The sequence below is a fragment of the Artibeus jamaicensis genome, unplaced genomic scaffold, assembly GCF_021234435.1.
Source record: "Artibeus jamaicensis isolate MK-2021 breed Jamaican fruit bat unplaced genomic scaffold, CSHL_Jam_final scaffold_916, whole genome shotgun sequence".
NCBI lineage: Eukaryota > Metazoa > Chordata > Mammalia > Chiroptera > Phyllostomidae > Artibeus > Artibeus jamaicensis.
The window spans coordinates 57,391,554-57,463,642 of NW_026522059.1; the positions used below are offsets into that span (position 1 = coordinate 57,391,554).

The window sequence follows — 72,089 nt, forward strand, 5'->3', positions numbered from 1 at the left end:
AGTCACTCCCATCCCCCTGGCTCAAAGCACGGCCACAGCTATTTGACATATGTATGAAACCAGTTAAAAGTTATACATTAAATGGCCATTCTAAAGGTTATCTGCAAAACTGTTGCTATTCAACACAACTCTCAATGGCCCTGCTCCATTTGTCCTACCCCCCAGCTCAGACTTGTGGGAGTGAGAACATCATCAATATATGTATTTTTCTAATATTTCCTGGATACCCTGAGTTCCAGATTCCCTTACAAATTCCCTTTTGCCACCCCCCTTGGCTGCACCCTATTACACTTCCTTGCTGATTTGCCCTCAATTCTCTAATTGGCTCTAATTGTCACCATAGGTCTTCTGAATTTCAACAGATTATTCTTTCCCACTTTTTCACTTGCTCTCCACCTCCACCCACCTGCAGCTTCTGTTATAAGGTTATGTCATTCTTCATTATTGTTCCTCCTCTGAGCCCCAGAGCTCTCTGTCACTGAAGCATGCTGACAATTGCTTTGATAATACTTGTAATCATAGGGAGATTTATCAAATGCTATATTTGCTCTTCTCTCTGCTGAAATATGGCATGGTCATGTGTTGATCTGGGGATCCTGCAATGTGCTCCCCTCTTAAATGCCCAAACTAGAAGTGAGTCAAAGCCTTCCTACTTTTGGCTTTCTGTTTTGTATACATAAATTGCTTAGCTTTTGCCATCATGTTTTATCTCCCAGGATTGTGACTTGGAGTGATGAGTTAGGCTGTTGCATCTCTTCTTGTTTGTCTTTTTACTATGTTATCCAAATCAAGAGGCTTTCTCTGTCTTCTGTCTGCAAAAGATTTTTCTTATGAGATAACCTGCTCATCTTTGATGAATCATTAACCCACTCCCTTCATTGGGGCCTTAGTGGCAGACGGGTTTTGTGGGAACATGACTTATAGGAAACATAATTATTTCAGTTTATTATTTTAAAAATATTAACCCATTATGTATAATTTTGCTCAGCAGAATTTTTCATAACTGTTGATTACTAGATAGTCTGGGATTACTTTTAAATGTCTGAAATGACACATTTTCAAAAAATTTTATTGCACTTCCTGTCACCCTTCACAAGGGCAGACTGGTTGCACACCTCTTATCATGGTCTTTGTAAGTGACAAATGATGGACTCTGTGATGGATATCACAGAGTCTGCCTAATGGCTGTAGGCATCCTACTACCACATTATCTCTTATCTGAATTTCTAAATTTTACTGGGCAGTTAATAACACTTTCTCACAAAGCTTATCCAGACTTTCTTTACAGTAAAAAGACCAAAGAGAATTGATGACTCTGGCCAGAGTACAGATGGCTTTTGGAGAGCCTAAGTTTGTTCTGGCTGTGTGCTGAGGTGCTGGATTAGGAAAAGGTCATGATGATATAGCATTTGTTCATTTATCAGATTTAACAAACATCTTTTGAATGCCTACTGTAGGCAAAGTCTGAAATGATGCCATGCATAAATGCCTTAAAATCTCTCAGTCTACTTGACCACAGCAAGGACCTCCTGGGCTTTATTTTGATATATTCCTGGCACATAGAAATGAATATGCTACCCTTAGATCATTGTCCTGTTCTTTCTAGCATTAACTTTATTCAAAATATTAGGGGGAAATAAATAAATAGATTTTTTGCTGGAATGAAATTTTAGGGCTTTTCATTTCTATTGGATAACCACATAACTTCTGGAGGACCATAACATCCAAGTCTCTTTTTTTCACTAAATAACCAATAGCCATACCCCAACTACAACCATTTCTCTCTACTGTATATTTGGTTCTTCATGTGTTTTATCAGATATAACCAATATTTTACACCAGAATTTACCAATGCACTTGTGTGTCTTATTTGCTCAGCATGAATGTGATTTTTACACCTCCTGGAGCTAGATAGTTGTACATGTAATCTTTCAGACCCAACAAAGTCCAGTGGATCTATAAGCCTCTTAGTGGACGAAGGACAATAGAGCTCTCTAACTGGCTGTTTTGTTGACACCCACACATGCTAGCTCTTTGTAGAGCTCCTTGATACTTGTCCTCTTTCAGGGCTGACAAGTCTATAAATGGATAAAGACTAATTAAGCTATGGGATTCATCTTGGTCCAAGAGAAACTTTGGTCTTAAAAGCCTAGAGATTATTACTCAAAACTTCTGAAGAATATCTACAGAAGGTGAGAAAAATATATACCTGTTTTAAGAATTAATTAAATAACTGAAGGAAAACCATCATTTTTTATGGACCCTAAAGAAAGCATGGACTATGGTGTTCATGCACTTGGTTTTAAGGCAACGACATAACCCTGATATTTGAGTTAAGGCTACCTTCTCTGTACCCAGGGCCATGAAATATCCAGACTATTAACCCATTGTATCCATGGTAACAGCTGCTCAGTTCCTCATTTACTCCATTGGATCATACAAAGATGAAAAGACAGCCTCAAACTCATTAGGAGAAGGAAGGCAGACAAGTACCCTTTAAAACACAGGAGGTTTATTTTAGGAGTGAGATTATTGCATTATTAAGATAAAAGACTCTAGTTAGAACATCCTGTAACATAATCAACCCAATGAGAGAGATTCTAGGAAACCAAATGTGGTTTCAATTTATCTATATCTCCTGTTTTGCCATTTGCTTGTTTGTTCGGTAGATATACATTAACCTGCATGGTTTATCACATTAATTTTAATTAATTAATTAACTTTTAGTTTAACCAGGTTTTAAGTAATATACTTTTAAAAGTCAAATAGTTCTATAAAGTTAAAATAAAAGATACAGTACTCTCACATCCTGACTTCCACGAATATTTCTACTCACCAGAACCAACTGCTGTTACCTCTTTTAATAGTTTCCTTGTGGTAGTTAACTCCTTATTTCAGAGTAATCTGACTACTTCTTGATTTAAAAAGATCTTCTTCTTAAAAGATCTACTTCTTCTTTAAAAAAATTAACTATTTTCTAAAAATGTTTCTTGGTAGCTTGCCTTCAGTAAGACCCTCAATTAAAATTCTCATACTGGTTCATGGTCTTATATATTCTCCTCCCACATAGAACAGGTCTGAGTGTCCCGTGTAACCAAAAGGACATTGTGGAAATGCTGGTGTGTGGCCTCATGGAATGGCCATAAAACACTGTATATTCTATTTTGCTCACTCTTTGATTATTCACTCTGGGGGAAGCCAGCTTCAATGCTGTAAGGAGACCCAAGCAGTTCTATGGACAGGTCCATGTAGTGAGGTGCATGTCTGTTGGCCTTTTGTCAACAGCACCAATTTGCCAGCCAAGTGACTGAGCCTTCCTGGAAGGCAATCCTTCAGCCCCATTCAAGTTCTAGCCAACATCCTGACTATAACCTTATGACAGACCTTGAGCCAGAACACCAACGAAGCTACTCTTAAATTCCTGAGTCAAAAAACTATGAGATAATGAATATTTATGTTTTTAAAAAAATATTTTACTTATTTTTAGAGAGTGGAGAAGGGAAGAAGAAAGAGAGGGGAAGAAAGAAACATCAATGTGTAGTTGCCTCTCATGCATCACCCACTGGGGACCTGGCTTTCAACACAGGCATGTGCTCTGACCAGGAGTCGAACCAGTGACTCCTTGGTTCACAAGCCTACACTCAACCAGCTGGGCTATACCAGCCACACAAATATTTATGCTGTTTTAACCTCTAAGTTTTAAAATAATTTGTTATGTAATGGTTGATAAGTTTATATTACATTTCCTATAACATAAGGTGATCATCTAGATTTTTTAAGCCCTCCTCATTGCCTATAAACATACAAATTCTCACTTTCTTCATCCTTCCAAGAGAATAATTTCATAACTTTGGGTTCTAACACTGTTTACTATTTACATTATTATGTATATATAAATGTTTATAACAGAGCCACTTAGTGTTCTGTGATTATATTTTCTTTCCTGTAATATTTTATATATATACAATATGTTGCTGTTAATGTTAAAAATGTATCACAAAATTATTAATTTCATCTTTTTACCTTGGAAACACTGTATATTGAAACTCTTGTGCTTCTATTCCATTAGAGACTGGTTCTTCCTAGGCTACTGCACAGCTTTTGCTTTGAGAATGATCTCCACCATCACCATGGCAACCCCCTGTTCTCATGTAGTAGCAATGATTTCTTGGATTCCATATCTACCTCCTAGCTTTCCAAAGAGGGTACATAAATGGCAAGGTTTGAAAACAGTGTATAAATATAAAACAATTTTTTTCTCTTTTTTAAATTTTAATTGTTGTCCAAGTACAGTTTTCTGCCTTTTACCCCCATCCCAGCCCACCCCCCATCCCTCCCCACCTCCGTCCCATCTCCACCCCCTCTTGTTATTGTTCATGTGTCCTTTATACTAGTTCCTTCAAACCCTTCCCCCTTTCCTCTGAAATTCCCTCCCCTCTTCCCTCTGGTCACTGTCAGCATGTTCTCTGTTGCAGTGTCTTTGGTTATATTTTGCTTGCTTGTTTGTTTTGTTGTTTAGGTTCCTGTTAAAGGTGAGATCATATAGTATTTGTCTTTCACTGCCTGGCTTATTTTGCTTAGCATAATTTTTTCCAGTTCCATCCATGATGTTGCAAACGGTAGAAGCTCCTTCTTTCTTTCTGATGCATAGAATTCCATTGTGTAAAAATGTACCATAGTTTTTGATCTATTCATTTACTGATGGGGACAAGTTGCTTCCAGCACTTGGCTATTGTGAATTATGCTTCTATGAACATTGGGGTGCATAGGTTCTTTGGATTGGTGTTTCAGGGTTATTAGGATATAATCCTAGCAGTGGAATTGCTGGGTCAAAAGGTAGATCTATTTTTAGTTTTCTGAGAAAATTCCATACTGTTTTCCATAGTGGTTGTATCAGTCTTTAATCCTACCAACAGTGCACTAAGGATCCCTTTTCTCCACAACCTCAATAGTCGTTGTTTGTTGCTTTGTGATGGCCATTCTGACCAGTGTGAAATGGTAGAACAAACACTTAAAAATTTTATAAGGAACCATAGACAACCCTGAATAGCTGCTGCAATTTTGAGAAAGAAGAGCAAAGTAGGAGGGCTCACAATACCTGATACCAAACTGTATTACAAGGCCACTGTAATCAAAACAGCCTGGTACTGGCATAAAAACAGGCACATAGACCAATGGAACAGAATAGAGAGCCAAGAAATAAACCCAAGTCTCTGTGGTTAATTAATATTTGACAAAGGAGGCAGCAACATAAAATACACTAAAAATAGCCTCTTCAACAAATGATGTTTGGAGATCTGGACAGCTACATGCAAAAAATGAAACTTGAGCACCAACTTACACCATACATAAAAATAAATGCAAGTTGGATAAAAATTTAAATATAAGTCATGACACCATTAAAGTCCTAGAGGAGAACATAGGCAGGAAAGTCTCAGATATTTCATGTAGCAATATTTTCACCAATATGTCTCCTAGAGCAAGGGACATAAAGGAAAGAATAAACAAATGGGATCTCATCAGAATATAAAATGATTTTATTCTACTCTTATATTAAATATTTTATTGGGCAATTGTTCTTTATTAATTTGTATTTATTTTATAATCAAGTCATGTCAGAGACTTAAAAGAACTGTTTTGGAAACATACTTTTTAGAACGATGATGAGAAGGCTCAAGTTTGGCCACACTTTTAAAAGTGTTAATTTTTATGTTTTTTTTAGTGCAGAAAACCTAAAAGTGTCTCTTGTCACTTGAAGAAAAGTAAATACAGAGAAGTTGGAATAATCACACAAATATCATTTTGTGATATTTAATTCCCAATAATTTTTTGTAAAAAATACAAAAGAGAAGAGATAATGATGAATTAAAATACAGGTACTTGAATCTGGCTTCACAATGTTGGTAATAAATAAATCACAGAATATACATACAGAAATGGTATAATATATATACTTTATAGAATTTCTCAAATATTCTGAAAGTATAGTATTTTGGTATGATATTACATATTGTAATCATATGTTTAATATAACATAACCATAACATAATATAACATATAGCATATGTACACATTATGTTACAGATCATAAACACAACACATATGTTTATAAACATAATATATTATAAACATAATATATAAACTATATGCGTACATACTATGTATGTCACATATATTCATATATAGTATTACTTAGACAAAATTTTAAAATATTTTGTTTTTTATTCTGCACATTTTCAGAATCCAACAAATTTATGATGCTCTACAATGTTACAAAGTAGAAATATACATCAGGTACCAAACAAAGCTCTTTATCATTCTCCCAAAGCTTCCACCTTTCATCATACTACCCCCTACACATATTCTAAATTGATTAGTGCTTATAAATGGCTAAATAGTAAAATAATTAAAAACTTTTAAAGGTCTTTAGACATCTGTATAAGTTGATGATGAATACTATATGAGGCTTGCAATACAGTAAAAATAATTGATTAAAGAGAGGTTAATGCACAAATAATGCACTGTTAGCTAAGCTCTTTTATAATAAGATACATTATAAGAGGCAAAAAGCTGCCACCCTACCCAATGAACATACACACATAGGCTTGTTAACATATTGACACCAACAGAAAAAAGGGAGCGCTTCCAGGGCATGGTTGTGGCTGGAGCAGAGTTGAAAAGAATGACTGCAGCCAATAGGGCTTGAAAGGTAAGCTGATTATATTCTTAAGGACCTTGTAACGACAATCAATGCACTTGAATTTGATCCTATGGGCACTGGAGAATCAACAAAGAATTGTATGTAGGTGAATGAAATGATTTGATATAATTTTTTTGGAAGGTAATCAAAGAAAACATTGATAATGAATGAGAAGAGACATTAGAATAATCCTAGAAAAGATCATGGGATTGACTTTAGCCAATCCTAATAATGATAAAATTTTCAAAGTATAGGTTACCAATACATTTCAGGGGTAAAATTCCCCCATGTTTTGCAGAGCCAGTGGATTTATTAGAAAACAATATGAGAAACAGTGAGAGACAGAAGATGATTTAGGCTTCTGTCCTGGGGATGATGAATAAAGTTATAGTTCCTGTTTATATAGCAATCACAATTTATAAAACATTTTTATTTATATTGCTTTCCATGTTTTCAACAACCTTGTGACAGATTAATATGAACAAGGGGTGACTCCCAAAAAGTGGAATATATTCATGATAAAATCATGTATTAATTTGTACATGTTTAAACTTCAGTCACCTTCAAAGTGCTCTCCATTTGGTGCAACACATCTGTTGAGACATTTTTTCCAGTGCTCAAAACAGTTTTTGAAATAATTGATTTTGATGTTTTCTAGTGCTTCTCTTGCTGTTTGTTTCACCTCTTTCACGTCAGCAAAATGTTTCCCTTTGGGGACTTTTTTCATTTTGAGAACAAAGAAAAAGTCACTTGGACAAGATCAGGTAAATAGGGAGTGTGGGGTATGGAGGTCATGCTGGTTTCGGTCAAAAACTGCTGAACACTCAGCACAGTGTGGGCAGGTGTGCTCAGAAATCACTCATCATGAAATGGGCAAAAGCTTGAAAGTGTCTTTAAAAACATTCACTGTAGCTGAACACAACCTCTCACAAAAATGCTAGTGGTACACTAATATAGATGGATTCCTAGAACACTCACCTAGTGGGGGAAGCCTGTGCTATAAGGGGCCCACCTTCCAGAAGATAATTGCATTGTTTTTGGGGTCCTCAAATTAAAAAAAAAACAAATAGGGTTTATATAGTAATCTTAATAAGACTCTGAGCACTCTCAGGTCTTTGTGAGATGCTATACACAATTATCTTTTTTTCCTTATGAAGTAGAGGTTGACCTGTTCTATTCTCTACAAAGATACTTGTAAACATTGTTTTCGATTCTCTCCATTGTACCAGATAAAAGCACTTTTACAAAGAGTTTACTTAATAGGTGTCTGTGTAGTAGGTGATGTCTATGTGTCTCTGAAAAAAATTATATAGTACTCCTCAAAGTTTGAGCATATGAATCATCTGTGGATTCTGGTAAAATACAGATCCATATTCAGTGCATCTTGGATGGGGCCTGAATTTCTGCATTTCTAACAACCCCCCCCCTCCAATGTCAATGCCTTCAGTCCATGGAACACATTTTGATTCAAAGTACCTCTGCTTAAGCAGGTGTGTCATTCTGGGACAATTACAATATATTTGATTTCAACTTTAAAATCCCAATCATATTCTCACAGGTATCAAGGTGGACACAGTTGCTCCCAATTGTGTATGTAATTGCTTTTGGTAATATAACCACACTCCACATCAGTCTCAGTTGGCAAGTTCTTCCCTGAAGGTTTCTAAACATGTCAGTGCTCTTTTTCTAAAAGAGATGTCATAAAGAATCACCTCATTGTTACTTATTCATTAATAGTTCTTTTACTGACAACTTGGATTTATGCCCCTTAATTTTGCAAGTATTTTATAATTAAAATGACTTTCAAGGCATTTTAAATGCTTCTTCTGGTAACAACATCTGCTTGGAAGCAGAATTCTTAACTCTCCTCACCCAGGTATTTTTTTATGATTTCATATTATTCTTAACAGTCCAAAATTCCACAATATAATCCATGTATGTTGAAAGACATCTGAAATCATTGACATGCCTTGGGGTTTTAAGATTAATCAGCTATCAGATCCGCCCTCAAGTAATTGGGCATGTTTAGATCTGTCTCAGGAATACCTTCATTCTTTCTCCTCCTCTTTCCCTTCACTTCCTCTTATAGGAAACCCATTTATGGTTCAGACACATTTCTCAAGGAATACTTTTTTTTTATTTGTGTGAAAGTCCCTTAAGTCACACTTCAAGAGATGGACAATACCTCTTTGTGTGAATGACAAAAATTTAACCTTGAAAGCAATGGTTGATATTTGTGAGATTCTAAGCAAGAGCTCAGCCATCCTGGAGAAAAATATAGGCTCATGTGCACTGCTTAGGCGTTAAAAGTCCTATTGTCCCCTATACATCAAACAGCAGCTATATGACATATGTTGAAAAGTATAGGCTAACCAGTGCTGTCACTAATTTCTCAAAAGGTGCTGTTATCTTTGAGCTGGACGGCTAACAGAGAATATGTTGTCTAACCTTCTATTAAATTCATAAATCCTTAATACGGTCCCCTTGGGATTTATTCAAGGTACCATGAGTCCTTTCTGAGGCGGTGAGACCCTAGCTGGACAGCTCCAGTTGTTAAACATCTGCAGCTGTGAGTGGTCATGTGCATTTCCTCCCACAGCTCTGGTGTTTCACGCTATTCCTACTCACCTCCTGCCCTTCTATAGTTTTGCCTTTTTAAGTCTACAGTGTTAAGTCTTATTTGCAGCTTTCAGTATTACAAACTGAGCTCTCCTAAAATTAGCTCATTTTAGTTAGAGCTTGCTACTCATCAAAATATAGCAAAACCTGAACTTTGACACATGCTGTCACTGTCTCTGACTGCATCTGGTCACTGTACTTAGATCTCCAGTGACGCTTCTGGTTTCAAACATTTTATTGCTCCCTTAAAGAATTTTATGAAGTTAATCTCACCATAGAATATGCACCTTTCCTCTCCCATTTTTAGATGCACTAATAAAGAGTTAAACAATGTGCATCAGGCCACACATATTGCTGGAGATCCAACTGGGAATATAGCCCAGGAAACTTGGCTCTCAGTCTGGTGTACTTTTAACCACATGACTATCATTTCTGATGAGTGTAAATTCACATAGTAGTCCTCCTGCAGAAACACTAGGAGACCAGCACATCGGCACACTGGACAAGTCAGTGCATTGTTTTAAGTGAATTTCTAAACTGATTAGTGTGTATTTTCCAAGACTTCTGTGAATGGGCTACATTTTTTTGTTACCAGGACACATGGCATTTTGGAGGGTCTTTTTATTACAGATTTCCCTAATATTCACATTCTTGGCTCTTGCCTTCCCGGACACAGATTTTGCTCCAAAGGCATCTTTTTCAGAAGGCACTTCAGACTGTTGGCGGCGGCTGCTGCTGCTGATGTTAAATTCTTCATGGACTCTGTGCTGTGCCCTCCAACATGCTTCCTGAGAAGCTGAGCCACTCTGCTTAAAATTTCAACTATATGCTTCTAAACCCTAAACAGATGTTATCTTGGCTGCTGTCAATTGTCATGGACTTGTCTACTTGCATTACACATGAGGCAGGTAAAAGGCAGGAAATTTGCTACCTCATATTGTAGAAAAGAAAAAAGGGACAGGGAGGATGAACTGACACAGAGAGAGAGAGAGAGAATAAATATAGAAATTAGAGGGATAAAGCCACATGACAGAGAACAACCACATGAGCACCTATTATCCTAATACCATATGCTATAGTTTGGCTAATACTGATTTCCCTGGCAACCCTCTTGAACCATATTTGTGGCCACCCAGATTAACTCTGTGAGCTGATCTTTTGATTTAATATTAGCTTGCTCTTTTCAGCTCCCATGTCATTTACTTTCTTCAAAAAAGTACTCCTTGTTACCCAATCATCTGTATTTTCAAGAACTCACATTCCTTTTTCTTTCCTTTTTTTCTGTATGGGAACTAGGAACTAGAAACTATTAAATGAGGGAAATCAACCACTCACAGAAAAGGTGAAAGCCCAAAGAAAAAGGGGTTTGTCTTTTATGGTTTGTATTTTGTAAGCTGTGGGTGTGACTCAATTTCCTCACCACCCACATAAAAAAGGTTGCCACCCAATCACTGTTTTTTTTTTATCCCAAACCCCTCCCCTTTGATTTTTGGCTAGGAGAGACCCTAAGAAAGACTGCCTTTTCTGGACGTTGCTGACTGTGACATATAAAAGCTGTTAGCTGTTCCTGTAGCCAGCAGCATTCAAACCTTGCAGACTTTTGCTCTCTGAGAGTTTGTAATAAGACACACTCCTCTTACAAGAGTTCATACTACAACCTAGCAAAAGCAAAGAATTTACATTTTTGGAAGAACAAAACATTCATTTTGGCATTGTACAGAGGTAAGCTATTTAGCTCAACAAGTTTATTTTGCATGCACTGATTTTAAAGTAGCTCATTTTTTTTTTTTTTACTTTTAGAAATGTGAATGGGTGATTATGGCTCTTCTGTATGCTTCTATCACTTGGTGTCCATATGTGTCTGAAAGACATTATCAGCACATTGTCTTGTTACCTGTCCTGTGATGCATATTTTACTTTTCGTTTTCAAGATGAATTTTTAATTCCTAAAGATTTTCCTCTGAAAATACATATGCAGTCATGTATTCAGTGGTTCAGGCATTTTGGGCAAAGGGTTTACATTCATTTTAGGGCTAGTACTCATGCTGTTAATTTTCCTTTAGCTCTAGGAAATCCCTTTTAGGAATCTGCCTCATAACACCAAGTAAAATGTAAAGAGATTACTATATGTTATCTCCTAGGCTTGAGTTCAACATGTGTTTGAATTTTTTGGAGAAAATCAAGTGAAAGAATGCTCCCAAATAAGAACTTGTAAACCCATACTCTCTGGCCCATTTTCCTCCCATTCATAGACTCTAATTCTACCTTTCTAATTTAAAGCAAAGTGAACTGGGTGACCTCTCCTCTACCCTCAAAATGACAGCAGTCTCTGCCATCAGCAGCACCCTCCTGCTCTCCCTTCTCTGTGAAGTAAGTGCTGTTGTCTTACTCAATTCCACTGACTCATCCTCGCCAACCAATAATTTCACTGATATTGAAGCAGCTCTGAAAGCACAGCTAGATTCTGCGGACATCCCCAAAACCAGGCGGAAGCGCTACATTTCGCAAAATGACATGATCGCCATTCTTGACTATCATAACCAAGTTCGAGGCAAAGTGTTCCCACCAGCAGCAAACATGGAATATATGGTAAGAGAAATTTTTCTTTAAGTTCTGAGTGAGAAAGCTTCGCTTAAATTGTACATCAGAAGAAATCTAAAGAGTGTTTATATGTTATGAGATGGGGGGGCACTTTTTACATGTTTGAACTCAGAAAAAGTTTTTGTGTGTCTCAAAAACTTAAGCAGTGTTCCATTATAGAATTAAAGGAGCAGGGATGTAGTTATCTTTTGTAAGCTCCATAGCCATTGATGAATCATGTCTTATATAAGAAACATAGGTAAAATGTAAGGTATGTTTGAGTGATCGCACCTAGAATTCATTTTTTTTTTAATCAAATCACATGGAAAATGTTTGGGGGCTTTGTTTAGCTAGCAGTCATTTTATCAGTTAAAACACTTCTTGAAAATCATTTTTTGAATTGTAGGTTTTGTGTGCACAATTTATTCTTTGGGAAGGTGTCTTTTCTTTTTCTTGGACAGACCTCTTCCTGTGCTCATCCACTTGTGTTCTGAGGGAACATGACGACCTTTCCCTCCCAGTGATTTAATGCTTTGTCACTGAGGTAGCAGTGAAGCCAGTGTGCACTTACTTGTGTGCTGTTCCCACTTGCTATGAACATACTCTTTGCTCTCAAAAATAGGCTCTGTGTGTTTAAGTTATTTTACTTAGAATTTTTTAAAAAGTAGGTATTGAAAGGATAGATGTTTTTTAAAGTTCTTTATTTTTGGTTTTGAATTTATGCAAGATCTTGATTTAAATTCCAGCACCTTCCATGGGCACAGCTTGGAGCCTATTTCAGGCAACAAAGACCACCAACATGGTACTTCTGAGATGGGGTGGCGGTGGCAGTACCACTACCAACTTTTCAGAAATGCTGACCTGAAATTTGGGGATTTCTGTCAGATTCTAAATTCATCTATTTTAATTAAATGAGCTTTTTAAGTTTGACTGATTACAGATGTTGGCGTCACAGGAAAAACAAAGAGTAGTCAAATGTAAGAGTGCCATAATTCATAGAAGTGAACAGTAATTTAGACTCTATAAAAATGCATGTTCCTAGGATTTTTAAAGAAAGAGGAAAAGAAGATGTAACCAGTCCTAGTATATAAGGGGTTATATAGTTTCGTGGTTAAGAATATGAGCTCTGGCCCTGGTTGGGTGGTTTCAGTTGGTTGGAGCATTGTCCCGTACACCAAAAGGTTGCAGGTTCGATATCTGGTCAGGGCACACACCTAGGGTGTGGGTTTGATTGCCAGTTGGGGTTCATATGGGAGGCAACTAACTGATGTTTCTCTCTCACATCTCTCCCTCTTTCACTCTCTCTCTCTCTCTCAAATCAATAAAAATACATATCCTCAGTTGAAGATTAAAAAAAAAATAGAACATGAGCTCAGGAATCTAAATGCTTTGGCTGAAACCCCAGTCCTGAAATACAAGTTGAGTGAATTCACTACCTCATTCATTTTCATCATCTCTAAAATGAAAATAAAGGATGTATCTGCCAAACAGAGCTGTTTTGAAGAATGTATGAGTTGAATAGCAGAGCAATTAGAACAGAGCCTACTCAAAAATAGATGCTCAATAAATGTCAGCTTTTCTTGGTTTCTGTGAATGTTTTGTGAAAGGCTCTCAGTGTAAACTATTCAAGATCTAAGAGCAGAGGAAATTACGTGCATTGAAGAGGTCTTTCTAGACTGTGATGTATGTGAAGAGAAATAGATGTTTTCAAAATTGCCATAAATTATAGAATAATATGCATAAGATTCCATGTGAGCTCAGAAAGGTATAATACCCAGACTGCGTGTTTAGGAAGTACTTCCTAGAGGGGATAACATGAGACTAAAGTGAGACTCAAGACAACTGAACTGGCTTTGGAGACAAGCTCTACTGGATTGAAATCCTAACTCTGCTGCTTACTTTGTGGATAATTTACTTAAGGTTCTGAGGCTCCATTTTTTTATCTGTAAAATGGGATTGATAATCTATGTAACAATCCATCAGGATATATTTTAATGATATGGAGGGAAGAATTATTGTCATGAGTTAAGGCATAGATGGGGTACAACACAGTAGAAATGAGGTTGAATAAAGGCACATTTTTCTTGTTATATATTTCCTCACTGATCAAGAATTAACTCATTCCACATGTATTTATTTAATTGCTTCTATGTGCCAAGGACTTGGCTAATTGTTTCCACAAATGGCCTCATTTGATAGCTCACATTTTTCCTATGAGGTTAAGATTGTGATCTTCATTTTACAAATAAAATCACTGAGACCCAGAAAAGTAAGTATATGGATAGGCCAAGGTGGCATGGATCATGACTGATATGGAAGGGATCACCAGAATTAGAATTTAGGTCTGTGTAATTTTGAAGCCCGTGCTTGTACTGGGAGCACTCTTCACTTAGCTCTAGCAAATGTTCTATTGGAGGAAGCCCCCAGGAGTATTAGAGTATCTTTGTTCCCTTCTTTAAATTGACAACTGAAATCCTATAGCATTTATATTCTATTTGTTATCCCTCTCTTACTTGTTTTTCTAATACAAGACCTATTATATATAATTTATTTTGTAAGAACCAAATATAGTGTTGGTGGCATAGTAGAAGCTCCTTAACTCAGTAAAATTAATGAGAAATAGCAGTTAGAACAGTTACGTCCTATAAAGTAACACATGATTATCTCAAATTACCATGTATACCCTGCACATAGTTACTTTGCATAAGTATTTATTAATTTAATATTTATCAAGCACCTATCATACATTGGGCACTATTCTAACACTAGGAAAAATTTATTAATAAAATAGACATTCCTTGGCCATTTGAGATGGAGAATTAGACAGCAAACAAGATAATTAAAGTACATAGTACATTAGAAGATAATAATTATGAAGAAAAATAAAGCAAATTGTGATGAGGTTGCGAAATTTAATACGGTGGTCAGGGAAGAGCTCAGTGAGAGTGTCCTAGAGAGAAGGGAGAAAGTGAGCCACAGTGATCAGCAAGGGGAGCTCATTCCCGACAGAGGGAAGAGCAAGTAAGGGCAAAGGCCTGGAGGCAGGAGGAAATTAATTAGTTCAGTTATAAAAATATGCTTCATGTGGTGAAACTGTAGAACTCCCTGAGTAAATTGACCAATTGAAATAATTCTTTGGTTTCCTCATGAGAGACTCTGAGAAACTCTGAGAGACTCTGAAGGAACTACAATATAAAAGGTAGCTTATAAGCCACAGGACAGATGCTAAGTGACTTTATCTCTAGGCCAGGCGAAAAATACAAATATTAATCAAACTCGGTTACCTTTATAATTTATTCAGCATTGATTTGAATTGTGAACAATTTGAAAATGAGTTCAGTTCATAACTCTACTATGTATCTCAAAAACTTGAGACATTTAGCTCACTATGGTCATCAGCCATGTGTACAAACTATGCCCATTCATGAGTGATATCATTACAGGAGTTCATGGAAGATGCTCTTCAGCTCAGGGCTTTTCCTGATTGCACCAGCCTGATTCATAATCTCCTTCATCCCCAACTCTCCTCTCTGAACCTTTTTTCCCCATGCCATTTCCTCTCTTTTTAATGTCACCTCATTAAAGTCTGCCATTATCTGTAATCCTACCCTTCAAGTTTTAAGCAGAATGTGTGTCCTTTGTTGATATTTCTTATGATCACAACCACATTCGATTTCTCCTTCTTTTGAAGCACCAAAACCTATATATACATTTATTATACTGCTCTCATTAAAATCAAACTAGATTTACAGTTATTTGTATATTTCTTACAAACTTCTTAATTTTAAGCTTCAGAGTATTAAGTCATCTTTGTATTTCTACTTTTAAGTAACAATAATTTTCATATGACAGTCAGCCCTCCATATCCATGGGTTTTCCAACTGTGGATTCAACCAATAGCAGATCAAATACATTCTGAAAACATCTGTCACATTCTTGCTGACATGTACCATGTAGTCAGACCTACAATGTGTAGACTTTTTTCTTTTAATTATTCCTTCAACAATACAGTATAACAACTATTTCCATAACACTTATATTGTAGTAGGTATAATAAGCAATCTAAAGATGATTGAAAATATAAGGAGGATGTTTGTGGGTTATATGCAAATACTAGTCCATTTTATATATGAGCTTTCACAGATTTGGGGTCTTGAACCAATCAAACACAGATAGCAAGGGACAACTGTATTATTTATATTTTAATATAAATTTTCTCATCATTTATAAAAATATTTTATTTCATGTACTCAAAATAAAAGTTTTTTTTATAAATTAAAAAAGTAATAATATAGATAGAGCTTAAAATATGCAAGTCAAACTTTTTTACTCTGGCTTCTGTGCTCCAATTAGTTTACTGACAAATTTCCAGAGCGTCTTGGACACCAGCTGCTTTTCATTCTTCCTAAGGGCAGCTTAAACCATGACTCTAAACCACAAACCACACTAGTTTCTTAGAATAAGAATTATCCCCAAAAGAATGAAATTGCAAGACTCACACATGGAGTAAAATTTGTAGGATATTTTTTGAATCCAAGTCAATTGAATAAGTTCAACTTAAAAAAGTTGAAGTCCCTCCATAAGAATATGAGATCCAAAGATAACAGAAACTGTCTTTAAATTGTAAACAAAACAGTAAAAAAGAAAACAAATAGGGAAAAGTGCACTAAGCATATAACTCAGTATAATACACTGCTGCATAAGATTGATGTAATAAAAGAGGTCCGGATGAATACCATGGAGAAGTCAAAGAAAGAAGTGCTAATCTCTAGTTGGCAAAATCACAAAAGGCTCCTTAGAGGAGGGGCATTTGAGATCTATGCTCAGGAAATGGTAGGGTTGGCTGATATGGTACCTTGTTCATATGACAAGGTATGAACAAAATTGCCAGAAAACATGTAGTACATCAACCATATTTTTTGAGGAGTTTGAGAGAATATTGAGGATTACTTAATACAAAAGCATTAGAGAGTCTGGAGGTTTAGAGCAGAGGTAGAGGTTCATTAAAAAAATGATCCTGGCAATTGATGGAGTTCAGAATGGCAGTGGAAGTGACAGGAGAGGTGGCAACCACAGAGTCAGTGATGCCATTTTATTAGGCACAGATAGGGAAGAGCTGGGCACCTACATCTACACACAGTGACAGGTAAGAACAACTCATTGAAGTGTAGTTCATGAAACAGCAGTCTTCACATCTAGTATAGACTGGTAGAAAGGCAGGTGAGGGGCGGCATAAAGATAAGAATAGATATGAATTGAACAACTGAACACTGAAAATAAAAGGTGTAATGTAATTTCAAGAAGCCAAAATAGCTATACTGATAATATAGCTTATTCCATTAGTTCGGTGCCTGCAAATGTTATTGGCAGAGCTAAAGGAATATGGCTCCCTGTGCTTTCATGGAAAAGAGAAAAATACTAATTACCAAGTCACAGCAGGTAGTAACATAACAGAAAGCATGAGTTAGATGAATGAATGGAGAATAAATTAATACACCTTCGGAAATAGCCAGTAAACTGTTTCCTACAATAATTTATAACTTGGGAATAATAAAAATGCTGATTCATTTATTTGACTTTCCTGTAGAAGAGAATGTAGATAATGTAAACTATGTTTTTCCCTTTGTTCAATAGTTGACTAAACACTTGTGATGTCTATTCTTATTACTTTGAAAAAAAAACATATATTGTCCAAATGGCACATTTCCTCTCATTTGGGAAGGGAGACTCAATTTTCCTGTTGTGAACAGGAGATATTTGATGTGTCTAACCTAAATCTTTTCCATGAATGCTTTTATGACTGCTAGGAAGCCACCTGAGAGCCTTTGCTTGGCAGCAGTGGACTGGGAGAGACTGTTGACAGCGAGGCATTTCCCCAGTGCTTTTGGAACTCTGCATTCTTTTTTTTTATTGTTCAAGTACAGTTTTCTGTCTTTTGCTCCCATCCCAGCCCACCCTCCCCAGTGCTCCCCACCTCCCTCCCATTTCCCCACCACCGCCCTGCCTTAGTTTTTGTCCATGTGTCCTTTATATTTGTTCCTGTGATTCCTTCCCCTTTGCCCCTGAAATTCTCTCCCCTCTCCCCTCTGGTCCCTGTCAGCCTGTTCTCTATTTCAGTGTCTTTGTTTTTTTTTTCTGCTTGCTTGTTTGTTTTGTTGTTTAGCTTCCTGTTAAAGGTGAGATCATATGGTATTTGTCCTTCAATGCCTGGCCTATTTCACTCAGCATAATGCTTTCCAGTTCCATCCATGCTGTTGCAAAGGGTAGTAGCTCCTTCTTTCTTTCTGTTGCATAAAATTCCATTGTGTAAATGTACCATAGTTTTTGATACATTCATTTACTGATAGGCGCTTAGGTTGCTTCCAACTCTTGGCTGTTGTAAATTGTGCTGCTATGAGCATTGGTATGCATAGGTTCTTTTGAATTGGTGTTTCAGGGTTCTTAGGACATACTTTTAACAGTGGAATTGCTGGGTCAAAAGGCATATTCATTTTTAGTTTTCTTAGAAAATGTCATACTGTTTTCCATAATGGTTGTATGAGTCTGCAATCCCACCAACAGTGAACTAAGGTCCCCTTTTCCCCACAACCTCTCCAACATTTGTTGTTTATTGCTTTGTTTATGATGGCCATTCTGACCAGTGTAAAGTGGTATCTCATTGTGGTTTTAATTTGCATCTCTCTGATAGCTAGTGATATTGAGCATCTTTTCATGTGTCTCTGGATCCTCTGTATGTCCTCCTTGGAGAAGTGTCTATTCAAGTCCTTTGCCCATTTTTTAATTGGGTTGCTTGCATTCTTGTTCTAGATGGAGAACTTTTCAAGGGTCTTTACTACAAATGGAGACTGGGCATGTTTTATAGGAACATGCCTTTCTTTTATGGTGGACATTGCTCAATATCACTTAGTGTTGTATACAAATGCTTAGCCCTCCATGTATGGAGCCTGCTAAATGAAGGTGAAGAGAATTTTGTTTGAGACCATTTTTTCCTACAGGCTCCAAGAAGTGCAAATGTAAGCATATAGACAGGATGTGATTCAGAATGTTACCATTAGATGGAATACAGGAAAGCTGTGACTCTCACAGAAGCCACATACACAGTGACTATATTTCCCAATATTCAACACTTTAAAAAATTTTTTAAATTTTAATTTTTTGGTAGCGAATGATATTTGACCAAATACAACAGGGATGGAAAAGAATTATATTGTAATCCTGCTGAGTATTGGTAGAATATAGCATCGTAATCTATTCTAGAGAGAACACGGTAAATACCCATGGAACAACTGAATGAAGCCTTTTAAATTCTGGGCATCTGTGTAAAGAGCATGTGGCTATGGCACCCTGGTGGGCAAGAGTCCTTCGGTATTCAATCACTCATCCCGTGATATATATTAAGGTACCTGGCACTTTGATGAGAGGAATGAATGGGGAACTAAGAGACACCCTTTCTTAGGAGCACTGTGAACAGACAAGTAAGTGGGCAAAGCAGTGAGTTGGTGCTGTGGGGTCATATGGGGTATATCTAGGCCAAACTTGAACTTGGGATATAGCGGCTGGAAAGGCCTCTAGAAGACAATAATTTCAAATACTAAAAAAGGGGAAAAAAAATTAAACAGGAAAGAGCTAAAGAAGGAGAGAACACATTGTAAGTATGAGAGTGTGTTCCAAGAAGGTAGGTTCATGCTACATTGAAGGCAAGAATAAAAATTCAATGTGGCTTGGATGAAGTGTATTAAAAAAAAAGTGATGTTTGGTGAGGCTAGAGAAGGCATGCAGAAACCTGTGTGGGATTTATTCCAAGATTGAAGCTGTATCATTAATTGAAAGTTTTAAGCAGAAATATGTAGTTGATTTACATTTTAGAAAGGTCACTCTGGCTCCAGGATGAGGAAGGGCTTAGAGAGCGGCAGTAGTATAGGCAGCAAACACAGTCCAGAGGTGTCCATCTGGGTGAGCGATGATTGAAGCCTCAGCGAAGTTTGTTACAGGGATGTGACAAAGTAAATTTAAGCATCAGATCAATAGGAGGAAGTGATTTATATGATAGAACAGTGAAGGAGGCTGCCTTCATTTTTGACTAGGACAATTGGGTTTCTCTCATTTGAGGAACACAAAGTAAAGAGTGGGTGTCAGACAGTTTTTAAGTGGTTGCAGGTGTATCATCCAGGTACATACCTACAGAGGTGGAAAGAAGTAGCTATGGTAATTTTTCAATGAGCCTGCCACGAGAATTTTTAAAACATGCAATACTTGACTAGTCAGGGGCACTGACCTCTTTTCTCTTACATTTTTAAATAAAAAATGGCAACAGGCAACAGAACAATAGCTGTCCGGTGTGAATTAATCAAAATCATATCTATTTTTGTCATATCAGCAAAAAATATGACATATTTTTGGTGTGCTGCAGGATTTTAGAAATTAGTTTATGTGTGCCACGAGATAAAAAAAGGTTGAAAATCATTGTTCTTATACAAATAATTTTGGATGAGCATATGCTTTGATTATCAAAATGGACCACTTGCATATGGGGTAGAGGGTATAATGGAGACAGCATGGACAGATGATTGCATGTATGGGACTCAAGTCAAGAATTTTTACAAGGAAGCTTCATCTGTTATTTTAGAATAAGTGTTGAAACTTAAATCAACATGAATTCAAATCTGTTTCAGGGACCTAAATAATACCGGGCCTATGGAGTCTTTTGACATATTAAGAATAAGGTTTTTCTTGAAATTAATCAAAAGATTTCTGGAAAATAGAAGCTAACTGGTGTGACTGGTCTGGTATCCTGAGTTTAGCATATCTGAAAACCATTTAATAGTCATTTGGTGGCCATTAAATAGTTTTGAACTTGAAATATTTAGTTATCTATAAGAATTTATGAAGAATGATAGGGGGGCAAGGTGAAGAAAGAATAACAGCTCAAACTGGCCAAGAAAGCAATGTTTGGCAGAAAATATATCCTAGAGTGAGGTTTGGAGAAATGGGGTTCCAGTGTTTCCAGTCTATGCTACCCATCTTGTCTAAAATCAGGTATCAAGCATTTTCTTTGACATGGACTTGAAAGAATGCCTAACAAGTTGTGTTTTCAGACAAAATTGTTCATGACTTAAAATTTTACACAACACAATTCAAACTGAAACAATCCAGAAATGTTACTTAAGAACACATATATTCTCCTCTTAAGAAGTACATCAAATTCATATTTCATGATTTCATTAAATAGAAACGTTCTACCAAATTTGTATCTCTGCATACCAGGGAGTTGATGTTTGCAGTAGAGAGAAGGTAGGTGGAAAGGCATTTGGATTCTTCTGACCCAGTGGACAATGGCAAGGTAGGGGATTTGCATTGTATCAGAGGAGAGTTTAACAATCAATAGTTTAACAGTCAAGACCAACTCTTATATTATTGTAACACCAAGTTTATTTAAAAAATTAACCACATGTGAGAATATCCTGACTCATAAGTCTCCTATTAAATGATCGCTGATGAGTATTACATTTCCCCAGAGAAGAGGACTTTTGTTAGTATCCACCAAAAAAAAGGTCTTAAGATTTAGAAATAAAACATGTAAAAGAGAAATTTAAGTTGGAGAATTCATAAATTTTAAAATTTCTAAAATGTTTTCTAGATTTTAATCTTCCCACTGATGTTATTTTTCCTTGGAAGAAAGCTCCTCATTATCTATACACAATTCTGCTTCTGATTATTTAGTTGCTTTAGGGTTTTCCTGTTTTCACTTTATCTGATTGCAGGCTTAGTTGAGATTAAAGCTTGCTGTTTTTTAAACTTCAGGTTGTCAGATAACAAGATTAAAGGGTATCTTACTGCTTCTCACTTTGCTGGTTTACTGACATCATCCAGGGCCTGAATCCCCAGTACTGATAATATCCACCTTTACCTACACCCTTGTATACATGTATGCATGTATACTAGAGCTGGGCTCAGTGATCTCAGTCACTGACCTAACCTTCATATCAGTCTTGAGAGATGGTGACAATTTTCCTCGTTGAGAGACAGGAAGCTTGAAACTTGCAGAGCATAAATAAGTTGGCCAAGGTCACAGAGCAAGTAAATCAAACTGGTGAGAACACAGTTCTATCTGACCACAAAATCCACAAAACCCACACTTGGAAAGACCACAATACACACCCCCTTCATGCATTCATCTCCTGCTCTAGGGAATTTCCCTACATGCATTTCATCTAAGGACATCACTGAGTATTAGAAGGTATTTCTTCATGGGGAATCACACATTGCTTCCTGTGCTCTTTCCTGGACACTATGAGGGAAATTTCTGCATTATAATAGTGCTTTTGAAGGCTGTGAGCACCTGTGTCAGGCTGGCCCCGTCACCTCACTCTTAGCCTCCTGGGTGTGGCCTACCAGGAAAGATCGCACAAAGAGATTGGCTTTCTTAAAATTCTAGGAATGACAAGAGTTGTGTTATTAAGGAAATGGAGAATTGAGGTACTGCATCACCACTACTTGTGGGAAGCAGAGTGGCTCTGGTTGAAGATGACCTTTTACCTGGTTGTCATCCCTGCTTGGATTTCAACATGTGTGTTATTCTAATAGTGAGGTGCCTGGAATCGATGTAGCCTGTCCAGTGTGGAGTAGTGATGAGCAATTTTTATCCATTTGTTCTGCTTCTGTGGATGCAGCCAAAAGTGAGGTTGGCAGATTTGATGACCAAAGTCTCCTGCTGATCCATATCACAGTCTCATGAACTAAGTCACATGTAGGTCAAATGTGTGTTTTAAATATAGGTTTGATGTTCTAATGGAAAGAGAGAGCCTTACTTAAAATTTTTAAATCTTGTTTTCAAGTTTTTAGATGTTCAGGATGTATATAGTTCTTCCACATATTTTGATACCTCAGTTAATAAAGCCATTTAGAGTTCCCATGACTTCTAAATAGGCCCTATGAACACCATATGTTATCTCTGTATTCATAACCACATAGCCACAGACTACATGTTCCCTTCACTGGAATTATCATCCTCAGAATGAGTGATGTTAGCTTATTTGTACAGCAGCATACGGTACTATTTCTCTACCCCTTTCACCCATAATTCTTTCATTTATACCATAGCAAACATCCTCACAGAGTTTGGTACCCAGTGTCTGTGACAGTAAGATACTTTACTGATGAGATGTTATTTTAATTTTTATTAAACTTTGAATCAATAACAGACCAGAACTGAAAGAAAGGACACTAATGTAAGTGCTTATAAAGTGAAAATGAACAGATGTTAACTACCAGAAATGCCCCTTCCTTCCAAAGACCCTCATGCGGTGCGTGAGTGTGGGGGAGAAGAGTGGTGAATACGGGTGTGAGAGGAGAGAGGGGGGCCAGAGTTCTCTGTGATCATAATGACACGGCACCAAATAAGGCTTTGGATAACTTAATTAGAAGAGCACTTGCTTTGCAAGTAAGTACATATTCAATGTCCCCAGTTATGAAACTTTGATTCAGTACCAGGCTAGGCATCTCTTCTCAAAAGTTACCCTGGAGATCCTGGAGCAATTTACTCAGTTAAAACTCTAAAATGTGCTTTAAGAACTGTCTTAGGTCATGGTTCAGAACACAAAACTGAGCTGAAGAAAGTATTGTGTGGCTCAAATATCCACTTATTTATTAGGAGACCATATACTGAAACAATTACTAGGCTGAGTCAAAAAATTATTTCAGTGATAATTTCTATATTATCACAAAATTTCACTGAAGATGCACTCTGCACCTGTTTCCAAAAAACATCATGTAGGCACTATAGGTGATTTACCAATGTCTGAAACATGGAACAATGCTTACATGGGAATATACTATATTTTGCTATGTACAATGTGCACTTTTTTGCCCGATTTTGAGGGAAAAGTAAGGATGCGCATTATACATGTGTATGCATTAATGATTACATGCCATGGGAATAATAACCCGGTGTATAATGTACACAAAAACATGGGTGTGAATTATACATGGCAAAATACGATTTGATTGATTAAGGACAGTTCAAAAGATAGAAACTTTAGGTAGCAGATAATTTTTTTGGAGCTTCTTTATATAATGCATCACATACATTATACAGGAGTGGGCAAAATTAGGTTTATAGTATGTGAAACAGAGTTTATTCTTTTAGTATTTATTTTTATTACAACTGGAAACCTACCATTGCCCACTCCTATATATGCATAATGTATTATATATATTTAAATAATTTATTATAATTTGCAATTATTTACATATTTTTTTGGTAGTATTGTTGTTGACTGTCTCTTCCCTAAACTGTGAGGGAGAGTTTATGTTAGTCTTGCTGACAGTTGAATGCACAATACCTAGTGTCTCCCAAAAAGTATTTATTTACTTGCTACCTAGATGAAGGAATTACCTAAGATCTTATTATTAATGTGGAAACTTCTGTTTCTTGGATTTTCTAGTTTTAAGGTCAAAGTAGCCATCCCTGGGTGGTAAGTTATTCTAAGGAAGTTTCAGGTAAATGTGGTTTCAGGGTCACTATTTCCTGCCACCATCCTGGAAATGAAAAAGAAAGATAACACTTCTGTGTAGGTGTAATGGTGATAATGGTACCCTACATCAGAGGTCATAAAGTGTAGGCCCATCAATCACTCTAATTAATCGGTATGTTTAATTTGCTCTGCATAATATTGAACTGTACAAATTTTTACATATTTTAAAGTTAATGTCTACATGTAAAAGTTGATATATTTCATATATATATCAGGATTTCTAGATTATCCTGAAAATGGTAAGGTTTAGAGACATTGAGTCGACTTCCTACTTGTCAACAATTTCCTAGAGAGGAGTAGCCTCTTTGGTGAGGCAAATTTGCTTGTTTCTGAGAGTCTGTCTCTCTCTCTCTCTCTACATCCCTCCTTCTTTTTCTCCATATAACTGTCCAGAGGTCAAGCAGCAGGTTCACTTTGTCATTTTATACCCGATACTACTTCAGTCGTCTTTATTACTAAACCATGCCCCCAGGCAATAATTTAGTTTCATTATATTTAAATAAAGTTTGGGCATTTTCAAAGCATTTGGCTGGAGTACAGTTTCATACCGAGCCATGAATATATTTAAATCACTGAACATTTTTCATTGTTTCCTAGTTACCAATTTTATTTGAATATTATCTCAAATTTTGAATTTTTTTTGGCTTTTATCCATGCCTTCATTTATTCATACATATGAAGCATGCCCTCAGTTAGAAATCCGTTTGAGTACTCCAGATAATAAAGGATGTTGTTGTGGCAGTGGTGGTGATAATCAGTGTTCATATTCTGTATACACAGTATTTTGAAGGTAGGATCAATGAGACTTGCTGGTGGAGCAGATAAAAATTATTCAACAAAAATGACCACTAGATTTTTAGCCTGAGCAACTACAATAGCAGCTTGTAAACTTCTTCCATAAAGGGTCAGATAATGCACATGTTCAGCTGTACAGGCCTTATAGTTTATGTTGCAGCTACTTAACTCACCTTTTATAGCATGGAAACAGCCACAGATAATGTATGAATAGTCAATGGGACAGATTGGTGACCTTGAACTAGAAGATGGGCAATGCCATTCTCTGATAGAAGGAAGACTGCAGGATCAGCATGTTATGTGTGGGGAGCAGGGTGGAGTCATGAATATCTGGAGCTCAACTTTGAATAAATTAGGTAGAGGTTTAAAGTAGCTAGCTGGGAAACTTAGTTTGGAATTCAACTGAGAGATTTAGAGATATAATTCAGAGCAATAATACCGCCAACATATAAATGGTATGCTAATCCATGAGACTGGATGAGAATATGTAGGCAGTGCATACATACAGATGAAACAGAAAAGAAAAAGGGAGAGAAGGAGGTGGACATGACCTGAGCCACAGGAACGCTCCAGCATGTAGAGGTTGGAAAGTGAAGAGGAATCAGCAAACATATGCAATCAGCAACCAGCAATCAAGGCAAATATGGGATCATGATACCAAGGAACTGGGGTGTGTCCAGGAGGATAAAGTGGCCAGGTATGCCTAAGCTGCTGATATACCAAGGAAGTTGATGAGCAGAAAGTGGCCTGGGACACACAGCTAGGTAGACTAGAGATGGGGTGGGGAACCTGCCTGGAGTCTCAAAAGAGAATGGAAGAAGGAAAACTGGAAATTCTTTTGTTTAAGACAACTTTCAAGGGATTTTATTGTTATAGGAAGGAAAAGAATGATGCTATAATTGAAAGATGAAAAGGAGTCAAGAAAGGGCTTACCCTCACCCTGTTTTTTAACTGCATGCTGTTGGCAATGATCTCCACCCAAAAAAAAAGTACACTTTATATCATCTCTTTACAGAAATTTATCTTTCTCACCTACATGCAAGGTGGTACTCATTTTACTGGGAAGTCTACTTTATCTTCTTTTAAACATTTAAGAAATGCTTAGGAGCTTAGTCTGATATTTTGTAACAGCAATTTTCAATCTGTTTCATCTCAGCTCACACATAAACTAATTACTAAAATTCTGTGGCACACCAAAAATATATACTATAATTTTTTGCTGATCTGATAAAAATAGGAATAATTTTGATTCATTCATACTGGATGGCTATTATTGTCTTGACTATTGTCATTTTTTTATTTGACAATCTAAGGGAAAAGAGGTCAGTGTCCCTGACTAAATAGTCTGGGTTGCATGTTTTAAAAATTCTGTGGTATATTGGTAGAAAATTGTTGTTTCAGGGTATAATGTAGTCCCATATTTTATAGTTACTTTTGTGGCTTGAGGGAATTACTTTTAACTCTCTACTCTTCTTATGAAGTAGAATCAGTTCAAAACTCACTTAATTAATCAATACCAGAAACCTCCTTTTCTCCACTTGTGCACTACCTCACCCCACCTGACCCCAGGCCTCTACAGCCTTCCTTCCCAACGCTCGTTTCTGCCCTCCCATTGGGGTAACACTGGCGCTTGTATATTCAGCTCTGAGTTTTATTTATTGGCATTTCACATGCATTTCTATCTAATGGGACTAAACCCACCAATTTCAAAACAGAACCACAATCATGACCATGATTTAAAGCTGTTTTAAAGTGTTTTAAAAGCTTTTGGCTACACTCAGGGGAAATAATTTTGTCATCACTTAATTTCTTTTTAATGGTTCTTTCTCACTTCTGTAAGTCAACACTTCATTCTCAATCTGACTAACCCAGAATAAGATCAAAAGTCCTAACTTAATTATTTTTAAAGAACTCTAAAACTTGTCTATCTAAATTGACTTTAGTTTTAATCTTAATATATAAGAAATGACCACATAAATGTCTAAGAAAATAAATGTCTATTGCACATGCCTTACTGCCATACTGTCTCCAATGCCATTGCTATCATAACTAGTTTAGAAATACATCTCCAAAAACCCCAAGTGCCATATCTTTATTTAATATTTTATGTCTTTGAAGATGGATTCCAAGTGCATAATAGATTTTTCAAGAGGTGACATTCGTTTTTATTTTCAGTTTATTATTATTATTTTAATCCTCACCCAAGGATATGTTTATTGATTTTAGAGAGGGAAAGAGAGGAGACAGAGCGGGGGAGAGAGAGAGAGAGTTACAGAGACAGACAGAGATTGATCAGTGCCTCCTGTATGTGCCCTGACAGGGGATGGAGCCCCAAACATTTTGGTGCATGGGAGGACTCTCCTATCATCTGAGCCAAACTGGCCAGGTTTAAAATTAATTTTTCAAATACTTCTACATTTATTTTTCATGTTTGATATTAAAAGATGTTACCTACTTTAAGAAAAGCAGTATGTCACCTCAAACAATGTTGGGAATATACCCAAGTAATTTTAGGTTGCAGTCCAGTTAGGCTGAATTTATTGTTGCCCAGAGACATTTACAGGGATATAAGAAGGGAGGTTCAGATGTCAGTGTGCTCCCTCAATCTGGCTGCCACTCTGTTGTGGATACCAAAACTTACAGAAATAGCCGATAAAATAACCTCATATCTGGCTGGAGCATATGGTCCTCTAATTCTCTGTCTCCTTATGAAAGTCCACAACCATCTCCCAAGCTGCAACAGTCTTTGAATCAATGTTGTATTTCTTTGGCTTACACTGTAAAGATCTGTGAATTTGATGAGAATCTGCATTTTTTGCCTTACCTCCCCTATCTCTTGGAGTCACAAATGTCTTAGATAGTTAATGAAATCAGTTTGATTTCTAGACATCTCTCATGACTTAAAACAACTATGTGGGTGCCAAAAGACAAAGTGTTGAATCTATCATCAGAATAGATTATGGTGAACATTTGAGTCCAGAGCTAAATTAATCAGTTTATGAGCTGACCAACTAAATGAAACAACAACAAATGGAAGAAACCATTTGGGTCAATAGGGCACAACTTACAAGCGTATCCATGCTCGGACATTGCCTTAGCTATCTTTAGTTTGTGACTTATCTAATGTAATCATATTTAACTTCTAGTGGATCCAGGAAATGTTTTATTTTGTACCCGTGCATATTCTTAATTTTTGCCTCATTTTTAAGAGGCAAGACCAGATTTTAAATGTTTACAACCAAATTATCTTTGAAACTATCTTATCTATTTAGAGAAAATACAGGATGTTGAATCTGGTTGAATAAAAGCTAAGTAAGTATCAAGTGTTCAGTTTTTCCAACAACAGATAATAAAATGTTGCATATTCATTAGGCATTCATAGAAGATCAAATAAGTACATGTGTGTCCTTCTTTGTTTTGTTATCGTATTTGTAGCGAATAATATTAGAGTCATTTCAAATAAATGTCACAGATATTCAGAGAAATTAAGCAGATGCATATCAAGCATCTATAAATATATATATTAACTCACCTAAAACAAAAGCAAACTAAAAGGACAGCTAGATCAGGAGTGGAAACATAGAAATGAAGATCTCAAGGAGGGTTAGCAACAGCAGAGTGGGAGGAGAAGAAGGGTGGAGAAGGTACAGAAAATAAGTAGCATAGACAGTAGATAGAAAATAGATGGGGGCAAGAGTAGTATGAGAAATATAGAATCTAAAGGACTTGAGACACATGGTCATAAACTAAAGGGGGGTAATGGGGACAGGGAGGTAGGGTGGAGGGGAATGAAGGGGGGGACTAGAACAACTGTAATGGCATAATCAATAAAAAATTAATTAAAAAAACTTAAATGTTTAGCAATTTACATCTTAAATATCCTTGAACTTTTATAAGCTGTTAAAATTCTTTCACATGGTTACACTGGCAACACTTATTGTAATAATATAGAGCTTCTGACTGGAGAGAATAGGTCTATTTTACCACTCCCTACAGCCCGCCATATTTTTGTTGAAATTTCCTATTATTATTAAATAAATAAAGTAATCATTGCTTACTATTTTCAAACCTCAAAGATCTCTCATCATATTAATACATTTAAATACTACTGGAGATTAAGGGAATAAATAATTTATCCATCTTCTCACAGGTTACGTCTTCATTGGTTACAACTAGCCAATGAAAAAATACAGAGGGAGCCAATGCAGTTCTCAATTTTACCAATAGATGTGATTAATCTAGGTCCCAAATTTCAGCACTCCCTGCTTTGTGCAGGATGGGTATGAGTCCTGCCTGGGGACCAAGAGACAAGAATGGGTACAGGACCTTCTGACTTACCTGTATTTGGCATCAAAGGGACAGTCAATCATGTCTTTCACAGGGAGGCAGAGTGACCACTCTTTGTGTGGGACCTGGCCAGTGCCCACCAGGGTTTCCAGCACCTTCCTTCAAGGACATGGACCCAGGCAAGTTCTCTAAAAGTAAACATCACAGAAAGTGGTTATTCCTCCTCCCCGACAACTGTCCTCTCCAAAATTTTAATTGTGCACAGAGAAACACCTAAATAATGTAGGTATCAGTAGTAAGATGTTTTCTTCCTCTCCAAATCCCTTAATCACAGTTAACAAAGAATTCTCATGTAAGGTATTTTCCAGGCATAAACTTTTGGTTTACCTTTTTAACATATACAATATTTTGTTCTTAAATATATGAATGAGTATAAAGATAGGATTATACATGTTAAATTACTTCTCAAATTCTTAACTGCCTTAAATATTTGTAAAAATTTGAAAAGAAGTTTTATTCTCTTTGTGGTATGGAAAGGGCTAGAACTGAAGATGTCATAGTCCACAAGAACACAGATTTTCTTGGCTCTGTACTGTGGCTACTCAAGTCCATTAAATCATGAGAAGTTGAAGATGAAAGGTACCCTAGAGATGACCTCACCCCATCTTATTTTACAGACAAGTTAACTGGTGGAAAGACTAGCTGACATGGTCTCAGTCACAGATGATCTTAGCCATAGAAGCAGGGTTAGGACAGAAGATTTTTTATTATTAGGTCAGTGTTATTTGTTCCATGCTGTGTTCATATTTTAGGTCAAGATTCTCATTAAGTGTTTTTAGCTGTTACTGGTCTGAGTGCACACTGTATTTCAATATGTAAATAATACTTAGATGCATTTTTTTTCAAGTGACTACAATTAGTTCAGCACTGTCTAGGGGACAAAAAGGGTTGATGCAATTACATCTGGAATTGCTTTTAATTTTGTTATTTTGTATTTCAATGAACTGTAGCCCATATGTCATCAATCCATATTTTATTCAAAACATCACAAGAATAATTAATAGATAAATTCACTAACGGCCAAGCAAATGCTTTTAAAAGTTAATTTCAGTCCTAAGATTCTATGTTCATTATAAATTTATTTTTTATTGTTAATATACTTTACCCCTTTTTACAAACAAAACAAAGAAGAAGTTTGAAGTAATAATTCATAAAATTTCTGTCAAATAATTATTTTACTAAGCTAAGTAATTATGAAAAATGTAGTCCAATTTTTTTCATAATTGTAAAATGGCATGATATTAAGTCAGAGAAAAAACAAATACATAAACACCAGCTCATAAGATACTATAAAATAAGTTTTATCCATTTTCGATACTGCATTTAACACTGAACATTGATTATTTATTTACTAAAATGGTATTTTGTGATATTTCACCACATTTAATTTAATCCCCAAAATGAGTGAATATAGTCTGGTTAACTAAAAGTGTTTCTTGATACAGCTCCTTGAGTAATTTTAGTTTGTATGTGGCCAAAGGAGATGTGCCACTGTCGCCTCAGAATTACTCTAAATCTTTTCCAAATAATTCTGTTTTTATATAAACTTTGTGAGTTTATTTCAATGGAATTCTAGATCAATGTATGTGAAATGGTCTTGTTTTTCTAATTTAAAACAACTTCTGAGTAACTTACAAATCTTGGAGGGTGGCTGCTATGGCCCTCTGGGATGAAAATGGCTCTTGAAGAATTTATCTGCTATTTTATTTTTTTCCTACTTTATTTCAAAGTTACTAAATTAATTTCCTTTCAGTTAAATACATTGTTATATTAAACAAATCTATGTCTCCCATTATTTTGGAGGAAAACTATACCTTTCCATAGGCCAAGCAGTCCTATGAGTTTGCTTGAAAGCTTGTAACATAGTGTGAACTAACGGCTATCAATGCTGAGTCTTGCTTAGCTCCCCACATCTGGTGGAAGAGAAAATCACCAAAAAGATGATAAGGAAGATTATGAAAGTAGGGAAACCAGGATTAATATAAGGACATCCATGTGCCCTCATATACAGAGTTTCATGTGAATTTGAGTAATTACAAAACGGTTACTTCTTTTTTCTTTATTACATTATTTTATTGTATTTTATTCATTACCATTTATCCCCTATACTATCTTCCATCTCCACCCATCCCTGCCTCCTGCAATCATCACACTGTTGTTTCCTTTTTCATAAAGGGTTTTACCTTCTAAAATATATTAGTATGCAAAACTTCAGGAGGTCCAAGGAGGCAGAGAAGTAAGTGGAAGCTGCACAAACCTCCTCCCAAGACCAATTTGGAGTTACAACTAAATTGTAGAGAAATCATCCTAAAAAACCAACTGAACACTGCCTGGAGAGAAGCCTTATAACCATGGACAGACAGAAGAAACCATAGTGGGGCTGGTAGGGAGTGTGGAGGAGGTACAAGTGGGCTGGCTGGGTTCCCATGGAAGGCAGATGAAATTCCAAATGGATATTTAAGTGGCCGGGAGATTGACCCTGAGAAGTGTGGGGTCTAAACACCAAGCTGGGCTCCAAGTCTCTAGCACCAGATCCTTAAAGGAACCCAGAAAACATCCAGCTATGAAAAATAGAAGGGTCTCTGTTTTCCAGAGAAAGGTGGCTGGAGACTCAGAGAACCTCTTAAAGGGCCAAGGCACAAAACTTTGTTCGCAGCCACTTATCCTGGCATCCAGCAGAGGGAGGACAGAGTGGATTAGAGACACTTGAAGAGTCTGGGGTGGGTGGTTCTGGGACAGAACTGAAGGAAGAGCTGCCAGGATCCCTGTACTGAGTCGTTCCCTATACTGCAGAAGCAATCTTTCTCATGCAGCACTTCTCTCTAAATGCCTCAGCCCAAGCAGAAGCAATAGCCCATAGGAATTACTCTGCTCCACCCTGTGGAATTTAAGTTGGGCTGCTGATTACAGTTTAAGGTTATATAATTGATTATCTTAGCAATTAAGGTAGATATCTGGAAGCACTAAGACACTTTAGCTGACCCTCCCCAAGGCCTGGTGCTGATAAAAACCAGACTTGGAGCACAGCCTGGTTCTTTCTGCACACAGGCCCAGCAGGGGGGAGCCAAACAATGTGGATTAGTGATTACTCCAAACAGGTTGAGCAGGGCAAGTCACAAGCAGCTTCCGAAAAAGGCCTACATCAGAGTCTTTGCAGATCTGCCTAATACATAGAAACAAATACAAAGAAGCAGCCAAAATGAGAAGACAAAGAAACAAACCCGAAAGTAAAGAATGAGAGAATTTTCCAAGAAGAACTAGATGAAATGGAGGCAAGGAATTGATCTGATAGATAGTTTAGAGTAGGGGAGTCAAACTCATTTTCACTGGGAGCCATCCCAGCTTCTCAGTTGCCTTCAAAGGGCCAAATGTAATTTTAGGACTGTGTAAATGTAACTAAGTGAGAGCTCGGTGCTGCCCCCAGGTAGAAATAAGGTGCCAGGCTGGATTAAACAAAGTGGAGGGTCAGATTTAGTCTGAGGGCCTTGTGTTTGCCATCTGTGGTTTAGAGTAATGATTATAAGGATACTAAACAGCATAACAAAAGACATAAGAACCACCTGGCTGGTGTAGCTCAGTGGATTGAGCGCAGGCTTGTGAACCAAAACATTGCTGATTTGATTCCCAGTCAGGGCACATCCCTGGGTTGCAGGCCACATCCCCAGTATGGGGTATGCTACAGGCAACCATACATTGATGTTTTGCTCCCTCTCTTTCTCCCTCCCTTCCCCATCTCTCTAAAATAAATAAATAAAATCTTTTTTAAAAGTTCACATTTCTTTCTGAAAAAAAAAAGACATAAGAACCATAAAAAATAATGAGTCAGAAATAAAGAATTCGATATCTGAAATAAACAATACATTGGAAGGAATAGACTGTAGGTTAGATAAAGCAGATGACTGAATCAGTGATTTGGAGAAAAGGGGACACAAAACTGACAGGCAGAGTGACAAAAAGTAAAAAAAAAAAGAATTAAAAAAATGAGGAGTGCTTAAGAAATATTTTGGACAACCTGAAGCATAACAACACCTGCATCATGTGAAGAGAGTGAGCAAAGTTTTGAGAACTTATTTAAAGCTTCCGTGCAAAATGGTTTAAAGAACCATGCAAAAGCTTCCCTAATTAAGTGAAGGAAAAAGACACATAAGGCCAGGAAGCTCAGAAAGTCCTAAACAAATTGTACCCAAAAAGGCCTACACTAAGACACATCATAATTAAATGGCAAAGCTTAAAAAAGAAGAGATGCTCCTAAAAGCCACAGGAGAAAATCAGGTGAGCTCTACAAGGGAGAGCTCCAATTAGACTGTTCTCTGATTTCTACAAGGGAGCTCCAATTAGACTGTTCTCCGATTTCTCAACAAAAACATTTCAGGCCAGAAGGGAGTGGTGTGAAATATTCAAGGAGATGAAAAGCAAGTACCTCCAACCAAGGCTACTTTACCCAGCGAGGTTATCAATTAAATCAAAGGAAAATAAGGAGCATCCCAGACAAGAAAAAGCTGAAGGAATTTGTTAACACCAGATCAGTACTGAAACAAATGTTAAAGGGCTCACTTTAAGAAGAAAGGAGAAAGAGAAAAGAAAAAGAAAAAAACAGACAAAAATGCTTTACCAATAAAATGGAACTAAATATGTATCTATTTAAAAAATCTCTAAAATGTAAATGGCTTAAATGCTCCAACCAAAAGACATAGGGTAGCTGAGTGGATAAGAAAACAATACCCACATATATGTTGCCTCCAAGAGACACGCTGCTGATTGAAAGATACACACAGGTTGAAAGTAATGGGATGAAAAAGATATTGCATGCAAATAGAAAAGGAAAAGAAGCTGGGATAGCAATGCTTATATTTGACAAAATAGATTTTAAAATCAAGGCTATGGTGAGCGACAAAGAAGGACGCTACATAATGATAAAGGGAACCCTACTACAAGAGGCTATAACCCTAGTAAACATATACACAGCCAACATAGGAGCACCTATATATGTAAAGCAAGTCTTAATGGACATAAAGGGAGAAATTTACAGAAATATAGTCATAGTTGCAGATTTTAATACCCTATTGGCTTCAATGGATAGATCTTCCAGACAGAAAATCTATAAGGAGACAGTGATCTTAAATGACACTCTAGATTAAATGGATTTATTTGATATCTTTACAGCATTTTACTCCAGTGCAGGAGAATATATATACTTTTCAAGTGCACACAGAGCATTTTCCAAGACAGACCACAAACTTGTACACAAAACAAATCTTAATAAATTTAAGAAGATGGAAATCACATGAAGTATCTTCTCTAACCAGAATGCTATGAAACTAGAAATCAATCACAAGAACATTGAAAAGCACACAAAGACATGGAATCTAAATACCATGTTATTAAACAATGAATGGATCAACAATGAAATCAAGGAAAAAACAAGAAGATACCTTGAAACAAATGAAAATGAGGACAGAACCATCCAAAATCTGTGGAAAAATGGGAAAGCAATCCTAACAGGGAATTTCTTTCATTGCAGGCCTATCTCAAAAAACAAGAAAAAAACTAAAATAAACAATCTAATTTACACTTAAAGGAACCTAAAGAAGAACAAAAAGCAAAGCACAAAGTCAACAGAAGGAAGGAAATAATAAAGATCAAAGCAGAAATAAATGACATGAAGACTAAAAAAAAGGTACAAACGATCAATGAATCCAAGAGCTGGTTCTTTGAAAAGATAAACAAGACTGACAAACCTTTAAAAAAAAGAGAAATAAATAAAATCAGAAGTGAAGAGGAGGAATAACAACCAACACCAAAAAATATAAAGAATTGTAAGAAAATGTTATGAACAACTGTATTCCAACAAACTGGACAAACTGAACAAAATGAATAAATTCCCAGAAACAGAACAACCTTACAAGGTGAATCAGGAAGAATCAGAGAATCTGAATAGACAGATTCACCTAGTGAAATTAAAGCAATAATAAAAAAAAACTAGCAACCAACAAAAGCCCTGGCCCAGATGGCTTCACAGGTGAATTTTACCAACCATTCAAGAAGAACTAACACTTCTCCTTCTCAAGTACTGCATAAAATGTAAGAGGAAGGATAGGCTCCAAACTCATTTACAAGGCCAGAGTCATCCTAATTCCAAAACCAGATAAAGACACTACAAAGCAAGGAAATTATAGGCCAATGTGCCTGATGAATGTAGACACCAAAATCTTCAACAAAATATTAACAAACTGAATACAGCAATGTATCAAAGAGGTCACGCAAGGTTGGTACAATGTTCACAAATCAATAAATGTTATTCCCCATGTAAACAAAATGAAGGGTAAAAAACACATGATAATATCAATAAATGCAGAAAAAGCATTCGATAAAATCCATTTATGATAAAACTCTCAGCAGAATGGGATTACAGGGAATGTACCTAAACATAATAAAAGCCATATATGACAAACCCAGTGCTAGCATGATATTCAACAGGTAAAATCTACAGTGTACCCCCTAACATTGGGAACAAGACAGGGATGTTTGCTTTCACCACTCATATTTAACACAGTACTGGAAGTTCTAGCCACAAGAATCAGAATAGAAGAAATAAAAGGTATCCGAATTGGAAAGGAAGAAGAAAAATTCATTATTTGCAGATGACATGATACTGTACATACAGAATCCCAAAGATTCCACCAAGAAACTATTACAACTGACACATGAATTCAGCAAAGTAGCAGGATACAAAATTAATGTCCAGAAATCAGTTGCACTTTTATATGCCAAAACAAATGAACAGAAATAGAAATTAAGAAAATTCAAAAAGTTCATCATCACCAAGCCCTTATTATATCAGATGTTAAAGGGACTTATCTAGGAGGGAGAAGATAAAAAATATGAACAGTGAAAGGATAGCAAACTCACAGTTATTAACCTAAAACAAAAGCAAACTAAGAGGACAGCTAGATCAGGAGTGGAACCATAGAAATGGAGATCACATGGAGGGTTAGCAACAGGGGAGTGGGAGGAAGAGAAAGAGGAAGAAGGCAAAGAAAATAGATAGGGGGAGGGCAAGAATAGTAGGGGAAATATAGACTCTAAAGAACTTGAGACACGTGGACATAAACTAAAGGGGGGGAATGATGTGGGAGGGGTGTGCAGGGTGGAGGGGAATAAGGGGGGAATAGAACAACTGTAATGGCATAATCAATACTATATATATATATGTATGTATATATATATATATATATATATATATATAGATAGAGAGAGAGAGAGAGAGAGAGAGAGAGAGAGAGAGAAAGAAAATAGTCCCATTCACAATTACTTTAAAAAGAATAAAATACCCAGAAATAAACCTAACCAAGGATGTAAAAGACCTGTACTTGGAAAGCTGTAAGACACTGAAGAAAAAAAAATTGAAGAGATACAAATAAGTGGAAGCATACACTGTGTTCATGGATAGAAAGAATGAACATTGTTAAAATGTCCCTACTACCCTAAGCACCTTATAGATTCAACACAACTCCTATCAAGAGTCCAGTGACATAGTTCACAGAAATAGAACAAATATTTCAAAAATTTATGTTGAACCACAAAAGGCCCCACATAGCAACAGAGATCCAGAGAAAGAAGAACAAAGCTGGAGGAATCACACTACCTAACAACAAAGTATACTATAAGTAGACTGTGACCAGAACAACATGGTACCAACCTAAGAACAGACATATAGATCACTGGAATAAAATAGAGAGCCCAGAAATAAACCCACAACTTTATAGTCAATTAATAATCATCAGAGGAAACAAGCACATATGATGGGCTAAAAATAGTTTATTCAATAAATGGTGTTGTAAAAATTGGACAGATATTGCAGAAAAATGAAATGACCACATTTTTATACAATGCACAATAATAACTTCAAAACAAATAAAAAATTTAAGTATTAGACCCAAAACCATAAAAATCATAGAAGAAAACATAAGCTGCTGCAATCTTGGACATTGCTCAGAGCAATATTTTATTGCATATATCTTCCCAGGAAAGGGAGACAAAAGAAAAAATAAACAAATGAGACTCCATCCAACTAAAAAGATTTTGCACAGCAAAGGAAATCATCAACAAAATAAAAAGACAGACCACAGAATGAAGGAACATCTGATAAGGGATTATATCCAAAATATATAAAGAAGTTACAAAAACAACACCAAAAAACAAACAGCCACCCGTCCCACCAAAATAATTGGGTAAAAGACCTAAATAAACACTTCTCCAAAGAGGATACAGATGGCCAATAGGGATATGAAAAGATGCTCAATGTCACTAATCATCAGTGAAATGCAAGTTAAAACCACAATGGCATGTCATTCTCCCATCTGTCAGAATGGCCATCATCAATAAATCAACAAACAACAAGTGCTGGCGAGGATGTGGAGAAAGGGAACCCTTTTGCAGAATGCTGCAGGCACTGTGGGAATAACCTCAAAAATCTAAAAATGGATCTGCCTTTGGACCCAGCAATCCCACTTCTGGGAATATATCTGAAGGAACCCAAAACACTAATTCTAAAGAACGTAAGCACTCCCTGTTTATTGCAGCGTTATTTACAATTGCCAGAATATGGAAGCAGCCCACATATCCATCAATAGATGAGTGGATAAAACAACTATGGCATATTTACACAATGGAATACTACTCAGACATAAAAAAACAACAAAAAAAGTATGGATGGACCTATAAATTATCATACTAAGTGACATAAGCTAGTCAGAGAAAGAAAAATACCATATGATTACACTCATGTGGAATCTAGTGAACAAACAAAGCTAACAAGTAAAATGGGGACAGACTCATCGATGGAGAGCAGGATGAGTTACTGTTGATGTTCCCATCAACAGCGGAGGTGAGGGGTAGAGGGACTGAGCAAAAAGGACAAAGGACTAATGGACGTGGACAACAGTGTGGTGATTGCTGGGGGGAGGAGGGTAAAAGGGGACTAAATGGTAATGGAGAAAAATATAATAAAGATTAAATACAACATATATATTAGAATCCACTGTCTAATCATAATTTGAACAAATTTCTTCAGATAGTATATCAATATTTATGTATTTTAGAAAATGATGTTATGGTTTGGAATTAAAATATAAAAATTAAAATCATTTTTACAACAGATAAATACTTCACTAAATTATATGCTCATTAGGGAGAAATTTTGAAAGCATTTTTCCTATATTTATGTACCAGAATTACAATATTCTCTACTTTGTGTTTTGTACCTTTTAACTTGCTAGAAAATAGACTATCAGGTTGGTGTTACTTCATTATTGGCAGGCCCACAAATGTTTAGAGCTTGATTTCTCCATAGAGCTTCAGAGATGGGAATGCCATTCCATATAATAACTAATATAAATGTGTACTAAATCTAAGGTTCATTTAAATTTTATGCCACAAAGTTTTTATCTATGGAAAAGTTACTATATATTAATAATACCCTTGTCAATTAAATTATTCAAGAACAATTGCTATTCTTCCTAACGTATTTATTTAAATCATAATGTACAATATTTTTATGGCCGCCCGAGGCAACACAGTCACGTTACTTTTTATCCTAGTTTGTTTCCAGTTTATAGAAACAGAAAAGGAATTCTCATATTGCTATTAGTGCCAAAGATTCAAACGATATAAAATATGAAGGCTCCATGGGATATATTACATTATAACATAGCTTGACCTTTGAAAGTTGTAGTATATTAAACATTGTTAATTTTGACAAACAGTAATTTTGATTGTGTTGGTTTTGGAGATATATGGGTAGCATGGCTCCTGGTTGCTCTGAAGGTGATCTCTAGGGAAATCAATTGACTTTGGTGGATTCAAATTTCAATGTTTGGTATGAGGTGTTCCAGGTCGCATCTAGTTATGGTATTTTTGTTAACCAATCCTTTACTAAAACTGATGTCTAGACTTCTGATCTAGGAGTACTATAAAAGCAATAAAGTTTTTTGTGGTGCAATCATATTACATTATAGAACTTTAAGTATCAACGGTCTGAAGTTGCTTTCTTTTAGTAAAAACAGTCTCAGAAGTCAGAATTCAAAGAACTTTAATCAACAATAGCACCATTTCTTTCATCTTACTTTTATTTTCCTACTAGTAAACCTGGTAAAGCTGAAGGCTTTTTCCCCTTCACAGGTTTGGGATGAAAATCTTGCAAAATCTGCTGAGGCTTGGGCAGCTACTTGCATTTGGGACCATGGACCTTCTTACTTACTGAGATTTTTTGGACAAAATCTCTCTGTGAGAACTGGAAGGTAGGAAGCAGTTTCACTGACACCGTTCATTCACACAACTTCATTAGACCCCAAGGGGGAGTGGCACCCATTTTGAGTAATATCAGCAACTATTTATTGAGGGCTGACTATGTGCCAAACATGGATGCTTGACCTATGACTAATTCAGAAGTTTTCAAGGAGCATTTAACTGGTTAAAAGGGCCTAATAAGACCAGTTCCTTCTTTGACCCTTGAAGCAGTCTCCTTTAGCCTGTGTTCTTCTTCACTTACGGGCCAGAATCTTTGAAAGGATCAGGCATGTGCTTTGCCCTGTATCCCATCTCTTCTACCTTAAAACACATCTCTTGACTGTGGCAGAAACCAGTCTTGTGTGTCTGCAACTTTCCCATGGTTTCATATATCTGCATGTGTGTTATACAAATTATGCATATTTGCATACATATGTGTATGTACATACACACATACATATGCAAGTATATGCAGCTATAGGCGAGTTTTTTCTCATTGATGGGATAATTTTCCTTGCATTGTGGAGTGTTATCAACCAATTCCAGAGACCCATTCTCTCTCATCTTGGGAAGGAAACCAGATGTGCTATATTAAAATTAAAGTGATATAAGTCTAAGAAAAAAAAAGCACACTGAGTTCCGGTATTGCAAACACTTTTATACATCAATTCTTAATTGTGTATAATGTTCTGATGGAAGGAATTTTTGACATAGATAAAACAAGGTAAAGATGATGATTCCTGAAATATTTGCATGACTGTTTTTGAAATGACCAGACACATACTTACACAAATACAGGACCACTTGCTCTGGCACTGAGCATTTTTATGTTGGCCCTATTTGAAGGAATAGAGGATTCTATGAGGTGGTGATAGTAATCGTGAGAGGTGGATATACTCTTGATTCAGCACAAATAATCTGCAAAATGAACAAGACCCATGTTAACCTTCAACATGAGTCTACCTGTGCCCTAAGTTTTTGTTGTTTCTCTGGATACCTAGATACCGCTCTATTCTGCAGCTGGTCAAGCCATGGTACGATGAAGTGAAAGACTATGCCTTTCCGTATCCCCAGGACTGCAACCCCAGATGTCCTATGAGATGTTTTGGCCCAATGTGTACACATTATACACAGGTTATGTGAATTGTCTCTTTAATTTGGGGTTCATACTTTTAAAAAATGGCCTTAACTGTTTTGGTGAATACGCATTTTCTTAGCTCTAACTTCAGTAATGGCATACTGCTTTATTTTCCCAGATGGTCTGGGCCACCTCCAATCGGATAGGATGTGCAATTCATACCTGCCAAAACATGAACGTGTGGGGAGCTGTGTGGCGACGTGCAGTGTACTTGGTATGCAACTATGCCCCAAAGTAAGTCCCAGGTGACATGCTACTTACTTGAACCTTTCAGGATGATAAACACCTTCAGTCTGATAGGTATTTTAATATGACTAAGACTTAACTAAAATGGCTTCTAATCTTGAATCCTCAATTATTCCCGTGTACCTAAAACATAATGAGCTGAATTGCAGATTTCTTTTAAGAAGGAAAGGGATTCTGGCCTAAAATTGGTGGCAAAACGTTCTGAGTACGGACATTAGCTAATTTTTTCTCGCCAGCTTTCCTTTGTTATGGTCATTGTAAAATGAACTCTGTACTTCCAGACTTTTGATAGCTACATAAAAAGGCATTGGAACACAATCTTCTGGGGAATTTCCACCACAAAATCTCCACCTTAGTGCTGGAATGGTGTATTACCTTTTCAACAGGAAAACAAAACAAGCCTTTCTTCCTTCCTTGTTTTAAGAGAAAGATTTTAAATTTCATTGTATTAATTCCCATAAATGGTTAAGGAGGCATTCAATATCAGAATGGGAAATTTAAAAGCTATGACTTCTTTTTAAACTGGGGCTTTGCCATGATTTAAATTTCATATTGAAAGTATTTAATAATTTCATCCTCTGGCATATATAAAACGTACTGTGAAAGTTGATTAAAGATTCTAAAATATGACCATATTTACCAACCTTTTTATAACAAGGAAGCATGTGTTAACATTTGATTAAATGCCTTTTTGATGACAATAACTCTTCAGATGATAAAAGATTGCAATATTTATTCATGAATCTGTTCCCATTTGGAGTATATACCAAAATTTGCAAAGGATTTATGACACTCTTGGTGTTTTTCAAAGTAAGTCCCAAACAAAGATTTTCTCCAGTGTTGCTAGTATGGAAAGGGAATGAGAAAATGTTTCACAAACAACTGCATTACTCATTTACGTGGTAGTACGCCAGTGAATTTGCAAGGTTAGAAAAATAGTATTTTTTCCGATGGACCCCTCTTCACAATTTTTAGAACAATGAGATTTGGAAAATAGAATGTGTCTGCTTTATGAAAAGCATTCAACTGTGCATTTGTTTGATATTTTCACCCTCACTCTTTATATTTTCCTGTTAAGCTTTTACCTTTCTTTGTGACATAAATAGACCAAGTGGGCCCCGAATGATAAAAGAGATTTTTATTTCATTCATTTAACTTTTCTGTTTTTGGCTAAATGAGTCAAATTTCTAATACTATAGATGAAAGATTTGATTGTTTTATGGTTCCAAGAAATTAAGATATTGTGTTTACATGCTATATTTGTTGTAACAAAAAACATTATTTTGAAACCTAGGCAATGAAGAAACTTTTAAAATTCTGACTGGTATATGAATATGATTCTTCTGGTGTCAGTATGAAGTTATCTCAAGCCTAATGTTTTTCAGGGGAAAAAATAGAAGAGAGAGGGAGAATGACACAGAGAGACAGGAAGGGAGAATTTAATTACATCGACTAGGACAAAAAAGAATAAATAATAAGTTTATTAATTTGCTGACTTACTATTTAATATAATTTTTCTCTATTAAATAAGTCTGTGATTTATGTAAAAGTTTGTGATACATAATTTTTACATATAATAAAATTATATTTCTAAATTTATTTTAGCAAAAATATGTGTTAAAATATGTACTTTACTTCATAAAGTAATATAGAATACATAGAAAATGTATATTTGAAGTAGTAGAGACTTGGTAAAGATGTAGCTTTGGATAAAGAGACATAAGGAAATGAATTTTGAACATAGTGTGGGAGAGATTAGGAAAAATGAATGAGCTACACTCATAAGAGGATGGGCCCCTCCAACATTTCTTAGTGAGCTTGTGACATGACCAAAATTATGCTTAAGGAGGCTGATCTGGGGGTCAGAGTGTAGAACAAACAGGATGGAGTGGAAAGTCCTGGAGTCTCACTTCATTTTGTGACATGAATAATCATATTTTTGCTGCTTATGTAAATACTTTGTGAATTAAAGTGTGAATTTTTAACTGACTGATTTAAGCAGAGAGCTTCATGTCCTATAAATACATTCTGAGCCACTCTTGGTCATACTCAGGTCTTAGTGAAGATTGCAACCACCTGTCTCGTATTTTTGCCTCTTATCTACTGTTGTCTCACATACTACCTTGACTTTTTATTATTAACACCAAATTGCCTCCTGACCATTCGATTTCCTTCACATTGTTGGCTATGCTGTTCTTTTCTAGTACTCTAGTCACTAAACACCGGGCCCCTGAAATATATTTATTACTTTCTCTTTTATAATTAAAAGAGCTCAATAACAGCAAGGCAATGTGGCTGTTTTCTATTCTCAAATAATAAATTGATTTCTGATTTTGACCATGGTCACCAACACAGATAAAGGAAAAGATTAAGGCCCTGGCTGGTGTAGCTCAGTGGATTGAGTACTGGCCTGCAAACCAAAGGATCGAGGTTCAATTCCCAGTCAGGGCACATGCCGGGGTTGCAGGCCAGTTCCCAGCAGGGGATGCATGAGAGGCAACCACATATTGATACTTCTCTCCCTCTCTCCTTCCCTTACCCTCTAAAAATAAATAAATAAAATCTTTTTAAAAAGAAAGAAAAACATTAAGAACACAAAGTAATTCAGTTAAAGGTGTTCATTATAAAAAATGAATAGCATTACTAAAGAAAAGGCTGTAATTGTACATATGGGAAAAGGTGTTGAGATCACCCTTAACTTCTTTGAGGATGGAGTTTTCCAGATTTCATTTCATAATGAGAATCTACAACATTTTACAACTTTCTAAACAAATCTTGTGAATATTTATAAGCACGTTTTGTACTTATGACAACTTCCTGCTCATTTCGCCATTTCTAAGCCTCCCGGGAATTATTATGTGTATGTGTTTACACATGTGTGTGCATGTGTGTATACATCTACATACACACACAGAGTACACACGATCTCACTCTCCTTAGAATGTCACCAGTGTAATTGTTTTCAAGTGCACGTGGCCCAAGCACTCTAGGTGGTGGCTGCAGGACAGAGACCGGTAACGGCTGATGCTGCTGTTCATTGTAGGGAGTCACTTGTCATCTGTAAACTAAGACAATGCTATCTCAGAGAGAAAATACTTAAAAGTAAGATATATAGAATAAGTTACTATATAAATAAGAAATGGACATAACTTTCAGTGCCTTTCAAAAATGAAAACTTCTCAAAAAGATCATCACATGTCAATACATGTGGTTATGAGCTTAAGGACAATCAAAATTTTTTTAAATGATGGGCAAGAAACATTAATATTACCTTCTTTTTCTTTTTCTTTACAGGGGAAATTGGATTGGAGAAGCACCATATAAAGTGGGGGTACCATGTTCAGCCTGTCCTCCAAGTTATGGAGGATCTTGTACTGACAACCTTTGTTTTCCAGGAGTAACGTCAAACTACTTGTACTGGTTTAAATAAGCTTATCTATTCCTCCAGGACACAGAATGGTTTCTGGGAATCATAGGTTTATATATATATTGAGTTTTGCACATATTATATATATTATATGAATTTTACTTTTAATATTCATTGTATAAACTAGTGTTTGCCTAGTATGTTGGTTTGATTTTTTTAAGGTCATCAAAACATCCATTTCTAATTTTCTGACCTCTAAGCATAAATTAAAATATTTTATATGTAGTATTTACATAATTGATGCATCCAATTCTAAAACTTGCTTTCTCCAAAAGAATTATGTTATGTTTCTAAAGAATAAAAAAATATGTGACCTGTAAGTTATGTGTGTGTATATATGTACACACATATATATGCACACACATACATACATACATAATATGTATATAGATACATGCACACACAAACATGATAGATAATGTAACAAATAGATAATAATATCATTTATTAGTCAACTTGTGGAAAATTAAAAATATTCTATTCCAAATATACATTAGGTGGTGGGATATCTCAGTGTCCACCTCTATAATATCCACAGAATGATAGTTGGCAAAATAACCCTCAGTGACGTCTGGATATAATTTAATTAAGCAACTACAAATTTCATTCTGGAGACATTTCATCTTCTTTGGGTTCCCAAAAGGATATGCTCAAACTTATGAAAATTTCACCTAATGCCTTCTACTTAAGGTCTTCTGTTGAGTCGGTAGTCTTGTGCTGAGTGCTTACCACATGCAAGGCACGCTGCCATTTATGCTCTGATAATGCAGAGACAATGTGATATGATTCCTGCCTTAAAGAAACTCCCAAAATATTCAGGGAATAATACAGCCTAATGGTTTTGCTGTAAAAATTATTTTTTAACAAATTAATTTTCATGTTGCCTTAAGGAAGTGAATGAAAACAATGTTTATGAATAGGTGATAAGTCACACTGTACAATATAAGGCTTTTGATTAGCATGGAGTTTTACCTACAGTGCTTGGAACAAAGAGGTAGGGAAGAATGAAAAACAGCCCAGAATTACTGGATTAGAGTAGATAGTTGTGATTGATTGGAAGGCAGAAACCAAGACTCTTTAGAAAAACTGAAGAGGCCAACAGAAATATGACTTAGGATATAGGTATGGAAAACACAGACACAGGGTTATTGTAGAAAAACGCCAGGTGCTTAGCTTCAGAAGAGCCTCCCCTGAGTGTCTGGTGTATCTTGAAGCCTGTCACTAGGAGGTACAGGATGCCAGAAAGAAACACCCAGGTGCCCAAAATACCTCCATTTCTTCATTGTTTTTATGTGGTGAGAAGCAATGTGATCATTGTGGATCTTTGTGTCTCATCTGCAAGGCCCTGAGTCCACACCACAGTTACGATTTATCTGTCAAATAGCCCTCTTCAGATGACTTTCTCTGGACTAATCACCAAACTTTACCACTATCTATGTAGAAGAATATGTCCCAGTTATCAGTTAAGTTTGATTGCAGAAATCAAAGTCAGTATGAAAAGTTTACACATGAAAATATGGAAATTTCTCATTTGAGAAATTAGTTGCAGAGAGAACTCAATTATCTGGATCAAGACACTTAACACAATATACTTTGTGTGTGTGTGTGAGAAAGAGAGAGAGATTTGGGTTATGTAATACTGCAATACTTCTATAGAATTACAGAATAAGTAAAAATGATTAGATCCAGAATGCAATTAACAGAAGGAAGCTACTTATTTAAAATTCCCTGCACATTTGCTATTTCTTAAGACAAAAGCATTGAAAGACTATAGGTAGTTAATGAAGTCCATTCAGTGGGGGAGAAATCCACCATTTGGAGTTTTAGTTTACATGATAACAAAAAGTTATCCTAATTTCATTTACAAACTAGATATGGTGACCAAATGTTTTCATATCATACTACTCTACTTCTGTGAGCACATATACAGATATTATTAAAATATTTTGGAGACAAATGAAAAAAAATAATTATATGATTCAGGCTCCAATCCAAATTTTATATAACATATAGTGGGTAATTGGAGAGATCTCATTAGTAGTATATTTGCTTGATTTATGTAGAAAGTATCCCTATCCTTGATTTTGCTATACCAGGTCCACAGAAGTAGAAAAGAACTATTAAACCAAAAATGACTATTCTTGCTGGTTTACTCTTGTGGCTTGGTTTCTCACTTCTAACAATGAATAATGATATTTGCTACATATTTCACAGAAGTACCTAAAAAGGTAAAATTACCATATTAATAGGATTTATAAATATTTAAATTTTCACCAATGTGAAACTTTTATTTAAGATAGAATTAAGTTTTTGAGCATTTCCTTAGCAGAAACTCTAATTCTTTGTATTTATCTCATCTTATATAGTAGCTATAATGTAGTAAATGTTTATATGAATGGATTTTTAGAATTAACTAAAAAGTCTAGAACTGCAACAATCCAGAGGAATGCTACCCTTCTCTGTTTCAATAAGATCAAAATGTCTTCAATACAAAGCTTTGAATGCATCAAAAATACAGATGAATCATCAGATGTATCAGATTAAGACTAGGGTTTACACACAGAATTTATACAAGAGTCCATTCCAAATCACAACTAGAACTGTAAGTTTATTTATAATTTAACAACTCAGCTGAAATATATAACGGGTATATTTGTTACTCTATCTGTACTTTTTAAAGTTGGTCATATGATCTGGCCAGGTGAAATGTTTTATTTCCCAGGCTAAAGCAAATGACAGTTTGCTAGTATCAACACGGTGTTTCATATGTTTATGGCATGCAACATTGGTGCTAGAATAACTATTTCTCACTGTAATTTCCAGAGGCAGAAAGGGTCTGAGGATAAGCTATTTCATAAGAGCAGCGTGGAATAGTTAGTATTGGGGTTTTCATTTCAAATGATTTCTTTCAAAAGAAATAGTAATCGGCATATATATTCTATAGCATGGATCCTTTCTGTGGTATAGATTTTGATACTATTTTTTATTTTTTCAGAGTAAAAATAAAATCTGTCACAATATAGTTTTTTTGGCTTTCATGTTATCAAAAGACTGAGAAAATTAAAATTATTGCTGTTAAACTGATGGATTTCTTTATAGAATCGTATTTGAATTGTGTAGGCATAGTCTTAATGTTCCTGGTTATGACAGATAAACTTGCTTTGATTTTTTTAATTAAAATTTTATTTTATTTTATTTTTTAATTTTTTATTGTTGTTCAAGTACAGTTGTATGTACTAATGAGAAACATATATATTGTTTCAGTTCAGATACTCTGAGTAAATCATATTGTTTGAGCTTGCTTTACCCATTTGATCCTAAAAGGTATAGTTGTCTCCATTTAAACTTTTTTGAAAAGGCGGCAGAAGCAATTATTACTATCCTTTTTGCTTCTGCTCAGTTTAAGTATCGTGACTTCTCTGGACCATCAGATCACCAATACCAACTTTATTTGACAGTGAGGTAATACTCACCTGAAACTGTGGAAACACTCTTGAAATCTCTAGGGGGCTTTAGCAAAGAGTTGACCAAATGGCTAGAGCAAGCCCAACCAGTAGGGTTTTGGAGTATTTGAATTGAGACAATATATATGTTTTCTCATTAATGCATGCTTATATTAAATCAAATTATAACATCTATATAAGCAAATCTCATATACATTTAGGCCAATTTAAGTGTTTCATGTTCATACCTGGCTTATTTTATGAATGTATAAGCTAAACAGATAGTTTGAATGTGTCCATGAGGAAAAAATAATGCTCAGCCTGAGGTCGATGGTCTCTGTCCACCTCATACGGAAACTTTCCCTAGGTCATGCAGTATCACAGGATGAAAATCTTGACATGGATGGAAGCCTTTATCTACCAAAGCATTTAAGGAGAGTAAAGTTAGATTTCTATCAGTGTAATATTCTTTTTGCTTATATATGCTTTAAAAATATTGTAATTATAATTATGGGGAAAGACACATTTAAACACATGCAAAATGATTTTTAAAGATTCTGTCACGGTATAACTTTGATTTATGGAAGGTGAATCAAAAACTTAGAAAGTTTAACAATTAACTGATTAATGGTGCTGAAAACACATTACAACCACCAAAATTGTAACAATTTTGAGGTTTCTTCATAATTAAAGTTTTTATTAAGTGTGAACTATCATCTATTTTGGTGCTAAATATATGGTGCTAAAAGAACTGTTAGTGTTAATAGCTTTAGTAATGCTGTAATGCTATTTTCAGTCATTTTCAAAAGTTACCCATTAAATTCCGGATTCAGAAATAATAATAAAATCCTGTTAAATTAATCTTAACCAGAAACAGGCCAGTGAATTCCATTTCTAATAAAACTGTCCAAAATTATTTAGGTGCTGTAGAATTTAACAATATACATATTTTTAGAAGTTATCAATTTTCTTTTAAGGCGGTTCTTAACTTGGCAGAGTCCAAATTCAAGCATCTCCTAAAGGTTAGGTAACACCTACACCTACATGCTGCAGGCACTGGCGCCCTCTGGTGGTTGTAAAAATAAATTATTGATAGCTACTTGGCCTCAAAAAAAAAAGCCTTTTCTCCTGTTCAATAAAAATTTAAGTTACACAATTTTTATATTCTCAAATAATCTCTAAGTCTGACAGCATTTAAAAGTGCTTTACTCTTTTGACATACTTTTCTAAGAGAATAAGAGATATATTTTTGTATCTACTTTCCTAAGTAATGTTTTTCATGATTTTCCAGTTCTGAGGTGCTTATTACAGTGTTACTTTTTAAAGTAGGCATTATCAAAATATTTTTATTTGGTTTACACTATAAATACAATTATAACTAGAATTAGCAAGCATAATTGTGCGTGTTTCACTTTCAGAAGCAATAATTTATTTTTATTTTACAGAGTACATAAGATAAAAAAAGACAGGTTAAAATAATTAATTTCGTATAGAAAAGGATTGCCTCTCCAGATTCACTTGTTGGTCTATAACATGATAATGTCCTTTGATCACTCTATTAAGCTAATGATAAAATTTTCTTAATTCATTATCAAATGATTCAAAATAATTTTAGTCTAATAAATTTACATAAGGTTTAGAATTTCATCACCTGTAACTAAAAAAGCCATGTTCTTAGGTAAAATTTCAGGTGAGTTATGTAATTTACTGATGTAATCATCTATTTTGAAAGAGATGTTTCTTAAACTATGTTAGCATAACCAAATGAAGTGTGCTTTGAAGCAGTTTTCCAAATTAGTATTTTCAAACTTACTTTGAATCCAACCCTTCCCACGATCTCGGTCACACACAGAGGTGTGACAGCCAACGCAGGGAAAACGGGCGTTGGTCCCCCATACCCCCAGCCCAGTGCCGCCAGGTCAACCAGGCAGAAAACCGTCAGTCTCGATCGTCCATTTCCCCTGTTGTCTCTGAAATAATCATCTAATTAAAGAAAAAAGTTTCGAGGCTTTAAATGATTTCAATAGTTCTTATTTTATTTTTTCAATCTCTTTTTTCAAAATATCCATATCACTTTGCATGTGTTAGAACTCTCTAAGTTTGATGGAGAAGTAAATGCTGACTTTAACTGGTGCTTGTTATGGATTACATCATCTTGTGTTACTTGACAATCAGAACTTTGGTGCCATAATTTTGGGGAATTAGAGATCATTGTGGTGCACATATGAAAATAATATGTTTTTAAAATATTGAAATGTTTCAAATATGTACATAAAACTAAAATATACTGTATCATTTTAGATATTTTATTAAAAAGATTAATTTGGATGAGTTTTATTCATTACCTGACACTGTGGCAGTGAAAGGTGCCTTCAATGTTGTGATATAATGTCATAAATGTGTATATACATAAAAGCTGTGTAAACCCCGGCCCTCATAAAGCTTAACTAGTATAGCTTGTGGAGTTCAGCTACATTATTTTTTCTTTCAATAAAACATTATAATTAATTATTTTGTTTTTCATATTTTCTTGTTTCCAATACTTTTAAAATAGATTCAGAACTACAGGGTATGTTAATTTTTGGTAAGAAATGATCCGTTTTTCTAAAGCAACAATAATTATTTTCTAATGCATTACTAAAATACATCAAATCTTTTTTTTCTTTTGCTTTCTTTCTTCCCTTCCCTGCCTTCTTCTTTCTTTCTTCGTTTCTTTTTCACTTAATTAAAAAAATATATTAAGAAGTTCTGGCGAAGGAAATTGCCTCAGCTGAACATGAATATTTCCGTGCTTCCCACACAGAGGGCCTTGGGAGCAGCTATCTGTGTTCCTGGATGAGAGGCATCACCTCTGGCCATGAGTTGGTCCAAGGCAATTCCCAGCGTGGCTCTGCCTTGCAGTGGGGTTGATCCTTTATGATGCAATGGAAGATCCTATCAGCCAGTTCACCAAGAAGGACCCAGATCTAAGACTGTAAATTTCTCCTTATATTTCACACAAGAAGAGAAAGCCTCACTAACACAAGACTTTTCAGATCGTCACACCCAGGAGACCTGTGGCTATCACTCAGCTTCTTTTCCTCTTGCTAGTCCTCCCTTCTCCCTTCACTTTCTCCTCTCAAGTCTCCAGCTTTCCATCCACACTTGGCAAGTTCCATCCATCTCCATAGGAGCCTCAGACAGGCCTGATGGATGCAGAAGTCTTTTCCTGCTAGACTTGCATACCTCTGGTTGTGGAGACATGGGGGACATTGTGGATACCTGGCCCTGTTCGTTCTTCCCACTAGTGACGGCTGTGAGAGACGAATGCTTCAGAAGCAAGCACACCCTGACAAGGCAAAACATGGGCTTTTCCAGGAACAGTAGATTGTGCTATTGGGAGCAAAGCCTATTCTAAATGTCGGTGACTCTGACCCAGTTCCTTCTGAAACAGTAACCTGGGTATTGTGGTACCAGCGGCACCGACTCCTTTCTGAATCATGCTTATGCTGTTGAGCCAACACCGACCCTACACTAGCCAACTAGAGACACTGTCACCCAGCCTAGTTGAACTTCTCTGGCCCCAATTTTCATCTTCGGTGAAAAAGAAGCAAGGTGCTGGGCTATAGCCTTCATCTGTTATATTGAAAATTTACATATGCACTACACTTTGGCTTAGCAATCTTTCTTCCACAAATTCATTTTGGTGGTACACTGGCAATTTGCAATATGACATGTGTACAGCATTGATCACTATAGCATCATTTATACTAGTAAAGGCTAGAAACAGCTCAAAGGTCCATCACAAGAGGATTGACTGAATGGTGTGTTCACATAAGGTAGTACTACATAGTTGAAAAATGGAATGAGGAAAGCCTCTACATAAACTGGTAGAGAGAGGTCTCCCGGGGTGATGCTAGGTGAGAAAGCATGGTACACAGGAGTGTGACTAAGGTGCAACCCTTCTGAGAAAGGTTAGGGGGGATGATGCATTTATAATACATAACTTTTTATTTGCAAAAAGCAAAGTGGAATCATAAATTTAAAAAGAATAAAAATGATTACTTCTAGACATAAGAAGGGACAAATAAAACACAGTATTTTAAGTGAACATCCTTAATGGAATATATTGTAAAGACAGAGCTACAAAGAAATATTTAACTTTCTTCAGCAGTTTGTCATTAGTGTTATTAGTCAGGGGAGGAGTAATGGAATAATGTGAGTAGAAAATTAGGCTGTTTTCAAACCAAAGTTATGAATGTAAGGAAAAAGAGGTACAATTCCAAGAAAAGTTAAGTAACAAAATATTAAATATTAAAATTTATATATCATTATTAACTCAAGATATTTTCTTTTTGAAAGTTAATATTTGTTAGTTTTGAATGGTGAAAAGCCCGGGTGCTATGACGGTCCAGTAGTGGTAAGCACATTTATCATTCGGATCATTGTCTCTGACCCACTCACCACTGAGAGTGACAGTTGGCTTCCTTTGGGCTGCAGTTGCCCTTATCTAAGCCACCATCATTTCTCTCTAGAGTACTGGTGCCCAAGGAGGAGTTTGTGCTCCCAGAAAGTACACACAAGAGGAACCATTGAGTAAAGTGCTTAAAAAGGTGAGAACCTCTATTTATATTGAATTTTACTGAGGAAAATTAAAAGACATTTCAAAATGAAAAGATTCCAAATGGAAAATGAAAAGATTTCCTGCAGGACAATGGATTGCCAAGACTGTGGTCCAGAGGTCTGTGCGTGTGAGGGCCACATGGCACCTGTGGGGTGGGAGGCGGTTCTGAAGGAAGGTCTGCCTCCCCAGGTGTCCTCACGCAGCTGTTAGCTTTTAGGACTTTTCCACATAGTGCATTTTAGGGGCTCAGGTAAAAGAATTAATTAATTTCAAAACCCAACCTCTATTAAACAGTAGCAAATACTCTTAGGAAATTCCTGCAGAAGCAAGATTTAAAATACTTTAATAATGAAAGCACAAGTTAACACAAAGGAAATTTAATAGTGGATAATTACCTTGCTTATGATAAGCTTTTTGTCAACCACATTATGAGGTAAAAACGATAATGATCTAATTAGGTTTGACCAACTGAACAAAGAATTAAAAATTTCAAGACTATCTGAATTGGTAAATATTCTATTGATTATGCATAAATAATGCACTTTTGCCTTGTTATATTAGCTGGTGATAGTTATACTCTTATAATTAGCAAATATTTTTAAACCAACATAAATATAAAATGATGCTCTAAGTTGTGACCTAAATAAAACTCTTCAAGATTATTAAACACATTTTGTCATATTGCTCTAATAAAAAAATTTAAATACTAATAAAATTTAAAATTAACATTAAAATGGTAACAGAAATAGCAAAAGAATGTTTTGGTGAAAGCAAAATGTTTTTACAACATTGATTAAATAATTTAAAGGTTTTTAAACTTTTTATGCTACATATTTTATTTGTTATTTCTATTTCATAATGCACTTAATATATGAGCACATGGTATAATGCCTAATATATATTGGCATGTGCTCAAATTTATAATGGAGATAGTGGGGTGCAAGATACACAACTCTTCACAAACAAGCATGACCAAAATGTGTGGAGGCGACAAGTCTGAATGCTGGCAGCTTCCTAACCTGTCTCTTAGCTGGCACTCTGACAGCCTCACCGACCTGGACTGACCTTTGTGAGAGTAAAGCACACACAGTGACTTCCCTGCACAAACCCTCCGATGACACTGGGATGCACTTGATTGCATTCAATGCTTTACCTGCTTACAGAGCCGTATGAGGCTGGCTTCTGCCTCACCTCCTGCGTCCTTCTCTATTTCGCTCCCGGCAGCTCACTCTGTTGGACTGTCATCACTTCTCTCTGCCCAGTCCAACCCCTTTTGAGGCTTCTTCACATTGGTCTGCCAGATGGTCATGTGACTGACACTTTTCTCACCTCCGCATCTTAGATGGCCCTCTCCATCTCCACCACTTTTTTCTTTTGCATTTTTGCCTCCATAGTGTGAACACCGTGATAACTGAACTGGGATCTGTGGGTGTACATGGTGATAAAATGCATTCTGCATATTGGTCATCTGGCTGTCTCTCCAACTAGAGATTGGAGGTCCCATTAGAGCTACTTGAGGGCAGAGCCTTTACTTTGTTTATTGCTACATTTCCAGCACCTAGAAATGTACTTACTTCTTTGTGGTTGCCCAAAAAATATTTGAATGTAGATCAATGAATGAATGGAGTTTTGAAGATTAAACGAGGTAATGCGCATAAAGCAATACATACATATTCCGATAAGGAATAAACAAAAGTAATCATTTTACCTCTATTATTTTTTCATAATGTTCCGAAAAGGTAACTGGGAATCTATGGTATCTATATCTTTAGAGAGTTTGTACTAACAGAATTAATTTACCACCAAAGCAGTTAAGTAAGCTTGTTGTCCACAATACTAGTATCTGTCATCTGATACTTTTTTTAATTTGTAGCTAAAATCAGAATTAAGTTAATATCCTTTTGGAACAGGTCTGTATAGTCTGAATGGTCAACTTACGACACAGTTGCCTGGGAGACATTTTTATGGTGGTCTTGATTTCACCTTTACAGGGAAAAGAATGAGGCAAACAATGAAATGCTGAGAGAAATGCACCAAGTACTTCAGCTTCTCTTGAACTGTTTGTACTTAGGAATAAGAGAACGCTACAGGAAAAAAAGGAATAAGTACAAAGAAGTGTGTCATGGGCTGTGTTAGCTCAGTAGTTTCATGTAAATCAGAGAGAGCAATCTGAAAATGACTGAGTTAATCGTTGTGTTTGAAACCTGGTACCTTTCCCAGGTTTCACATCTTAGTGTGTTCACATTCACACAACATTGAGAAAGTGAGAGTTCTGTTTTCACCTAATTCATGAACTTAAGCTATTCAACCAATTTGAAGGAGAAACATATAGAAAACAATGAAGGGTAAGGACATAAAATACCTTTTTTTGGGAGACAGAAAATAAACTGACAAATCATACTCTATAACAACTATATAAAGCTATATACTTACTATACTAGTAAGTTTTCAGATTAAGTACAAATCTTCTGTGAAGTGAAACACAATGTCCATATATTTTAAATATTTTCCTATTTATTAATAATCAAACATAACAACAATAAGCAATCCTTTTGTGTTGTCTTTATAAATAACAAAGGAGAATTCTTGAGTATTATTTCTTGATAGAAGTGATGCTGACATTTGGGTGGGAAAATATTTTATTATGAGGGCTGTCTCATACCTAAAAAGGCATTTATCATCCCTGGACCCTTGAGACACTAAATCCTGTCTATAGAACTATCTCCAGGTTCTAAGAATGTTGACAACCCAAATCACCAGTATGCATTGTTAAATGGCCTCCTAGAGGGCGAGGGGTGCAGTAATACCCCTGAGTGAGAACCACTGAGAGAGACCTTCATCAGCAAACAGTCAAAACCCAACCAGTCTGACTTATGCACTAAACTTCTTGACAGTTGCTCAGTCTTCTGTTTCACTGCAATTATGCTCATAGTCACTCACTGTCTTCACAATATTTTTGAGTCCCAACTCTGCGTCAGATTCTATTCTAGGTTTGTGTGGCATGCAGTGAACAAAACAGATTAAAAGTCATGCATCATGGAACATTCCAAGAGGAAAGTGACAATAACAAATAGAGACATGGGATGTGTCAGAGGGTAATAATTGCTATGGAGAAAAATTTAGGTGGGATGAATAATATGAAATGCAGTGAGGGAAGGTACTCAGTTTCATATAAAGGGTCAGGAAAGACCTTACTAAGAAAACACTTAGGCAAATATATGAAAGTTTTAGGGGGATAGTCACATGGAGTCTATACCTCTGCACATTCAGATGGTCCTCACTTATGATGGTTGAACTTAAAATTTTTCAACTTTACAGTGGTGTTAAAGCAACCCAAAGTCAGTAGAAACCATACTTCAACTTTTGAGTTTTGATCTTTCCCTGGCTGGGATATGCAGTACAATCCTCCCTCATGAAGCTGGGCAGTGGCAGAAAGCCACAGCCACAAATCCCCATCAGCCCTACAATCAGGAGGGTCAACAACCAGCGCTCTGCAGTGAACCGTGTTTCCAGAAGCATTTTTGGATATTGTGTTCTGAGCACATTTAAGGTAGGCTAGGCTAAACTCTGATGCTCAGTAGGTTAGTTGTATTAAGTACACTTTCGACTTAGGTTATTTTCAACTTACGATGGATTTATCAGCCATAGCCCCATGTCAAGTAGAGGAGCATGTGTACTATGTGGATCTCTGGGGAAGAAGTTTTCAAGAAGCAGAAGAAGAGAGGACAAAGCCCTCATGCTGGACCAGACCATCTTGTCCACAGGCGCGCAGCTGAGCTAGGGAATAAGGCAGGATTGAGATGAGGCCAGGAGGCCCAAAGTGCCGTGCCCTCACACCTCACATGTTTCAGAAGGCTCACCCTGGTCACCGTGGTAGTAGTGTAGAGAGCCATGGAGGCCACCTTCTTAAGACCTCCTTCTGTCCATTATCCTTTCTTTTGTATTTTCACTCTTCTTCCAAGCCCAGAACAGCACAAGAAAGAGTCACTGTCTTATCTGCTTTTTAGCCCCTCACTACTCAGATTCATATATGTGCTACCTGTATTCACTGGTTACCCACTCATTCTTTGGTGTCTTTGAATTTACTCATTTACTCCACAAATATGCATTGAGCACATTTTAAATGTTAAGTACTATTCATGATAAAAATCAGACAATGTGTCTGCCCACCGGAGGCTTACATTGCAGTGGGGAGAGGGTGGGGAATGAAGAAACCAATACATACATAATAAAATGCCCAGTGGGTACAACTGTTGTGAACAATAAAGCAAGGGCAGCAGATAGGGGATGAAGGAACTGTGGGTGCTTTAGATTGTGGTGGTCAAGAAGGGTTTCAAGGAGGAATTGAAATTTCTGCAAACACCTGAATGTTCTTTATCAAACGAAAATGCCTGGGAGGGTTTCTCTGATCTATTTATTAAAAATAGCCAGCACTTCTTACTATCTTCAGTCTCCCTGTTGCTCTCAAGGCAGTAAGTCATTCCCTTCTTGAAATTCTCCTCAGGTTCTGTACCCTCCTTGACCTCTCATTATCTCCACTTCATTAATACTACTTCAGAGTGGTTCCAGGGAAAAGCAATCGGTTCTCAATTGTGATTGAGAAACTGAATTTACGGCACAACTTACTGCTAAGTTTGTCTTTCTGAGAACCACTTTAATACATAACCACCCTCTTCAAACATTTTCTTTTGCTTCTCACCCTCTACAGAATAAAAGCAAACATTTTTTCTCACATTTAGTTTCTCCTGTGCTGAGGAGAGATCTTATATTAAATATTTCAGTTTTCCCTGCAATACTTCACACATCATTTCTATAAATGAATAAAAATAATTAATATCATTCATACTCTAACCTACACATGTCAACATTTCTGTCTATTCTCATATGGCTTACATTGTCCTGATATGTATATTTGGGTGTGTTTGTGTGTACATATTAGTGTGTGCATGTTTGAGTATATATGAATCTCTGTGTGTGTGTGTGTGTGTGCTCTCCATGACACAAATCCTTCTTACATGGTATTAATTTTACTTTCTTTGGGATTTTTTGGTTCCCCCATTTACAAACTTGCTCTCTTTCCTCTCTTAGCACCAGTAGCACTTGAACTGTATCTTTGTTATTGCATTTATCTCCTTTCCTCCCATATTGCGTATTCATATAAATCTAAAATATTCCCGATGATACTACACACCTGTGGTAGGGTCATCTTTGCATCACAAAGTACTAGTACAGTATATCCATGCACTATTGAAGTGACTGATGCTTTTGTGCAAGATTGTAGTCGAGCTGTTCCATTATTTTTGCTATAGTCACATATCTGCAGGTATATGAGTGACCAACAGATGCTACTCTTGTAACTAGCTGTAGTAGTATCATTGCTTTGAAAATTTATAGGAACTTAGAAGACTTATATCATAGGAACATTATTACTTCTCGCATTACTCATATGAAATATAAGAGCAATAGTCAACGTGAGTTAACAAAATCTATGCAGAGAATATGTGGATGATTTTAAGCTCCTCAACTTTTGACAAAGTAATATAGTCTTTAGGTGACAGGCAAGTGGACAGTGATTTTCTTCAAGATATTTGAGAAGGAAGTTAAAGAGAAACACCGACTAATTAAAGTTTCAGTAATTAGCCCTGCCCAGGTGGCTCAGTTAGTTGGAGTGTTATTCCACACAACAACAATAATAACAACAACAACAAAAGTTCCTGGTTCGATTCCTAGTCAGGGTACATACCCAGGATGTGGGCTCAGTCCCTGCAACCAATTAATGTCTGTCTCTCACACTGATGTTTCTCTCACTCTCTCTCTTCCTTCTCCTTTCTCTAAACTCAATAGATATGTCCTTGGGTGAAAATAGAAATAGTTTTTTTCAAAGCGAATTGATTATAGGTAATTTCTACTTAGTAAAAATTTAGAAACCAATTGCAATCTAAGAGTTGAATTCCTTGTTAGGAAAATTTAATATTTTCTTGGAAAAATATAACTTTGTAATGTAAATAATTTGTTCTTTGCCAATTCTAGCAATTAAATATTATTCAGGGCATTTTAAAGCATCCATTCAATTTTCTAGTTTACATTTGTTGTTACACAACAAAATACATAAACAAAACCAATCAATTAAAATATACAATGGTGCCCTGGCTACATGGCTCAGTTTGTTGGAGTGTCATCCCATATAACAAAAAGGTTGCTGGTTGCCCTGGCTGGTATAGCTCAGTGGATTGAGCGCGGGCCTGCGAGCCAGACAATTGCGGTTCGATTCCCAGTCAGGGCACATACTGGGGTTGCAGGCCAGTTCCCAGCAGGGGACGCATGAAAGGCAACCATACATTGATGCTTCTCTCCCTCTCTCCTTCCCTTAAAAAAAAAGGTTGCTGGTTTGATTACCAGTCAGGGCACATGTCTAGGCTGTGGGTTCAATCTTGGGGATCACTGGTCAGGTTTTACATAGGAGGCAACAAATGGATTTCTCTCATTTCAAAGAAACAACCTAACCCTACACCTGCAAGAACTCAAGGAACAACAACAAAGACAGCCCAGAGCAAGTAGAAGAAAGAAAATAACCAAGATTAGAAGCAGAGCAGAATTAAATGATAGAGAGACAAAAAGCACAGCTCTAAGGGTCAATAAATCCAGGAGCTGGTTCTTTAAAAAGATAAGCAAAATTAGCAAGCCTTTAAGCAGACTCATGAAGAAAGAAAGAGAGGATCCAAATAAACACAATCAGAAATGAAAGAGGAGAGATTATAACTAATACCACAGAAATACAAAGAATTGTAAGAAATTACTAGAAACAAGTACACTCCAAAAAATTTGAAACCTGGGTGAAATGGACAACTTTCTAGAAAAATATAATCTTTCAAAACTGAATGAAGAAGCAGAAAGCCTGAACAGACCAATAACAGCTGACAAAATTGAAGCAGTAGTCAAAAAAGTCCTGACATACAAAAGCCCTGGACCGAATGGTTTCACAGGAGAATTTTACAAAGCATTTAAGGATGAGCTAACCCCTATTCTTCAGAGACTATTCCAAAAAATCCAAAACTTTGGAAGACTCTCAAACTCTTTTTATGAAGCCAGCATCATCCTAATCCCAAAACCAGATAAAGGCATAGCAAAAAAAGAAAACTTCAGGCCAATATCACTGATGAACATAGATGCTAAAATCCTCAAGAAAGTATTATCAAACCACATCCAAAAATACATGAAAAAGATCATACACCATGATCAAGTGGGATTCATCCCACAGATGCAAGGATGGCACAAGGGTGATTTGCAAATCAGTAAATGTAATACATCCCATAAACAAAAGGAAAGAAAATCATGTGATCATATCAATAGATGTGGAAAAAACATCTGGTAAGGTACAGCACCAATTTATGATAAAAACACTCAGCAAAGTGGTAATAGAGGGATCTTTCCTCAACATAATAAAGGTCATATATGAGAGACCCACAGCCAACATCATACTCAATGGGCAAAAACTTAGAACTTTCACTTTAAGATTAGGAACAAGACAGGGCTGTTTGCTTTCACCACTCCTATTCAACACAGTATTAGAAGTCCTAGCCACAGTGATCAGACAAGGAAAGGAAATAAAAGACATCCAAATTGGAAAGGAGGAAGCAAAACTGTCATTTCTGCAGATAGTGACATGAAAGTGTACACAAAAAATCCTATAGACTCCACCAAAAAACTACTTAATAAGAAAATTTAGCAAAACAGTTGGATACATAGTCAATATTCAGAAATCAAAGGCATTTTTGTACACCAACAATGAAATATCAGAAACAGAAATCAGGATAAAAATCTCATTTGCTATAGCAACAAGGAAAATAAAGTACTAGTAATAAACCTAACCAAGGATGTAAACTTGTACTCAGAAAAGTACACAACACCGAAGAAAGAAATTAAGCATGTACCATGCTCAGGTATTGAAAGAATTAACATCATCAAAATGTCCATACTACCCAAAGCAATTTATAGATTCAATTCAATCCCTATTAAAGTACTAATGACATATTTCACAGATATAGACAAAACATTTCAAAACTTTATATGGAACCATATACAACTCCAAATGGCTGCAGCAATTTTGAGAAAGAAGAACAAAGTAGAAGGGATCACAATACCTGATATTAAACTGTATTACAAGGCCACTGTAATCAAAACACCCTGGTATTGGCATAAGAATAGACACACAGACCAATGGAACAGAACAGGGAGCCCAGAAATAAACCCAAGCCTCTATGGTCAATTAATACTTGACAAAGGGAGCAGAAGAATAAAATGGAGTAAAAATAGCTTCTTCAAAAAATGGTGTTGTGAGATCTGGACAGTTACATGCAAAAAAATGAAACTTGATCACCAACTTACACCATGCATAATAATAAATTCAATGTGGATAAAAGAAGTAAATATAAGTTGTGACACCATAAAAGTCCTAGAAGAAAACACAGGCAGGAAAATCTCAGACATTCCATGCAGCAATATTTTCACTGATATGTCCCCTAGAGCAAGGGACATAAAAGAAAAAATAAACAAATGGAATCTCATCAATTAAAAAGCTTCTGCATGGCTTAAGAAAATGGCATTAAAATGAAAAGAGATCCAACTATATGGGAAAACATATTTGCCAATGATACCTCAGAGAAGTGTTTGATTTCTAAAATATATAAAGAACTCACATGACTCCACTCCAGGAAGACAAATAATGCCCCCCCTCCAAATGGGCAAAAGACTTGAACAAACACTTCTCCAAGGAGGACATACAGAGGGCCCAGAGACATATGAAAATACGCTCAGCATCACTAGCCATCAGAGAGATGCAAATTAAAACCACAATGAGATACCACTTCAAACCAATGAGAATGGTCAACACAAACAAATCAACAAATAACAAGTGTTGGAGAGGATGTGGAGAAAAAGAAACCCTAGTTCTCAGTGGGAATGCAGATTGGTGTGGCCACTGTGGAAAGCAGTATGGAATTCCCCAGAAAAGTGAAAATGCAGCTACTTTTTGACCCTGCAATTTCACTGCTGGGATTATATCTTAAGAACTGTGAAATACCAATCCAAAAGAAGCTATGCATCCCAATGTTCATAGCAACACAATTTACAATAGCCAAGTGCTGGAAGCAAACTAAGTGCCAAAAAACTATGGTACATTTATACAATGGAATTCTATCAGCAGAAAGAAAGAAAGAGCTCCAACCTTTTCAACAGTATGGATGGAACTGGAGAGCATTATGCTAAGTGAAATAAGTCAGGTGGTGAGGGAAAAATACCATATAATCTCACCTTTAAGTGGAACCTAATCAACAAAACAAACAAGCAAAATATAACCAGAGACATTGAAATTAAGAACAATCTGAAGGTAACCAGAGGGGAAGTGGGAGGGGATAATGGGGGGAAGGGTTTTCAGGAACAACTATAAAGGACACATGGACAAAACCAAGGGGAAGTGGAAGCAGGGAAGGGAGGTGGGGATGGCTGGGGTGGAGGAGAGTGGTGGGGGGTAAATGCAGACAACAGTAGTTGAACAACAAGAAAATAATTTAAAAAATGAAAAAAAGAAATTATTAAAAAAACAGATGTTTCTCTGTCAGATCAATGTTTCTCTCAAATTAAAAAAAATATCCTTGGGTAATAAATATATATGTTTTTATTTATATATAAATATTTTTAAATCATTTTAGTATAATTAAATCATAATATAGCATAATAAAATTATTTTTCTTATGTTTAACATACATACGCATTTGTACATGTTGAAATGAAAGGATCCTTATTATTTACATTCTGCTCATTTTACTAACAAAAAAGATAGTTACGATGTAGCATGCAATGTGCTAAAATGCAATGTCTTAAGAGAGGACATCTAGGGGAGACATAAGGATTGTGAATGCATGTGAGCTCTTAAAAGGCTTTCTGAAGATGCTATCTGGACTAAATCCCCTCCCTATTCATCCTTTCTCCATGATCCATAATTAAAATCCAAGTTATACATTCCTTTGGTTTACTGAGATGTTCCTCAAAGGATATAAGACTTTTGCCAGGAACAACAGGAGATAAAGGCCCATGTTCATAGCGGAACAACATGGGTGACTTTTTGATAGAAACCCTGGAACATGGAAAGCATGGGAATAATGTCTTTAAAGTATCAAAAAGAGAAACTGTTTACGCTATAATTCCATACCTGTAGAAACCATTCTTTGAAAATAAAGAGAAAATAAACATAATTGCAGAATTTTTATAAAATATTGAGAAAATTGTTGTTCAAATACATATATGAACAAGAAATACAAACAAGAGTTTTCAGATTCAGAAAAGATGATCCTAGCAGGAGTAATGAAAATATAAGAAGGAATGAAAAAACACTAGAAAGGTAAATATGGGAGTAAGTATAAATAAATATTAACTGTTTAATGTTACAATAATAACGATGTCTTGAAAAGTTTATGATGCATATGCAATAATATATGACAACAATGATGCAAAGTGGGGTAAGTGGAATTAAACTATTCTAAGGTTTTTGCATTGATCAGGAAATGATACCAGTATTAGCTTAAGAAATAACTTAAGAAAAAATACTACAATCTCTAGAGCAATCATTAATAGAATGATAAAACAATGTAAAATAAAATCCTAATAAAACAGGATAATGGAATGAAATTGATTGATCCAAAGAAGTCATAAAGAAACTCAACTACAGAAAAGGCAACCATAATTATGCTCTCCCTCTCTCCTTCCCTTCCCTTCTAAAGATAAATAAATAAAATCTTTAAAAAAAAATAAATAAAAAAAAAAATAAAGAAGACTCAGAGAAGAGATAGAGTAAATGAAAAATAAATGACTAGATATTAGTTTAAAATTCAGCTATGTCAGTAGTTACATCAAAGACTAATTTTATCTTTATTCCAGTAGAAAATATAAGAATTATAGATTTTATGAACCAAATGACATAGCTTATATACCTAGAGATGATAAAATTAAAGAAAAAAATCAACAATTACAGAGGGCAATTTTAACAAATATCTCATACCAAAAATAAAAGGGCATAACATAGAAGATATGATCAACCAATGCAAAATTTTTGAGACATACTAAAGACTTCATCCAACAAATGCTGAATAATATTCTGTATGTGTGTTAATGGACTATTTACTATATATTGGACCCTTTGCAGGCCAGAAAGCAAGATGTAGCAAATTTCAAAATATCGAAATAATAGAATATTTTTAACACAAGGGCATTAAACTAGAAAAATTAGGCAAATATAAACAGAACATTTCAAATTTTTAAGAAATTAAGTACTTAATCAATGGGTCAAATATGAAATTACACGGAAATTATAAAATGTTTTGAACTGAATAATAACAAAAACAAACAAATGCTTAGGTGTTGCAAATAAGGCAATGCTCATCTATAAAGATATCTTTAAGTATAGACAGCAGAGAAGGACAAAACTTAAAAAATAATGATTTAAATTTTTCTTACAAGAAACTATCAAAGAAACAACAAGGTAAAGTCAGAGTGTAGAAGAAAAAATAATAAATATAAGACCAAAAATTGATGGAGAAATCAGGCATATGATAGAAAGAAGACAAATCAAAAAACTTTTTTCTTTGAAATAATTAATAAAAATAATACATCCTTAACAAAATATATAAAACATAAAAAAACTAGAATCCACTGATTTTTTACTATTTTAGTTTGTTTTATGTGGCCAGAGTAACCTTAATACATCAACTTGACAAGGGTATTGCAAGAAAGAAAAATTACCAGCCAATATCTCTCAAGAAATAAGATACTAAAATCCTAAATAAAATATCCAAATATTATATATACATTCCATATTATCACTAAGGTGCATTTATTTTAGCAATTCAAGGTTGATTTACTATTCAGAAATAAATCAGAATAATTTCATTATTAGAATAGAGAAGAAAATTCATCAATCATCTGCACAGAAGCAAAAAGATCATTTGATAAAAATCAGCACAATATCTTTAAGAAAAATAAATCCCACTTTTTTGTCTTGATCTGAGGACAATTTTTCATCACTTTCAGGGAGAGAGAAAGGGAGCAAGAGAAATTCTGATGTGAAAAAGCAGCATAGACCTGCAACCTGGGTATGTGCCCTTATGGAGAATCAACCCTGTAACTGGCTTCTGGACATTGCTCCAACCAACCTGAACCATACTAGCCAGGACAAACTCATTATTTTAAAATAAGTGAACTTCCTTAATTTAATTAAAACTATTGACAAATGTCTTACCTGCTATCACAATTTTTAATCTGCTGGAATATTGAACAATTTCCTACTGATGTTAAGAATAAAACAATGAACCCTGGCTGGTGTAGCTTAGCAGACTGAGTGCAGGTCTGCAAACTAAGGGATTGTGGTTCGATTCCCAGTCGGGGTATATGCCTGGGTTGCGGGCCAGTTCCCAGCTGGGGACACACAAGAGGCAACCATACATTGATATTTCTCTCACTCTCTCTTTCCCTTCTTCTCTAAACATAAATGAATAAAATCTTTAAAAAAAAAGAATAAAACAATGATGTACACTATCCTCACTTCTATTCATCAAGTCTTAGTGAGTTTATCATGACAAAGAGAAAGACACAAAGAATAAAAAATAAAACTGTTATTATTAATGCAAGATATTGCATACACAGAAAATCCAAAGGGATTTACAAATAAATATAAATAATAAGTAAATTTAACAAGGTAACTGGATATACAAATGCTGTTTTGAATTTCTTATCAACAAAAACAAATAAAAATTAAACAATTAATTTCCTCTCTCTAAAGCATGTCCTCAGGTGAGGATTAAAAAATGCTGAGAGAAATTTTAAAAATTCATTGATTGAAATTTATATCTTTTTCATACATTAGAAACTCAATATTTTATTTTTTAATTATTTTACTGTTCAATTGCAGTTGCCCGCATATTCTCCCCACCATTCCCCCCATCCCAGCCAAACTCAGTATTTTAAAAGAAGCCAATACCTTGTAAATTGATCTACTATGCAACCCTTATTAAAGTTCTAGTGTTATTTTTGTGTGTGTAACAACTGATCAGCAGACTCTCAAATTTATATGAATGAGCAAAGTACCTAGAATGGCCAAGAAAATGTTGGAGCAATGTACCAAAGGATGTACATGGTCAGATATCAAGGCTGATTTTACGACTACTGTGGGTAAATGAAGTGGTACTGAAACAAGAGTAGAGAAAATAAGTAAAGTGGTCCGCAAACAATCCTATACCTATATGGTTCCAGATTTCTAATGCAGTTTCATTTGGGAAAAGTTCATATTTTCTATAAATAGTTCTTTGTCATTTTGATATCCATTTGGGGAAAATCAATATCGTATTCTGCCTCACATGATATGCAAAAAAATAGTGAGCTGGATTCATAGACATATAGGTAAAAAGTAAAACAAACAAGTGTCTGAAAGGAAACCCAAAAGAATATCGTCATAACTTTGAAGTGGGCAAACATTTCTTAAACAGGATAAAATAAACACTAATCTTAAAAGCATGGATTAATAAAGAAAGCTGCATAAAAGCTAAGACTTTCTGCTTATCGAAAATGGAATCAAGAAAATAAAAAGACAAAACAGAACAGGGAGCAACAGTATAAAGTGCCTTTCTGGAAGTTTTTTTTTAAGATTTTATTTATTTATCTTTAGAGGGGAAGGGACGGAGAGAAGAAGAGAAACATCAATGTACGGTTGCCTTTCGTGCATCCCCTGCTGGGAATTGACCTGCAGGGAACCAATCTGCAACCCAGGCATGTGTCGTGACTGGGAATTGAACCGTGATTGTCTGGTTCGCAGGCCCGCGCTCAATCCACTGAGCTACACCAGCCAGGGCCGCCTTTCTGGAAGTTTTTACATCCATAATTATTGAGGAAATCAATAAGAAAAAGACAGAGTTTTAATTTGAAAAAGTGACTAAAAAACTGAGGTTTTATTTTCAAGGTAGAATTGATTTTTACTCAAAAGTACTTGGTTATTATTTATAGCACCTTATTTCCTCTCTATATTTATAAGCTTCTCTTATTTCTTAAAGAAATTAAATATACTTATTTTATATTCCCTATATAATAATTCTTGCTGATTTGTTTCTGTTTTGATTTTTGACAGGGAGCTCCCTTCTCCTGCCCCACCACCTGGAACACACAACCAAGAAAGCTGCATGTAAATTATTTGAGGCCTGGATTGAAGCCAAGTTTCTCTAAGAGGAGCTTCCTTTGCTTCAGTTCATCCCATAAAGACCACCAATCTAGGACTACTTTAAATTACATCCCTTGATTTAGATTTTTCAAACCACAAAGACATAGTGGATTTGGATTGGAAACATTTGTTGCGTAAGGGCTAGTTTGTGGTTACAGATTCTTCAAGACAATTTTATTTTACTTTTCCATCTAGTACCAAGATCAAGACAAGCAAGGTCCCCTCCTGAGTGGTGGGTTCACTTTTCATCTTCTCAGACATGGACAGAGTCCAGTGTGATTGTGAAGTCTGCTTTGAAACGACCCATCTGCTTCCTGTTTTACTATAATTTTTTCAGATTTTGTGTCAGCTCCAGGATACATTAAAGCAAATAAGTATTCTATTGAGAATTTCTAATAATTTAAAGTATGAGGGGTTTTCCAAGTATTTATTTTTAAACAGATTTAATTTATTTATTTTTAGAGAGAGGGGAGGGTAAGGAAAAAGTGGAGGACAGAAACATCAATGTGTGGTTGCCTCTCATGTGTCCCCTACTGGAGACCTGGCCTGCAACTCAGGCATGCACCCTGACTGGGAATCAAACTGGAGACACTTTGGTTCACAGGCCCGCTCTCAATCGCTGAGCTACACCAGCCAGGGCACAAGGTATTTATTTTATCACACTGCTAGAAACAAGGTTGTATCTTTGCACTAACTTTAAACCTGAACAGGGTTTGAACAAATAAGTTTACAACTAAGCAAGGGGAGCTTCAGCCAGTAAGTGGCAGAGCTGGGATTTGAAACCAAGGAAATTTAACTACAGACTGTGCTCTTAATCACTACTCATTTTTGTATGTAGATTTCTGGACATGATGACTAGTGAATTAGTGGAAATTTGATAAATATTGAACAATGTTATTTGTCAATAATTAATGACTGAATAACCAGTTGTAAACCATAGCTACTGCCATTGTAGGTAACATGTAGGTAATTGTAAAAGTGAAAGTAGTTAGAGTAAGGAAAATCAAGAAAACATGTTTGCATGAATTCATCTGTTTCATTCTTCACCCATAATCACAGCCGGAGAAATGATCTAGTCTAAGGATCTACCATTTGACATTATATCATGAAACACTTTTGCACTATGATTTTGATCTTTCTCTGTAGTTGGGAGTTTTCTTTTGCACAATTTAATGTCTGATGTGCTCATGCTATTTGTTAAAGAGAGCAATGAGAGGAGGTGGGGAAGATGGCGACGGAGTAGGACGGAGCGGATTCTAGCTCCCGTACCCGTGGGTGAAAATCCTGGCAGATCTATAGAGAAGCAGCGCACTAATCCATCGGTGATCCAGCATTTGTGAAATTAAAAGAATAGAGATTGTGACAGATGCTGAAACACCAGAAAGTTGCAGGTCAGTGGGGTCTTAGGGACTGGAGTAAAGACAAAGCGGCGGGGGCTGGCACCGCTGGCCAGGTGGCCCAGGTGCTGCCTCTACGGCCAGGGACCAGAGCCATCGGTCTGAGACCAGCACCAGAAGTGTCTGCCACAGGAGCCTGGGCACCCAGCGGCCCCAGTGGCCACCAGCCCGGGCCAGCAGCTCCCCCACTCCTCGTATAAGCAAAACTGGACAACACCAGGCAGAGACCTGTCTGCTTGCCGGCTTGTATTATCAGGGAGGGTTACAAAGACACAGGGCCCAGTTCAACTGCAGAGTCTGTGATCGCAAGCCTGGGAGAACTGAGAGACACATTGGCCTCACTGGTCTGGTTGGGGACTGAGCTGGACTGAGAGACAGGCTGTCTGGAGAGTTTTGTTTTGTTTTGTTTTTTTATTGAAAGTAGACTGAGGTGTTCTCCTACCAGGGCAGCTTGGCTTGCTTCCCATCCGGCCTTGCAGTGAGCCGGGGGAAAGCAGAGGCATTTGGGGACTAGCCACAGGACTGAGAAGCACACTCCCAGTTTCTCGGGTCCCAGACACCCCAGCTAGTGTGTGGGCACCCACACCCCAATCTGGTAGTCTGCCTGGTGTGCGCACTTGTGCCGGCATCCCAGCCCACAGAAAGATCCTGCTGCAACCAGAAAAAACAGTCTGGACAGTTTGAAACCAACAAGGGAAGGGTTTCTCTGTTGTTGTTATTATTGTTTTTTGTTGTTGCTGTTTGCTTGTTTGTTTTTGTTTTTCTTCTTTTTTCTGTTTTTTATCCCTTTTTTTAGTAACTTTTTGTGCATTAGTTTAGTAATCTTATATATTTTTAAATTTTATCACTGCTTTATCTTTCTATACTTTGTTCCTCTCTTTTCTTTTTCCCTGTTTTAGTCCTTCTTCCTTTCCTCTTAAACTCATCACTTTTGCCTCCCTTCTCCTGCCTTTTTGTTTGTTTGTTTGTTGCTTTGTTTCCTTTTACCCACAAGAGACACAAACAACTAGGAACTGTGAAAGGACCAGAATGGCACCCAAAGAGGGGGGTATCTCAACAGTAGAGACAGAGAGACAAATTTCACCTTCCTATAGCAGAGAAGCCACGAGGTGTTGCATATTTTTTTATTATTTTCACTTCTTTTATATTTTAATAGTATCTCTGTATTCTTCTTCTTTCTGTAGAGGCTTCTCGGTCTTGAGTAGTTATATTGTATTATTAGACAGGCTTCCCCTGTCCTTTCCTCCACAGTGCTTTGCTAATCCTCTAAACTCCATGCCACTGGTTTTCCTTTAGCACACTACCTAAAGCTCTATACCCCCTACTCAGACAGATCACATAGAGTTTGTTATACGAGTCATGCTCTAATATTAGTGTAAATAATAGCTGATCTATACAACAGTAAATACTTCACAACACATCTCCCGGATCTTAGCCCATTGTACAGGTCCCTGAATTCTATCACTGTAGTGATTAACTCTATTTGCTCACACACTACACGTATTTACTGTTCCTTACACTAACCTTACCTCAAAATCTGACCATCTAAAATCTCACTGCGTTCTAGTTACAACAAACAAGACTTCCCTCTCCAACAAGAGGCTTATCTTTTGTCCATCCTCTCGTAAAAGTGGCAAGTTGGGCTGAAGAATACGGTTAACACAATATATAGTCTAAAGATTGCTTATCTCCTCTCTACCAGCTGTGAGTGTAAATATAAAAAAACTCTTCTACTGTCATAAAGCATTTTGCCTCCTCCTACAACTGATTACACATACACAATAAAAGGAGTAGGTGGAAACGGAGAACATCAAGATACCTGAAGGAGTCTGCACCACTGAACTTCACAGGTATCATGCCACAGAAGTTCACACTATAAACCCAGGGAGTCAGAACAGATCAATTTTAGAAGCTGAGACTAACAAGAAGAGTCTCGAACAATGGGAAGACAAAGAAACAATCCCCAAATGAAAGAAAAAGCAGAAACTTCAGAAAGAATGTTAGATGAAATAGAGGCTAATCAACTATCAGATAGTGAATTTAAAGCACTGGTAGTCACGAAGTTCAAAGAGCTCACAATGAGCTACCAAAGACTACAGGGGAGCTACAATGATCTCACTGCAAACTATACCAACATGTATAGTTTGTAGAAACTATCAGCAAGGGAGTAGGAGGAGATGAAGAATACAATTTCTGAATTGAAGAACACAGTAGAAAGTTTCAAAAGTAGAATAGATGAGGCGGCGGATCAGATTAGTGAGCTGGAGAACAAAGTAGAAAGCATCTCACAGAAAAAGCAGGAAAATGAAAAGAAACTCAGAAAGAATGAAGAGGGATTAAGAGAAATACAAGACAATATGAAACATAATAATATCTGAATAATAGGGATATCAGAAGGAGAAGAAGAAGAACAAGAGATAGAAAACATATTTGAAAGAGTAATGAGAGAAAAATTTCCCTAATTCGATAAGAGAAAAAGTCACACAAATCCAGAAATCACAGAGAGTCCCAATCAAGAGGAACCCAAGGAGGGCCACTTCAAGACACAGCATCATTAAAATGGCAATATTCCAAGACAACGAGAGAATATTAAAGGCAGCAACAGAGAAAAAAGAAATAACATACAAGGGCATCCCAATAAGGTTAGCCACTGACTTCTCAATGGAAACACTCAAAGCAAGAAGACAATGGCAAGAAATATTCCAAGTAATGAGAACCAGAGGCCTACAACCAAGGCTACTTTACCCAGCAAGGCTCTCAATCAAGATAGAAGGCCAAATAAAGAGCTTCCAAGACAAAAGAAGTCTAAAAGAATATGCCTCCACCAAACCAGTCCTACAAGAAATACTAAAAGGACTATTTTAAGGAAAGGAAGGAAAAGTGAGAGACAGAGTGGAACACAGGCAAAAAAATTGATATGAATAAGTACCTATCATAATAACCTTAAACGTACATGGATTAAATGCTCCAATAAAAAGACACAGAATAGCTGAATGGATAAGAAAGCATGACCCTCACATATGCTGCCTATAAGAGAACCACCTCAGGACAAAAGACCATCACAGACTAAAAGTGAAAGGCTGGAAACAAATTTACCAAGCAAACGAACAAGAAAAAAAAAAGCTGGGGTAGCAATTCTCATAACAGACAAAATAGACTTCAAAAAGAAGGCCATAAAGAGAGACCCAGAAGGTCACTTCATAATACTCAAGGGAAGAATCCACCAAGAAGACATTAACATCATAAATATATATGCACTAAACATAGGAGCACCCAAATATATCAAGAAAATCTTAGAGGAATTCAAGAAAGATATTGACAGCAACACAATTATAGTAGGGGATTTTAACACCCCACTATCAACAATGGACAGATCTTCCAAACAAAATATCAACAAAGATATTGCAGCATTAAACAACACCCTAGAGGAAATGGACTTAACTGATATATATAGAGCCCTTCATCCCAAAGAAGCTGAATACATATTCTTTTCAAATGCACATGGAATATTCTCAAAGATAGACCACATGATAGGACACAAAACGAGCCTCAACAATTTCAAGAAAATTGAAATACTACCAAGCATCTTCTCTGACCACAAGAGACTGAAATTGGAAACCGACCCCAAAGGAAAAAAACCCAAAGCACCCAAAATCATGGAGACTGAATGGTATGCTATTAAACAACGAATGGGTCAAGAATGAAATTAGGGAAGAA

The 72,089-nt window shown here is 36.1% G+C and overlaps 1 protein-coding gene across 1 annotated transcript; it reads left to right on the forward strand.

Moving 5' to 3' along the window:
• Window positions 1–10,898: 10,898 nt before the first annotated feature.
• Window positions 10,899–45,012, forward strand: PI15 (peptidase inhibitor 15). Its single transcript, XM_037138504.2, has 6 exons — window positions 10,899–11,041; window positions 11,600–11,908; window positions 39,754–39,872; window positions 40,863–40,995; window positions 41,118–41,233; window positions 44,540–45,012. Exons 2-6 carry the CDS (start codon window positions 11,636–11,638, stop codon window positions 44,673–44,675), a joined length of 777 nt encoding a protein of 258 aa, XP_036994399.1. The 5' UTR covers window positions 10,899–11,041; window positions 11,600–11,635; the 3' UTR covers window positions 44,676–45,012.
• Window positions 45,013–72,089: the final 27,077 nt, after the last annotated feature.

Coding starts and splice junctions, on each gene's coding strand:
- PI15 (XM_037138504.2), top strand. CDS start 11,636: ATGACAGCAGTCTCTGCCATCAGCAGCACCCTCCTGCTCTCCCTTCTC. Junction 40,996..41,117: donor TGTGTACACATTATACACAG/GTTATGTGAATT, acceptor TTATTTTCCCAG/ATGGTCTGGGCCACCTCCAA. Junction 41,234..44,539: donor GTATGCAACTATGCCCCAAA/GTAAGTCCCAGG, acceptor TTTTCTTTACAG/GGGAAATTGGATTGGAGAAG.